Below are 68,738 nucleotides of genomic sequence, written 5' to 3' on the forward strand. Positions count from 1 at the left end.
TTTGGTTATTTTTAAATAAATACATTCTAGAATTTGTCTCTGATACCTTCGGAACTGGAGGCGGGCTTCTTCGAGCTCCTACGGTTTTGGTGGCCGAGTCTAACAGAAAAGAGCGGCTTCTCCCTCACCATCTCCTCCTCCTTTTCCTCCCTCGTCTCCACCTTCTCCCTCTCCCTCTCCCTCTCCCTCTCCCTCTCCACTACCACCTCCTCCTCCACCTCCGCCACCTCGCCCACCGCGGCTACAGCGATCTCCGCCGCCGCAGAATCGGGATCGGGATCGGGATCGGATCCCGAGGGGGCGGCGCGGAAGCGGGAGGAGGCGGCGATGGAGAGGATGATGGCGTTGACGACGAGGTAGAGGTAGGGCGGCGCCAGCCACGCCACCACCGCTGCGCGAACGCGCGGCGCCGCGGCCGCGGCGAATCCGACGATCGTCGGGCCCGCGAAGCAGAGCATCACGGCCGTCCACACCGCCCCCGCCCCCGCCGCCGCCGCCGTCTTGATCGACCAGCGGTGCCCCATCGCCCCCGTCCACTTGCGATCGGTTAGTAAATCTCCACCGTCCACCACTAGTACTACTCTCTCTCTCTCTCTCTCTCTCTTCGTTTGCTCTTCGCTTGTGCTATATTGTCGTAATAATAGTACTAAACATAAAAAGTAATGCAGTAGTGATAAGAGCTCTCACAATACCACAAGAGACATATATAGAGAGAGAGAGAGAGAGATAAGCAAATAGGGGTGGGGATTGATGGGGGAGTGTTTAGGTGATGAGATGTGGGCCGTAGGATCTCACCGCTCTGTCTCCTCTGACACGTCACCACTCTCGGTAGGAGAGATAAAAGTAATATATGAAAATGGTTTGGTACAACTTATATAAGTCGATGAATAATAACATGAAAAAGTTCTTGTCTTTATTTGTCCTATCTTGAAAGTACTAGATCCGTAAAATCTGCGGATTCCTTTCGGACGCGCAGATCGGACGGTCAGGGCGGGTGCATCCGAAGCCGGAACACATGATCATGAAGAGCTGCAGAATAATTAATTAACGAAAGATTAGTAAACTTATATTTAGACATAGGGTTAGGATATTTTTACTAAAAGTAAATGAGGACATTTACTTCCACGTTAATTGTGGTGACGGTGAATGCAAATTAATAATCCACACGGTTAAATATATTATTATAAAATATTTGAGCTATCCATCTACCGAATTATATAATTATTCATTATTATTTACCTAGCTATAGTATAAGGTGGTTGCTGAGTTGAGAATTTTTAATGGGTAATACAATGTAAATTTGACAGTAGCTACTTGATAACAAGATAAGTTTAAATAGTCTAGTTTAAATTTGAATGTTTATTTTTTAAAAAATATTCTACCTTTCACTGTANCACCTTCTCCCTCTCCCTCTCCCTCTCCCTCTCCCTCTCCACTACCACCTCCTCCTCCACCTCCGCCACCTCGCCCACCGCGGCTACAGCGATCTCCGCCGCCGCAGAATCGGGATCGGGATCGGGATCGGATCCCGAGGGGGCGGCGCGGAAGCGGGAGGAGGCGGCGATGGAGAGGATGATGGCGTTGACGACGAGGTAGAGGTAGGGCGGCGCCAGCCACGCCACCACCGCTGCGCGAACGCGCGGCGCCGCGGCCGCGGCGAATCCGACGATCGTCGGGCCCGCGAAGCAGAGCATCACGGCCGTCCACACCGCCCCCGCCCCCGCCGCCGCCGCCGTCTTGATCGACCAGCGGTGCCCCATCGCCCCCGTCCACTTGCGATCGGTTAGTAAATCTCCACCGTCCACCACTAGTACTACTCTCTCTCTCTCTCTCTCTCTCTTCGTTTGCTCTTCGCTTGTGCTATATTGTCGTAATAATAGTACTAAACATAAAAAGTAATGCAGTAGTGATAAGAGCTCTCACAATACCACAAGAGACATATATAGAGAGAGAGAGAGAGAGATAAGCAAATAGGGGTGGGGATTGATGGGGGAGTGTTTAGGTGATGAGATGTGGGCCGTAGGAGAGATAAAAGTAATATATATATATATATATATATATATTATATATATAAAAGAAAATAAGAAAATGGTTTGGTACAACTTATATAAGTCGATGAATAATAACATGAAAAAGTTCTTGTCTTTATTTGTCCTATCTTGAAAGTACTAGATCCGTAAAATCTGCGGATTCCTTTCGGACGCGCAGATCGGACGGTCAGGGCGGGTGCATCCGAAGCCGGAACACATGATAATTAATTAACGAAAGATTAGTAAACTTATATTTAGACATAGGGTTAGGATATTTTTACTAAAAGTAAATGAGGACATTTACTTCCACGTTAATTGTGGTGACGGTGAATGCAAATTAATAATCCACACGGTTAAATATATTATTATAAAATATTTGAGCTATCCATCTACCGAATTATATAATTATTCATTATTATTTACCTAGCTATAGTATAAGGTGGTTGCTGAGTTGAGAATTTTTAATGGGTAATACAATGTAAATTTGACAGTAGCTACTTGATAACAAGATAAGTTTAAATAGTCTAGTTTAAATTTGAATGTTTATTTTTTAAAAAATATTCTACCTTTCACTGTACTTTATCACTAAATTGCTCATTGTCTACTGATTAGATACTCAATTTAAACGCCATATCTTAAGGTGAAGAATTTGAGAGGTACTTAACTATATGCTCTAGCAGAATGAGATCAAACTTAATTGGCATCAAAATAAAAGTTTGGGAGAAGCCTAGACTCAAACATGGCAAGCATGGTGTGAATATCTTTTAGCATTTCATTAAATTAAGATAATAATAATAGCATCTATGATAAACAAGTTTTTTTTTTCTAATATAATAATATTATGTCTTTTAGCCCTTAGACTCCCCAAATCACCCTTTGTTTGTATTACGGCGGGGCAGGTGGGGCAGCTGGATCTTCCTGAAAAGGAACCAACCTTTTCGCGACAAACAGAAACCTTGACATAATTAACATATATATATTGCTGCTCAGAAAAATGGAGTACCAGGGAAATGTTGCGCCCGCAAAGCTATAAGTCCACGGTGATGGAGTAAACCGTTTTGCTTCTGTGCTCTTTTGTAGCCCACAAAAATTAACGCACACAAATTAAGAAAAAAAATACTAAGTCTACAATCAAAATAAATATATTGTACACTTTCTATAATTTTTCACCCACAAATTATAGGGATCAATAACTCATTTATTAACAAAAAGATTTCGAATGAGAGGAACGTACTATAAGATTATAACTCTAATAATATATTAATAAGTGGATTGTTAATCCAAGCAGTTTCGTAAATCGCAAACGGATAGTACACGCAGCTACTACTCGCAACAAATCAATCCCCTCCCCTCGCGTGCTCGCAAGCCACCTCAGGCATCCGACACGTGGCACTCATTTGTTTGAACTCAAAAACAAAAAATCACGTCAAACGCCGCAACGCCGACCAAGAACTTTGCAAATCGTAGTTGGCACGTGTAGGGTGCGAGTTCCTCGGGACGCCACGTGTCGTCTGGGGTGCCACGTTTCTACGTCAGGGGGGCTTAGCTTGTGTGGACTAACTGTGTTTACTTTGGATGCGCAGTGATCGCCATCAGGTTTAATTTGATCTCGTCCGCGCACGTATGCATGTAGCTCGGGTAACATGTAACAACATTATTAGTTACTTAGGCGAGTCAAAGTTTGATCTCGGAAGGAGAACAATAAAAATTTAATTACGTCAATTCACATGATAACATATTTTGTAGAGTGATTGGATCCACGTCAGCTAAGCATTATCTTAAGAGATTTCCCGAGGATAGTAGATAATATATTAAGGCCGCAAATTTGAAAACTTTTCTTTAATTAGTTTGATTTGACCGTACGTACGTACGGAATGACCTTTAGGCGAGAGATTCGGCTTCATAGATCAAAGTAATTAAGTTAAATGATCGATGCACATCAATAGACTATAGTAAACGACTTAATTGGAGTTCCGTACTAATAATTATTAAGGTTCGTATATATTGATCATGTGCTTAATTAGTTAGTTCATTGCAGCACCAGTAAAGAATTTTTTTTTTCTTTTCTTTTTTTTTGAGAGATAGATAGTATTATACGTTACTCGTTTCATTTATTTTTTAAAAAATAATTTAGCAAGATATGTAAATTGATTGGATTTCGTTCATAGGACATTGAATACCAACCATCAAAATCTTTACTGTTTGAGCTAGAAATAATCGGCAATATAAGTAAAAAAAATCTTAAGGAAAAGTTCTAAAGTAGCTAACCAGATGTGAGAGAGGCAGACGTATATGGTACAATATATATGGTATTGCCTCGGATATTTTAGAATGCGGCTTTTATTGATTGCCGATGTATTGAGTTGTTAATGTGTTCGTCCGCATATATATTATTGATCAGCACATCAGCGGACATAAAAAGTATCTATAAGAGTCTCCCAAGGGCATTATTCATTATTTTTATTCATAGTCAGACTAGTAATAGCAACTAGCAACTAGCGCAACAGAGATATAGAGAGATATCTAGGGTTCTTAATTAATTGCCAAGCAATATATTTTCCCCTATTAATTAATTGGAACCACGACGGCCGATATATCTTCGTGCGAGCTTCTCTTTCGTTTTTTTATTTTAATTTTTAAACATATATATACTGCCAATGTGTTGTCAGTAAAAGAACTTGGCTCTTCACGTGGCCTCTATATACGTACGTACCTAGACAAGTCCATATATGCATGTAATAAGTCGGCAACGACTCCAGAATATAGCGCATCGCATCACCGACTCTGGAATCCGCTAGCCAATGAATTGAATTGATTCCACTCTGGCCTCCTCCCTCAAGCGAGAGTCAAACATGCTGAGGTGAAACGAAGAAGGGGCCGGTATTTAATTAATTTGTTGGGACTCGCCTCGCGGGTTTAGCCGTTTACGCGGTGCGGAGTTTGAATGGATGGCTCTCAGAACCCGATTGGCTTAGTCTACGTACCCCGAAACCACCGACCACCCAATACTTGCCCGCCACGTGTACACGGGAACTCCCGGTCCCACGGGGTGAAGTTGTAACGGACCGGAACGGTTATTGGTGGGGCCCGCGCTCGGCATCTATCTTATACGTTGGTGTAGCCGTGTAGGTCGCTCAAACGGTGTTTGCTTCATGTTTGACACTTCCATAAATTATTTCTACTTGTATACATTTGTAATGCGCGGATCTCGTTTGAAGTAGCCCGAGCACGTAAGCCCCCCTCTATTCAGAAGATATTATTTTCCAAACCTTGTGTGCAGTTAAAATACATCCCATATCCGTGAGCAATGGATAAAATTTCTATATGCTTTTCTCTTTTCGTTACTCATTGAACAGCTTTTGCAGCAAATTAAAAAGCAGTTTGAACATGAGAGTCTCTCCTGGATGAGTGACTCTTAGGCTTTACATACATCCTTTAGAGGTGTTCAAAGAATTGCTTTAAAAGCTTCATTAACATAACTCCCTCCACAGCTACCAGCATAACAAACATTCTGAAATGGAATTTCTGCTTTCAGTGCCCAAAGGCATACTTTAGCTTCTTGCTGCAGTGAGAACTCATAAACTTTTTGTTAAATAGATATTTACAAAACAAAGAAAGAAAAAGAACAAACTGTTCCAAATCAACCAGAAAAGATAAACAAGGACAGTAAACCAACAACACGAGTTACAGCTGTGAGATTCCGGGGGAAATAGGACCAATTATGCTTAATACAGTAGAATCATGTGGAAGCATTTGTCGGTTAATACACATTTGCCATGCTAGATATAAAGCACAAACCATGCAATGAATCACTCTCCTCTAAACCAGAAATCGTAATGTGGGAAAAGTAAACAAGACTGTAAGAACAAGGGACAAGGACAGTAATATAAAGTGATTGCCCAAACAAGTGAGAGTCCCATCCATCTGTGTAAAAGAAGAAATACCACCAGCAAATTAGGCCAGTATTTATTCATCCCATAAGGCTACACAATAAATTAAGCCCACCAAATCCTCCAAACTAGCCTCTACAACAATTGCACCCAATCGACACATACGACATGTTTTCTTTGCTTTTGTAACTGTATTTCCTGATTATCAAAGAGTCGGAGCTATAACAGTACGCTGATAACTCATGATTTAAGGTTTTGTTCACTGCTTCGAGAACATTCCGTGCGTTAAGGAGGAGAAATCGTAGTCCTTGGCCGACTGAGCGGGGGCGACAGAAGAGGCAGGGGATGCGAGTGTCTTATTGGTTCCGACAGTGGTTACTCCTTTAGCTGGTACAGAAGAACCCATATTGTTGGACATTCTGACATAGGAAAACACATTATCATACCGATGAAAAGTCAATCAATAACTTGAAGATAAAGGCTTAGTAATTGTGTGATTACAGAGTAATCTTAATTAGAATTTTCTTTTCTTTTGCATGACCTAACGAGTTTGGATAGTATGAACATACCAACAGTGTGACTCAAGGAAATGGTAAATAAAAAGCTAAAGCATAGAATAAGATCTTAACTTGTGGGCCAAGTATTAATGAGGAAATAGGAACTCCTGAAACTCGTATCCAACGACAATAACATACTTTTGGAAACTTTTGGAAAAGTATCGGAAAAATGAGAAACAAAGCGAAAGTAACAATAGCTATTGCAATGCTATCTCTACGCAGAAGAGAGAAGGTTATTCTGAAAGGAAGCCAGAGATAACATCTGTTAAACTAAACTCTATAAGAACATTTGTTAAACCAAACTTTATAATGTAAATTTTTTTAAAAAAAATGATATTGAATCAAATTAAAAATGGTTTAAAAATACTGTAGCTTAACGAGTCGATTGGAGAATCCTACTTTAGCACTGACTGACAGGTATATATTACCTTCATGCTAGATAAAAAGCTACTTTTTTAATTCTTATTTGAACACAAAATATGACTACTTTAGCAACAAACAAAATCGAGAGGTTGTGGTAATAATACAATATTATAGCGCAAAACTATCTAAAGAGTGAACAGGTTACCCAGGTGCAGCAAAAGAGTTGTAGTTCCCAGAAGGTTGTGCCTGACTAATATTTTCTAACTGTCAACAAAAACAGAGGGACCAAAAATGAAAAAGGTAATCACAGAATTCTGATATAATCATGTAAACTACAACTTATTGAGCTTTGAGAAGGCTACCTGGCCAAAGGCACTGAAACCATTTTGTCGAGCTACCCCTGTCATTCCTGGAAATTGATAACCAGGATTACTCCAATTCTGAGTTGGGAAATTTCCATTAGGCACATGGGACCCATTAGCTATCGGTTGATTAGTTTGTGCAAATGCTTGGGATGCATTAACACCTGATTTTGCTGCAGCTGCTAAGAGAGCTTGCTGCTGGGAAAGGAATGCGAGCTGCTGTTGGTGAAGGGAGTACGGCGAAACCATGTTGGACTGCAAATGCACAACCAAGAAAACTAACATTAGATATATTGCACTTCTTTTATAAAAAGATTATGGACTTACTATATTATAATCACTACTGCACTACTAATTTGATCATAAGGCTGGAATGATCATCACAAAGTTTTCTTCAGCCAAAAAACAGAGACGATCTTTTACAATAACATAGTGGTTGCTGTTCTGGTTAAAACTTTCACCCTCTACCTCACCTACACTAAGTACTCACACTGATGGTCCAAAAGTACACCTTGTTTTTGACATTCCCGTCCGACAACAAAATTGAAGAATGAACAAAAATAGGAATTTCAAAGAGCACTGAATATACAGACACTAAACTAAATTTCCCTCATGCTCTCACCAAACAGGGCGATGTCCTTTATAAAAGTAGGGAATGATCAATAGCAGCCTTTTTTTTTAAACCAAGAATATAAATGAGTTAAGAAATGACCTTTTCAAAGAGACTCATGATTTCGTTCTTCACATTTGTTTGGGTTTTCATCGGAACTGAAGATAAAGTCATTGCTGGTGAATCTTTGAATAAGTCTTCAATCCCTGAGTGAGACTGAGTTTTGCTTTCAGCAACTGGTTTTGCGGTGCCTGTCTTCTCTGCAGCAGGAAGCACTTCTGATGTAGCTGCAAAAGACAAGATTTGACCAAAAAAAAGAAAATATAAAAAGGACTTTTTATATGTTCTTGAGAGGTTAGATTATGCAACGGATCTTACACTGAAACTCTGCCCATCCATTATCATCATTGGAAGAAGATTCTGATCCCTTCTCATTTGTGACATCCATCGAGAGCATGTTAAATAGATCAGTTGCATAATCAACTTTTGGAGCTGGTGCAGGGGTAGTATTGACTTTTGGGGGTGTTGAATTAACTGGAGATGTTTCTGGAGCTTGCGGAGAATCAGCCTTTGGTATAGCTGGCTCTGCTTTTGAACCGGATGAAGCCTGCTGTCATGGATCAGCCATGAAAAGTTATAATACCATTATAGATTATGTACAGTTAAATGATTTATCAAAGGGTATTTTACATACGTATGCCCACGGCGAATATGTAAAAGCATGCAAATAGCCCACCAAGTTGGTATTTGTTTCTGTATCTCTGAATTCCATATGTATTTGCAATTACCTATATGCAAATAGCTTTTTGCATAGATACAGGGGCACACGAGGAATTAGGCAAGGTTTTCAAGTATACATGCCCAAATACCAACTTTGGGGGAGTGCTTACACAATTAAGCATATTCCAAGGGGCATATAAGTAAACAAACATTATTTAAAAGATAGAAGGGTATATTACATATATATACAATTAAACATTAAGGATATTTACATATATATATACAAGGCAAATAAATTAAATTGACAACGGTATGTAGGGTCCATATATAAGTATGATGTTGCAGGAATATGTATGTAAAGGCTCAACGATGGAGACATATGGAAAGGAGAATGGTTAAATGGAAAGAAACTGATATTTAAAATCATCTAGCAGAGTTGAAACTTAATTGTTTTTCAGTTTCAATAGAATAGTTCCATAAATGATAAATGCCATATCTGGGGAAATTGAACGTAAACCTGTCGAAGTGAAAAAAAAGAAGAAAAAAAAAAAATCAAGTCAGTGTCACCTGGCTGGAAACATTAGAAGCCACTGGAGTATTTTTCTTCATGGTGGGTGGTGAAACATTGCGCTGCCGCTCAGCAGATCTTATATTGTTGGTGAAATTATTCCTTCCTTTATCATCATGATTCAGTTGAGGTTCAGAATTCTTATGATCTTCCGCAATTGAAGATGGTTTGGACGTTCCATTCCTAGGTATCCATCTTTTATCTTCATATCTGGTGGATACAAACTTCTCACTTTTAGCCAATAGATCAAAAAAAGGTTTTCCTGCATATATATCTCCAAGCAATCGGTATTGCAAAAATGCACCTAACGGGGTGGTTGTTTGCATGGATTTTATAAGAAACATTGCTTATTTGTACACACCTGCGGGGTATCTATGCAACCATACATAGCCTAGAGGGGTCTGACTGCAAACTAGCAGAGATTGCACAAATGCAAATACAACTTTGCATGGAAATGTGTAAAATTTCACACATTTTCAGGGGTATGTATTGCAAAAACCAATAAATAAACTTACTCATATATGATGTTACATATACAAGAGAGGGCAGAATAAGTGAAACTAAGGCGATACATATCAAAAGGGGGAAGATCATACTTTGCACGGATGAAGTTTTCAATTCCAACTCTATCATAGTTTGGAGGTAGCTCTGCCTCCCAGTAGCTGTTCGACCTTTCATTTCCCATTGCTGCATCCAGCAAACAATTAAGAGAAGTCATTTCAGAGGTGATAAAGAAAGGGAGAATATGATGACGCTAAGATCTTTTGAGTAATTGATGATTTCTGAAGCAAATTATGTCAAGTTCAAAGGTGAAATACATACATTGAATGAATGCGACTTGTTCTGGTAGCCATGTGTCCAAAGTAGCAGATCTTACCTACATTGACATAAACATCAAAAAGGCAGTCAAGAGGGGTGAAAATAAAAACAATTCTCGATAATTGAATTGGAAGCCCCTTCAATTTCTAAAGCAGAATAAATTATCAAATCCAAATTAAAATGCGGATAAAGATGACAAAAATAATTAAGTAATATTCAAAGTAGATAAGAAAGGCAAATTCCAGAAACAACCCATGAAGATGAACATCATGACCATTAAAAGTTCTTGACTTATGAACCTCCTAAAAAAAGCCTGTCATGTTAATTTCTATGGTCTGAGCAAAGTAACCTCCTAAAAATTCTCCATCATAGCTGTTGTCAACACCTGATACATCTCTCAAGATTTTGGTCCCCACGTTTATACCTTTGTACAGAAAGCAACAAAAAGCTTCAAAATTAAAAGGTCAATCTGCCATGCATATTCATATTATACAGTTGCTTAAGTTATATATCTTGCTGGTTGGAGCCTACAAGCGACTAGCCTATGACTATCCATGAGCACCACAAAACTAATAATTAATTAATTAAGACTGTACCACCAAGAACATTTAAGATCAAGAAAATAGTGTTATAAGCAGCATTGCTACCATTTGTTAGTAAATAACCAGAAGATCTCACAGATAACGCAAGAATCATCAAAGAATAATGCCATTGTCATATGATTTTGCCAGAGAGGAACAGCTTGCAGACCAAAGGTCACAAATAGAGTCAGAATATTACTGGTACATATCATTAAGAGAATGTAAAGTTTGTTAATGACCTTGGATATGTGCACTCCCAAACTTCTATGGATTCCAGAACATTGCATGCATATAAAAATTCCCAAATTCACACTCGCCCATCTCGGACCTCTGCAAGACATCAAATCCACATTAGGATAGATAAAATCATCCAGCCCAAAAAAAAAAACAAGTACAATTAAACCTATCACAATCATCAGTCATAAATGCGCCATTTCGCCATCCATCATAAGAAGCCTCATGCAGAATGATTGCTGATATAAGAATGAATACATAATCTAAATGGAAATCTTTAGGTCCAACCATCATTAATAGAATAATATGTGAATAATAAGCACTTTTGCCATCTTTCTCCAGAGATTACTACAATCATTTATAATCCACAACTAGGTTCTCAGTTCTAACTACCGAACAAGCTACCAAAAACAATACTTGCTAGTGGACAGAAAAATAAGAACAGATATTCTATGACTTCAATGTGAATAACTATAAGCCTATAACAAGGATCAACAACTTCCTAGTAATTACAACAACTTTAAATGATCAAGCAGAAAGCTCTAAAATAGCAAAGTCTAAAAATATAAACCCCATTACTTGGCTTTGCAGTCGGCACATTCCCTGTTCTCTGGCAGTTTAAGAAGTCCTTCAAGGATCTGAGTAAATAGAGAAAAACAAATGGGAATTAGAAAAAAAAAGGTGCAGTTAGCCCAATTGAATACAAATAGAAATAGAAAACAATTGATGATTGGAGAGTAGCATCCTAACAAGCATTTTAATACCAAACACCCATATTCCATTCTTTCAAAACCCTTTTTTTTAACCACCCTATCTTCTTTTTTTTTCCCCTACGTTAGGATCATCATGTTCATCTGCCAATTCCGTGTGTGAGAAGTATATGAAGCAAACAAATAATGATAGGGATCAACCAAACAATTATATAGAATTGGTTCGCACATTCCCTTTTCTCATAATGGACAAAAGAAAATCTTAGAATTGCTTGAAGAGATAAAATGAAGCCGTTAACCTATTTCTAAGTTTACTTTCATTAACTTGAAAACTATTAGACGACTAAAAAGCAAACCCTAGGTAGAAGCCCTCAAAGCCCTTAATCTTGCCAACATGGGATCAAAGATCGCACCTTCTCTGCAAATAATTAACACCCAAATCATCTAGCTCTTCCAACAACTAATAGCATTATAGATCTCGTTGAAAGTCTACAGATCTCTAGAAAAGCGGCAAAAGATGGTAAAGAAATCAACACGACCCTCATCAAAGATCTCAAATTCCCCCCCTTTTCCAAACACCAGAACACCAAATTGAGATCATGAGCACGCAAGAAGATCGCACCTTCCCAAGGTACAAAACATCATCTGAAAAAACATCAAAAAACACGGATTCGGCGAAAAGGATCGCACCTTCTTGTGTTTGGCATTGAGCTCCTTGGAAACAGAGGCCTTCTCGTTCATGGTGTCGCCCACGAGGGTCGATTTCGCGAATTGCAAACGACGAATCGGGCGACGAAGAGGCGAATTTGACACCACGATCTACGTTTACTTGAATAGTAATTATTAGGAAAAAGACAAAAAAAATTAAGGATGGTCTCCTCTCCTCCTCCTCCTCTCTCTTCGCCCCTTTCCCCCCGCTGAAGGAGAAAGGAAGGATCCGATAGAACAAAGAGAGAGAAAGAAGAGAGAGAGAAAGCGAAAAGAGAAAACGGAAGGATCTCTTAACCTTCGACCCTTCCTATTCATTTATTTATTTATTTATTTATTTATTTATTTATTTATTTTATAAAAGTTATTATTGGGAAGTTATTCAGTCAGCGAAGCATTTCCCTTTTCTTTTTTTTCTTTTTTTTTTTTTTGGTTATGGTCGTTGGCTTTGTTTGAACTTGAAGTGGTATATAATTTGGACTTTGAGTCTCTCTCTCACAGCTCAGCTCATATGAATAAATAAAATTAATAAATGGCCGTTTCTGTGTGTCCAATCGTTTATCATATTATATAAATTTGGATGTATATTTTTTTTATTAGAGTAAATTGAATTGTTTCTGAAACTGGGCTAATCCGTATGTATTCTTAAGTATGAATATTGAATAATAGATCTGTAATTGTTTCATCTCACTATAAATAACTAATAATAATACCTATTATTCCATTGTAGGTCCTTATAAAAATATCAGAGTTTAAATATAACAGTGTTTTCGTGAGTATGATCATCACTAATTAATTCGAGGGCATAAAATGTTAGAACAACTTGATTGGTTGATATGGCACGAAGCGATTTTGATACAGTATTATTTGCATATTAGCATATAAGTTAGTAAGTATCCCACATAACAATCGGTGTACATTTGATAGTGAAAATTATAATAATTGTTAAGAGTGGTGGATGAAAATAGACACTTTAAACAAATTGCAGATTATTTCTTCTCCTTGCTATTTAAGAGATGTGTGAAAAACTTCCTAAAAGCAAGCTCCAAATAAATTTTGTCTATGTCCTTTACATTTCGACCCTCATATAATAATTGGCAAAAGTTTTTGGATCTTTTGATTGATTTTATTGATCTTTTAAAATTACAATGTATTCTATATCCGTTGAAGTTGGAAGGTGAGGGCAACATCAAGCAAGTGGACTTTGCTTGGTTTGCTAAAGTCATCAGGATAACTTTTTTGAATTGGTTACTGACATGATGTTTACACAACAAAAGATAATGGAGAGAGAGAGAGAGAGAGAGAGAGAGAGAGAGAGAGAGAGAGAGAGAGATCAATTTTGCTCGCACAAACATCAAACACTAGTAAGGCCAATAATGGGAGAAGATATTTCGGAGATGCTATTTCAATTTGTGTTGGAGTATTTGAAATTTCATAGGCTAATTATATTAGCTCTTTGTAAACATGTACTTTGTGTTAGTCCCCCAATTCTTCGTCAGCATCCAAAATGTAACTGTCAAAATAGAATCCTTTGAAATTTCTAAGAAATAAACAAGCGTTTTTTTCATTATTAATTTGCTCATCACAATAGGCTCCTCCTAGGTAATATATTACTAACTCTATTATCATTTTCGCTTGAGAAATGGACACGAAATGGTTTTGCTGAGTTAGTAAGTGGCCCAATTCAATATCGCTTAACTACCGCGCGCGTCGCAGCCAATTCATGAAACACACAAGTCAATTAGGTTGGGCTGGGCCCGGGCCATGTGGCATTGTAATATTGCTTAGAGATTAGGTGGTCCCTAATCGCTCTCTGGGTTTGGTTTGGTGACCAGATGTGGAAGAAAAGAAAGAGAATTAAAGCTTCCTTTTTGCATGCAGTGAAAAAATATGCTAAAAAAATATTATATTTTTTTGTAGACGGGATATTATGTTTTATATATCGCAATTGATTAATTATATTTTTATTCCAATTTTATTTGTTTTAATTTACTAGCGCCGCTAGATGAACCTTAATACTAGCCAATCATGCTCAATTGTACATTAGGTTGCTATGCAGCTTAGGTAGCTCTTGGAGTACCAAACTATTTTGACTAATCACCGCAGATCATAGTTGAATTGCTATTTTAAGTATTGTAGCATCATAAGAAAAAAGATTGAGAATATTTTTAAGTTTTTATTTTTTAAAAAATTGAAATTTAGATACTGTAAAACTAAACTATGCTTTTAACCTCTCAGAGTAATCTACAGAGCGTGAATTGGTCTGTTGCTTTTTTCCTAATGGATAGTTCAATTAGGTTCTATGTAGATGCATATTAAAAATCTACCAAATGTATTTAAAAACTACTTCTTTAAAAAAAGAGAATAAAAGTATTTGTGTTTTTTATTTTTGAGTAAAAATCATATTTTAACCGAACAGTCACAAAATTCAGGTTACTGGAATTCACAGCGTGGTGTACAGTTAGGGGTGCGCATTAAAAACAGAGTTCGCGGTGCTCAACCCGGAGTAGTCGACCGGTCGTCGTCCGTCGCTAGCGCAGAGCACGAACCCTAATTCCCCACTTATTACCTGCTCCGAGCATTTGGATCCCTCCGATGGCGATGGACGAAACCCAAGCTCCGGATTCAATCAGGAAGCGTCTCAGCCTACAAAACGAGGTTCTTCTCCTTCTTCTTCTTCTTCCCCTTCTCCTTCTCCAATTCGCGCCCATTTGTAGATTTCGTGATCTTATATTTCTAACCCCAACTCTCCGAAGAAAATACGCCATCACTATGCTTTTTTTTTTTTTTTTTTGCTCTATTGTTGTTTTTTCCCCTCAAAATTAGGATTTTTAGCATTATTTTTACCTTCCCTGTAAGCATTCCCAGGCATTATTTGGGCCTCATCGGCTGTGTTGTAGGGTGTACTGCTGACCAATGAAGAATATTGTTATTGGGAGTGGTTGCTTGAACAGTTTCTTTTTCATCAGAATCAGAAGCACCAAAATTGAGCTTCTTCTTTTGAGGCTCAAAATCTCATTTATGCTTCCTGCTGCAGCGGAAATTCTGCACTTTCTAGTTCAACCAAATGCTCAATCGAGATTGCTGCTACTGGAAGCAGAAGCATAAGCAAAGCCGAATAGGCCTGAAATCTTTTAGACTACTGTTGTCATTTGATGTTGCGTAATCTGGCACACATTATACATTTCGGCGTCTCTCAAAACTTCACAGACTCTATATCTTCTTCCTAGAGACATTCTACCAAGTAATTTCCTGATTATATATTTGATATTTAATTTCTCAGGAAATCATTTTGACCGCGTGAGATGAAGATGTGTATTAACAGAACACTGATAGATTTTTTCTGCATGATCAATTTGATGTATGTTATTTTTATATTTTTCATTCAGGTCTTGAAGTGGCTAGTGGAGTTTTCAGAAAAGCTGGAAAAGAGAGCAAAAAGTACTGCAGCAGAACTAAATGGATTGCTGGACCAGGCTAGGGTTGTCGAACTAGAAATGAAGAACGCTATACATTCTTTTAACAGCCTTTGTCATCAACGCTTTATTGACCATGCAAGTACAACTTCCAATTGGTTCTTTTCCTTGTTTTGAGCAAATGTTTGCTCCTTGTTTTGAGGTTAATCTTACCATGCCTATAATCAATCCATGAATATCTAGTTACTTAGCTGTCAAACCACTGAGTCCGTAACAAGTTCTCTTTTCTTATTTATTACATGCATGCTCTGTATACGTTTAGATTACTTATATTTCAGTGGCGCAGCAGTTAGATTACAGCCTAAGCATTTATTTTAGCTAATCCTGTGTCATTACTTATGCAAATCAAACGCTGTAGCGGGTTTACAATGGCTGTCTTGTTCACCTTGTTAACAATCCTGTCTATTACTTGAAATCAATAGTTCAGAGAGAATGGGACATTACGAGCTTTCCTGTTAGATTTGGCTGTACAAATTTGTGCTCTTTGGCTTATGCTCAGAACTAAATGCTGTCCTTTATATAAAAATTTTCTTCCTTTCTGTTTACGTCAATATCTTAGCTGAACTTTGTGACTTTGCCCTTTTATATGACCTCAGGATATCCCAGTTTTTTATTTGTGGCAACTAGTTACCGATATCACACAGCAGGAAAAGACATTTACCTTTCTTAGTCATTTTTGAGAAACATGATGTATGAATTATCTGTTATCTTTTGGAGTCTGAAGGTTATATCTTTCTTTTCTGTAGAAAATTTCAGATGAAGATGGCATGCCTGCAGATATGAAGGAGAGTACAAGAACTTCAGTTCAAGTACAAGTCCCTGCTCAGGACTATGAGCTTGACATCTTACCGAGATATAAAGAAGCTTTATCATTGGGTTTGACTTCTTGTAAGAATCACTTGAAAGGCAAAGACTGCTCAACTAGCTCTATTTTCAGGGTAAGTTTGTATTCACTCTTGAGAAAATGTTTCCCTTCATTTTATTTATTTATTTTTTTTGCTAAAAAGCATCATTCCTTCCTTGTTTTTTAAATGTTAGATACAAAAGAATTCTAGCTCATCATCTGTACTGTTCTTATATATTTCCGGGACTTCTTAACTTTTGAAGGCCATGCCAATATACAGTCCGCTGCCACATATTATTGGTTCAGAAGAATATCTCCACGATAATAGCTGCGGCTTAGTAGGTAGGGGAAACTTAATTAATGAAATTTTAAAAAAATTATTTCAATGTTTTATCGAGCAATTTTTCTGGAGTTTTGAGTTGCTGTTTCTCTTTTATAAGATGACTTTACATCACGGTCCTTGCCTGCTGATTTTAGCTGGGTGGGGGATTCGAAAGGAGTATCGTCAGATTCAGAAGTACCTGATATATTTGGTTCTCACGTGCTTGGGGCCCAACAGGATTCGAACAAGGTAGCTTGTGCATTCTTTAATTGTTGTTGGATTTGGATGCATCAATTGCCTTATGTTTAGCTGTTCTCTTATTTGTTTCCATATATAACTATTTACTTGTTGTTGCGACACATCTAACCTGCCATTCTTTAGGTAATAGATATGTACTTTTGTTTGTTTTCATATATAGCTTGCTTTTATAGTGCTTGAATCTTATCTTTCCCTTCTCAGGATGAGACTGATCCCTTAGTATCTGCTGCTCAAGATTTTAAAGCTATGCTTGAAGCCGCACTTCTCAATCCTTACAAATTCTGTATGTTGGTTATATTTGTCCATGGAATGCTCATATTATATTCTTTGAAATACTGTGCAGCTTTGGCCTTTGATATTGAACTCATTATGTGTTTCATTTATGTTTAGTCTGTCATTTTCATGTGTTGCACTTACTTTGCTGCCTCAAAGAAAACAAATTTTCATTATTAAATAAGTAAGCGGATTCTCTTTACTGATGACATGTTCTGTCACAATTATCTTGTTATTTTCTTTAATTACAGCTCGCTATACTTGGAGCCAACTTGAATACACTAGCGGATGCTAAGTGGCTAAAAAAAATGGAACGTAAACTGCATGGTGGTTTAGTTTAGTTTGGGAAAAAAAAAGAAAAAAAAAGACTGCTTTCTTGATAACAAGCTGCTTTTAATCTGATCTTTGGCTTTTTCTGCAAGTATAGGCATGTAAGGGACTCTTTATTTGGAATTGAATTACTTGGTTGCTTGGATATTACCTATATCTATATTCCATAGGTTTAGATTACTAACTGCTACTTTTTTTAATCACTCTTTAAATATTATTCTGTTGCTCAGTCTTCCCTTCATTGTGACCAAAGTATTATTTAATATTTTTCTGTTTGTTTCTGTCAGCAACTTATTTGCTTCCAATATTTCCATTAATGAAAGTTGCATGTATTAGCATCTAATTATTCCTTGGTCCTTTTAGAGTAATAATTCTTGCAATGTACAGTGGTGCTTCAGTATTATTTGTTCAAATTAATCTCCTGTATAAGTAGAATCATTTTATCTCTCTTGTAGGTAGCTTACATTAAACTGCTGAGGAGTGAATCCATTATCCACAAATATCTTACATGTTGTCCAAAAGGAGTAGATGCTGCACATTATTGCTAAGCTTTTTAATCTACTTAAGAAGACTTCTCAAGATGTGCTATTGTCTTCTCATTTATGCAGCTGATGAGGAAAGTGTATTGGCGCATGATCCTGTTAATGATAGGAGTGCTGAACATACATATGAAAATGTGGTTGGTAGACCTTGTCTTATTTGTTTCTGTTGTAGATGAAGAAGTGATTTTCTTCTTCTTTTTTTTTCCCCTCTTATTTCTGCAAGGATGAGTTCACTTGGTTCTTTTCTGTTTGATTCTCTTTTGGAAGCATTTTCCAACTAAATTGAAATTTCTATTTTAAGATTCTGAAAACCAAACTGGAACAGGACAAATTATCTTATTTGTTTTGGGGCTCTATTAATCTGATCAGCTGATTGCTCAACCGGACTATGACTAGTCAACTAGTTGACAGTCTCGTGTCTTAGGGGTTTTGTGCGTAATCATAAGATTCATAATAGGTATCATTCGAATATAAATGACTCGAGTGGTGGTGCTTGAAGTGAGATTTTTTTTTTTAAAAAAAATAGCCATAATAAGATGCTGTGCAGACTGAGCTTTTATATTTTATTCTTTAATATGCACTTATTTCTCTCCAGGACCTAGGTACATCAAAAGAACCTGAAGATGCTTCATCCGATAGTTTGGAACAGCCAAATGTTATAAAGGAGCATTTGACTTACCTTGAAGATCCAGAAGTCCGCCCTGATCATGAGCTCTATTCTGCCTTAGTAACCGGGAGCCTATTTGACGGGGAGGATGAGTCTCCGTCTCTTGATCATCAGGAGCCCTCTGACGTTCCTCCATCCATCTCAGGATCCTTACCAGCATCTGAAGGGACAGCTGATTCTGGTGTTTCTGACGGCAAAATCTTCTCTGAAAGTGCAAGTTCTTCTAGCAATCAGAACAAAGTAATATATAACAGCAGTGATGCATCAATGTCCAATGAGGAGGAAGAGAATGGGAAAAAGATTCTGGAGAAAACAGTCGATTCTTAGAAGTGTAGAAGAGAAAGCATCTGCTGGGGATGAGCAGGACCAAATATGTTGATCCTAAAATTCTCAGGTCTAACCAACTTGGAGAGTAATGATGAACACAACAGCGAACTGCAGGATATATCATCAAGTATAAAATGCGAAGCAAAGGACACTTCACTAATGATAAACTGAATGCGGGAATTTGTCCCTAGTACCTGTTATTGTATGCAGGGAGTTGATTAAATTCCTCCTTTTATTTTTTTTGAAACTTTAATTTGAGACTTATATTGGATTTTGGTTCATGTGGAGAGGTTCAGATCCTTGATGATGATATCTTGATCTTTGAGTTTGAACGTCAACACTTAAGGAGTTTCAGTTTGTGTTGACAGGATGGTGGGGTTATGGCTGCATTTTCAATTGATAACTGGTAGCTATTGATTGAGTTTAATGTACAACAGTACAAGGACTCTTTAAGAAAGAACGATCCGGTGCACCAGGTGCGGGCAACTGCTCGCCTAACTGTACTAGGAATCTATCTATAGATAGGGTTGTCAAACGGGCCTGGCGCCCCGCGGGCCGCCCGGCCCTGCACGAGAGTGGGCCGGGCCAGGCACAGAACGAGTACTGTAGCACTCGTGCTAGGCCGGCCCGGCTAGTTAAACGGGGTCATGCTGGGCCTTGCTACGGCGTCCCGGTGGCCCGGCCAATCCCGGCACGACACGGGCCTGGTCCGTGCCTGGCTTGAGGGGATGCCCCGGCCCGGCCCGGCCCGTGTGGCTAGTGCCTCCCGAGCGGGCCCGGGCTGGGAGTTGGGTTGAAGGCTGGCTCCCTGCACTATTGACAACCCCAACTCCGAATGCTTTGGGAGTTGGGGTTAGGCTTTGGGGCTTCCCAAAGTCTGTCATAACTTGGGCCCTACCTTTTTTTCTTTTTTTTTTTTTTTCATTCTCTCTCTCAGACACACACTTTCTCTCTCACTCTTTTATTTTTTTTAATAGTCAAGAATAAATAATTTTGTCCTTACTTTTTTAGTTCTTTTTATAATTTATTTTTATATTTTTATTACAGAAATAATTACTTATTATTCAGGTATCTTGTTTTTTATAATTTCTTTACTTTTTTCTTATTTTATTTATTTATTTATTTTATAAAATTATCTGACGCGCGGATTCTTGAAGAAAGGTGTACAACAATACAAGGAGTCATTAAAGAGAACAACTCGGGAGGATTGTTGGGAGTGGAGAGAGAGAGAAAGAAAGAGAGAGAGAGAGAGGGGCGATGGGAATCTGGGAATCTCTGCAGTGGACGGCGGAGGCAGGGCGGAGGGGGTTGGCAGATCCGGCGGCAGCGGCCATCGGCTGCGCTGGGCGGGCGGCGGGTGCGGCCGCAGGGGCGGCGACGGCCATTGTCGGCACTGGTCGGGCGGTAGGCGCGGCGGCTGGGGGGGCCATCGGCGGCGCTGGGCGGGCATTAGGCGCAGCCTCCGGGGCGGCTATGGGGGGTGCTGGGTGGGCGGCGGGTGCGGCGGCAGGGGCGGCAACGGCCATCATCGGCACTGGTCGGGTGGTAGGCGCGGCGGCTGGGGGGGCCATCGGTGGTGCTGGGCGGGCGGTNAAATCTGCCGGATCGCCTGGCGGATCACCGATCACGCCCTCGCCGAGTTCACCAGGCCCTACACCTGTAACTACGCGGCTACGCCCGTTCCTCTTCTTGTTTGTTATTATTATCATTGCATATTATTATTGTTACGAAATATCGATCCTCTTAACATCGAGCCCATAGCCTAATGGAATGATGAGGTGTCTGAAATTTTATTTCAGTACTCTATATTTTTAATTCAGGATGCTCAGATAGATAGGGTAGAATTTGAACGACTCCTCGCCCAAAAAGCTGCATGATATAAACAGTAGAGAAATATAGTGATAATTATTAAACTACTAATAGTTTCGAATAATATTTTTGACGATAATCACAAATTATTATTACTAGCGTTATTCTTTATTTATTTATTTATTTAGGTGGGATTCCGGTTTATCGGTACCTAAAGGAAGAGCTTGCGAAGGGCGGAGCTGATAGTAAGGAGAAGAAGGATAGGAAGCAAGAAGCGGCTGGTAAGGAGGAAGAAGCTGATAACAAGGAGAAGGAGGATCAGAAGCAAGAAGCAGCTGGTACGATGAAGACCAAGGAGGAAGACCAAGGAGGAAGCAGAAAAGCCCGAGGACGTCTATAAGGACTTTATGACCGGTGGCTTCCGTGGTGGAGGATTTATTAACCGAACGAAATAAATCCCCTTCTACCTAACTAATCTCCCTAGTAAGTTGGTTTCAGCTTTGTTTCTTCACTTGTCTGTGTGGCTTATGTCTCTTGTGAAACTCGATATTCCGCATATATATTTGGTGCATGTAAGTTTCACGTTGTGTTTCTCTGTGTGGCGTGGGAAACTTTGCTCTTGTAAGGTTTTTCCTTTTTACAAAAAAAGACTTATAATATCTTTAATTAAAATCGTCTCAGCTAGCTTCAGATTGCTTTTCAAGTAACAATTGGCACTTATTTTGATTTCTCTTTTACCTAAAGCCTCATAATTTTTTGCTTCTCATGCGCCTATTTTAGCTACTTTTTTTTTTTTTTTTTTTGAGAAAAATTCTTATTCATTTATTTTCTACTTTATTGCTGCTACCTAGATCCGGATCTTGAGAGTCTGGGCTGTCGGAGTTGCTTTAAACAGCTTTTATTGCAGTTAGTTCATAATTCAAGTAGCTTAATTCATAAGGTTTGAGGGAAAGAGATCATGTTTATAACTGATATGTATTAATGCTGAGTCATAATTTAGTTTCTTCTAAAATACTCTTTAACTGATGAGCTCTAGCATTTTGATCTTAGGCTGATACTGCGATGTTTCGAAGTACTGTTTTTTTTTTTTTTTTTTAAATATATTTTTTAATCTTATGTTTGAAGGATAGAAAGTGAGTGGAAGCTGCCCTGCTTTTGGAAAGTAGAAAAAAATTGGGAAAGTGACAGGCACTACCGTGAGAGTTGGTTGAGTCCTCTCTCTTTTTCTAATTTTACTTTCTTCTTGTGCGCCATTAACTTGACTTCGTTATCAAGAAAATGGTTTACGGTTCAATCCTCCTCCTAAATATTCTTCTGCTTAATTTCTTTTCCATATTCTTCTTCTTCTGCAAACTTGACTTCGAAAGCAACAGGGCCAGCGGTGGGTGCTCCCCTCGTCACTTTTGTCGCGGGGGTTTACTGCTGAAAACAACCCAGCCCTAAACATGGGCCAGCTTAACCTGTATTTTTGGGCTGGATTTGGAAGCCCAAATGCAAATTGGGCCTTGCTGGACCATGAACGAAATTTAAACCCGACAAATCTTACCTGGCCCGATGCTCGAATCTCTCTCGTTTTTATATTCGTGTTTGATTTTGATTTGAAGTTTTCTTTTTTTTTCCCTACACTGTGCCTGTTCGTTTATTCTGTCATTTTCCAAATAGGTAGCAGCATTTTAATTTATCTGATTTACATCATCTAATGACTCTTCCGATATAAAAATTAAGTTAAGTACTTATTTTTTAAAAAAAATTATAGTCATATGAATTTATAATTTATGCTAATTAAAATTTTAAAAATAAAAAACCTACTCAAATTTTGAAATTAAATTAATTATTTATTAGTTGATATAGCTTTACAACATGTATAAATCAATCAAAACTCTTCATTTCAAATACGGAATCATATTAAACTTGACCCATAGCAGCACTCTTCCGGAAGAATATACTTAAATTTTCCTGCTCGTGCTAATTCGTTTTCAGTTTGAGACATGCACAGCTCTCCTTGCCCTTTATTACTTACTAAATTTGCGTAAGATCTTAAATTCATTGGCATAAACAAGATCACAAGTTCGGTACTTAATTTTCAGAATTTTTCAACCGTACAGTTCTAGAAGATCGTCTTGCTATTCTCTGTAAGAAAAAAAAAAAAAAGAAAAAAAATGTAAGGATATTACTTTTCTAGCTTTTGTTTAACCGTTGTATCGGTTGACTTGTACTGACAAAGGATTATCTTTTTTTTCTTTTTCTTTTTTTTTTGAGAGATAAGTAGCACGCTACCCGTTTCGTTTATTTCATTTAGAAATAAACTTAGCTGGAAATGTGAATCAACTAGGATTCGAACTTGGGTCTCGGGTACCAACCACCAAATCCTTTGCCACTTGCTCTAGGGACGGTCGGTCTGACAAAGGATTATCAGCCCATATTTTTTCGCTGGAAGCGCAGTTTCCGTATTTCATCTTAAACCAACAATTTTAGCCGGTGATGGACCTGATGGTAGAATAATTAATGTCGCTAACTTACTTAATTCGGTTTATCGAAGCTGTCTCATTTGTCTTGTCAAAGTTATTTGCTACAGCCTACAGGCCATGTTGTTAATTGTTTTTGCTCAGAATATTCTTCCAAGTATTCTTCTTGCCTGTTTGCTCACCCCCGGCCCCCACGGGCCCCCGGCCCGGACGGTCCGGACCGTGCCGGGCTTCTGGCCATCCTTTTTTATTTATTTACTTTATTTAAAAATATATATAATTTTAAAAGAAATTAAAAAAAACTAAAATACTATTTTTAAAAAATAATATATGAGAAAAAAAAGTTTCAAATTTTAAAACATATTTATAAAAATAATAAAATTTTAAAATTATTCAAAAATTTTAAATATTTTTTGGACCAAAATGCTCTCCCAACAGACTGTTAAGAAAGTATTTTGATCCAAAGGGGACCAAAAGCCCAGCCAGCTCCCTTGGGAGAGGCCCAAGGCGTACAGCCTAGCTCCCAACTCCCAAGCATTTGGAGTTGGGAGCCCTTGGGACCGGGCCATACCAGGTTGGTAGGCACCGCCCATGGGCCAATGGGCTACAGGGAGGTGGCCGAGCACGACCCGATTTATTAGGTCGGTTTAGCACGGTACGAGTGCTACAGTATGCTATGCTGTGTCTTGGCCCGGCCCAATATCGTGCTGCAGGCCGCCTGGCCCGTTTTACACCCCTAGATAGCCTTGTGGTTTCCTGTTCTATGGTTTTTGGAATAAAAATTTGTAGTTTAATGTTTTGCTCTTTGCTTCTTAAATAGAAATCTGTTTAAGAGTTAGAACGAGCGGGCCTTGAGACCTGAAGTAAAAAATGTGTTTCTCCAACTCAGTATCGTTTACACTTAAAAAGAGTTTGGACGAGTGCTATAGAGCTCTGCTCCTCCGGTGCTAAAGAAAACAACGCAAAGATGAGTTTCGATGTCCAATTGCCATTCTTTTTATTAGTATCAGAGAAAGCGCAATTTAAAAATACTATGCAGATATTTTGAAGATCCAACTTTAAAACTTCAAATACTCACGGAAAAGAGAAATTTCAAACTAGGCGACAACGCGGTGCATTAATTAAAACACTGTTTTAGCCTGTACCGAGCTTAGCTATTTATGGTGGGACTGAGCGCTGACAGGCTGATTGTTTGGTGAAGTGGCATGGCTCATCAATTCCATGCCTGCAGATGGATCGATGGACCATCTCAGCGACCCCACGATTCCATTAATGAACCATTCCATTACTCGGAAATTATACGTGGGGATCAACTGTTAATTAAGGAAAAACTTTAAAAACCGTCCGTAGTTTCGTACCTTTTTATTTTAGTACTATTTGACTTAAAGTGTATTAAGTTAGTACCCTATAATTTCGCATTTTTTCACTTTAGTACTCTATGATTTAAAGTGTATCAAATTAGTATTTTATGATTTTATTTTTGTATCAAGTTAATATCCTGTGATTTTATTTTTGTATCAAGTTAGTACCATATGATTTAAAAATCATACGATACTAAAGTGAGAAAGTGCGAAAGCATAGGATACTGAAGTGAGAAAGTGCAAAATCACAAGATAGTAACTTGATACACTTTAAACTACAGGGTACTAAAGTAAAAAAGTGCAAAACCACATAGTACTAACTTGATACACTTTAAATCATAGAATACTAAAGTGTAAAAAAGTAAAATTATATGGAAATATTTGAAGTTTTCTCTTAATTTAAGTTGCTCAACTGCACTCGTACGTTTGTCCGGAAGGCGCAGAAAAATATTTTATAAACCATAAAAAATTGGAAGAAGCAGCAGCAGCAGCAACAGCAACAGCAGCCAAAGTCCTTCTCAATAATTAATCAGCACGCGGAACTCCATATCCCGTAATTTGTACAAACTTTCTTAATCTTCGCTCTATTATATATTAATTGATTTTAGCGTCATGCCGTTTTTCATATATACTAGCATGACGTGGACGTTACAGAGAATTCTTAGTTGCGAAGCAATTCCCCTCGACCGTCAAACGGGGACTGATAGCTAATTTCGGTCCAGCTCCAAATCTTGACATGTCTCCATGTCTAGCAAGTTGGGTGCTTTAAATGTGGGAATATTTTCTTCCACCAACGAAACCGCATGTTCGCGCGTGGCAACATTTCTTGATGTATGCATGGCTTGTTCACGGTGGGAACAGGAGAAAATTTTGATGAATCGGCGGAGATCGATCACCGTCTAATTACTAATTACAAAGGATAGCGATGTTTCGGTAGAACACATGCGTGATTCCAAATTTCCAATCCTGTTACTCACTGTAAGTTGGGGATCGATTATCGTATTCCTGTATATTAGGCGGTCGAACCGATCAAATGGACCGACCAAGTCTCTTCCTTTTCGCATATGGCATCGCCACTCCCTTCGGCAACATCCACTAATTCTGGCGCGCACACGTAGAGGCTTGGTTCGGATGATGGGGTTCTCCTGCATCCTTATGGCTCAGATCTCATTAATTGATCCGCTTGCAGATGTCATTACTCCCACGACAAATCCAAAATTTAATAAGGGATCGATTAATTGTATATCTGCCTAAGCGTTTGTCGCGGCATATATGTGAGTGATTCGCAGATTTTACAGTGCTGTCATTGGTTGTAGAAATAATCTGATGCAAAAATGTCTCCCAAAACAATTACGAGTAACATTTCGTTCACCAAAGTCTATCAAGTTTTTTTTTTTTTTTTTCCCTCATAAGAAATAAGAATCGGNTTTTTTTCCTCATAAGAAATAAGAATCGGTCGACTTTCAATCACTCCCTCTATTATTTGATAAAATTGAATGGAAAAGGCACCTAATTAATCCACAAAAACATTTTTTTAGTTTCTGAACATGTAGGGGAAAGTGAGTGAAATCTGGTTCCTTTTATATTATCTTTCCGTTTGTCTAAACTCAAAATACTGAAAATTGAAAACAAAGTGGTTCTCATTTTCACTTCATTTTTAAACAATTTATATTCACATTTTACTTTTTGTAATTTTCAAAATAAAAAAATCTACTGCCAATATTTCTTAACAAATTAAGAGTTTAAATACAAATTTGGGAAATACGTAGACTCAAGGAGAAATATATATAATTCGTCCGGAACGAGTAAAAACATAAAGAAAATATATATATAGATGAGGAAACATGTCTTTGTACAAACATATATCACTGGTGTGTGTGTGTATATATATACCCAGCATTACATGTGATCGAGAAAGCAAGAAATTAAGAGAGGGAGCAAATATTAGAGTGTAGAAATTTCTAATTAATCAAGAGAAGTTATCTATCCATCTATTGGACTGCATGCCGACTTAAGAAGGTAAAATGCAAATCAATTTACATCCATATATCTCAGAACAATAAACTGAAACAAAAATATATCCAAGTACAAATTAAGTAAACATATATACGTTCTCAAGCCTCATAAATTTATTGGCACTTTATTTACAGCTCTAGCTCTCTCTCTCTCTCCCTATATCTCTTTAATATTCTTCGTCCCGCTCGGCTGATTAATTATCATTGATTAATTTCCAACATGTGCTGTTACTTAGGACATGCATATATATATAGAGAGAGAGAGATAGAGAGAGAGAGAGAGAGAGAGAGAGAGAAAGGATCGGAAATGTGCGTGATATATATACAGATGATGTTACTTAGTTAGTTAATTATCGGTAGGACTTGAGGAGGGCGCCGCAGAAGGTGCAGATGATGGCGCGCCAGGTCTTGCGGTAGAGGGGGACGTAGCAGAAGCGCGTGGCCGTCTCCATGTCGGCGACGCTGGCGCAGCCCCCGCACCGCGAGCATATCCCCGCCGCCGGCTTGCTGCTCCTCACCATCCGCCGCTGGTCCACCAAGAAGCAGAACACCACCATCGAAGATCCAAGATCCCAGATCCCAGATCCAAGATCAATGCCTCTTCTTTACCTTTCGATCGCTTTAATAACCAAGGAGAGGAGAGGAGAGCAGAGGAGAGGAGAGTTAACTCTGCTGCTGCTGCTGCTGCTGCTGCGGCCTATAAATAGACCGAGGCGTAGGAGGAGGAGGCATGCAGAAGAGCTGGGTTGGGCCGTTCCATAGAGGGGGCTACGGATGGGCGCCGCGTGGCTGAGGATGGGGTTTGGTTAGCGGGGATGTAAATTGTATTGGGCCATGAAAAGCGCATGATGGGGTGTATGGGCGTGTGTGTCTGTGTGGCGCAGAGGCAGGTGGGAGTTAGAGTTAGGCGGGAAGGGGGAGGCTTCGCAGTAGTACGCTGGTGCAGGTAGGGGTTGGGTCGATGCTTTTAATGCGCCACACACGCGCAAAGCAAGAGTGGGCAAATCATAAAATAAAATAAATTAATAACAAGTATTTTAAAGTAAAGCATTAAAAAGGAATGTAATGATGGTATACCATATCATCATCACATATATATATATATATATATATATATATATATATATATGGGGCAGTTGCTGCGGATGAAACCAACAGTTTGACTTTGTTAAAGAGTTATTTTATAATTTGCACCTCAAAGCTAGCTGTTTTATGTTGTGTGTTGTTCGATTCCCGTCTTATTATGTATTAATTAATGGCCGTGGAAATTAATATTAATATAATATATATATATATATATATATATTGAAGCTGGTTCTTAGCTGTGTAGTGCAGGCACAGCAATCTCCTTCAGTGCAGTAAAGTCGAGCTGCTTTCTCTACTAGTGCCCGATTTATTGTGGAGTCAAAAGTCGCATGCAGCTCTCTAGCTAGACCGATGGGATGGAGTCCGAGTTCCAAGTGTAATCCGCCGCCGTTCACGCTGCTTCGAGATTTGTGTCGATTCAGTGTTACACCGCGCCGGATTGTACGGTTTTGCGTTGGCTTACTGTTCTCGTTAAATTACTGTCTAGCTACAATTAATCGTACGACTCGATCGATCCCTGCTCGCTCTATTTTGAAGTTTGAACAAAGACGAAGAAAAGAGGCTATAACTGTGTACTAAAAATGAATAGTAATAGAATTAATTAATTAGCTGAATTTACCTACTCAGGCCTCTTAATACCTACCAACCGATTCTTAAACGGGCCTATCACCGCATGAATGCCGGCGCATGCGAACCCGGATCCGGACTTAACAATGGAGCTGTTTGATCACCGCCGTCCGTTATTAATTGGACGGCATGGGACGATTGCTCAGTTCCACCAACTTTTTATTACTTGCCCACTTAATACAAGCAGCTGTGCGCAGGGGAGAAACAGTCCACAATTTAATGGCACCAACAAGAAGTAGCACTTTTTTCTTAATTAGTTTTTTCTCCTTTTTTTCTCCCTTCCAAACAAGAGAAAATCGAAGATTTTTGAGCTTTCAGCACATACGTCGATTAGCTAACATAAGATTCTGAGCGTCAAAAGCAAAATCTTTATTTTTTTTAGCCTTTTGTTTTCTTTTACTACATGAGAACTGAATAGCACTGCTTAAAAACTGTTTTACGGAACAATATTAAACCTTACAGGACAGGAGAGCTGTGCGTGGGCCGTGCCAGGACTGATTTTGTCGATGTCGTCCATATAATGGAAGGCCTGGCCCATTACTTTTCCTGCAAGAGCCGGCCCAAGGCCTCCTCTTGTACGTTTCGTTAGACCCGGGAGAATATCGGCCTGTTTAGGCCCAGCATTTGCTGCACGGCGCAGCCCACTACTACCTACGCGTTCCATCTGCAGCTGCAAATTTCTATGCTCCACAGTAGCTCTCGAATTGGAGCTTCCGACAGACACAACGCAGTGTGATTAAGCTAGCGCCTGTCACATGGTCGAGCCAAATCAGCCCCGAGGCTCTATTTGGACGCATTGGTGGCGCACACTAAGAGGAGATGCATACAAAACAAATGCAACATTCGTGAGAGTATGAATGCTTACCCTACTAAAAGCACAAAAGTAGAATTCGCTACGAAACTGCTGAGCAACCGTCTGGTTTAATAGTTGGTACCCGAGGTTTCAAGTTTAAATTCTAATTGATTTATATTTTCAGCTAAGTTTATTTTTTTAAAAAATAAACGAAACAGATAGCATGCGGTACTCTCTCAAAAAAACCGTCTGATGCATCAGAAATGAACAAAAATTTAGCCAACTTATAAACAACGCTGATTTAACGTGCCACACTATCTACTTGTAACCCAACCAAACTGATAAGATTTTGCCTGAGTAGCTTGTGTTAGGATTTTCATAAATGTGACCCAACTAATCATGTAATCAAATTTGAATTTATTATAAATAGAAGGCAATCTTAATAGATATAGAATTACTTGATATGGTTATCTTATTTTTTTCCAATCTATTTAAATTAAATAGAATTTTAATCAGATTTTAATGAAAAGTCGATCTGTACTCTATATAAACAGGTAATTATTCCGTCACATTCTAACGTGCATCCTAGTGATGAATTATTATCTTTTTCATATCATATGAGAGATTGTCTGAAATAGAAAGAAAAATTATATTACTGAACTATCGCAGTCAAACTTTTCACTTCCATAGATTGATTATTTTCTTCTATATATGTTGGAAGCATAATTTTCTCTGATATTAATTATTGAAATCGATATTATACTGATACCAATCATAAAAGATTTAAACTTATTTCTAATTATATATATATTTAAATTCAAGTTTGAATTATTATTCTAATATAATGCTATGCAATTTATATTTTATTCTATTTATGATCCTAGGCATTAGAATATTATTTAATTTTATTATTTTTTATGTCAATATAGGTCTATCAACTTAGCACTTATCATAGCACGTAGCACAAACGAAGTATGCTTCGCCATCCCCACCGTTAAATTATAAGGTGTGATTGTTTAGCTTGTTTTTTACACTTGAAATTGAAATCAGAATGGATGAATTCGTTAGTCTATGTTTGATATGTGGGATTTTTATTTTGATTCCAATTTCTGAGTGAATGGGAATCCCTCTAATTACCCCATTTTTCAATCCGATTTAGAAAACCGGATTGAAAATTGAATCCGAATGGCATGAATTTATTCGGATTAAACTTAATTTTTTAACCTTATTTTTTTAATTAAAACATAAGTTTAAGTTTTAAAATTATATTTATAAATTTTAATTTGAACTTAAATTAAAAATTAAAATTCACTTTAGCATTTCGAATCTCTTTATAAATTTAAATAAAATCTAAAGTTTTATTGAAATATAATTTAAAATTTAAATTAAATTTATGAATTCAAATTGAAATTGAAATTATAATTTTAAATTTGAATTTGAATAAATCAAAATTAGTTTTATATTTTGAATTATCTGTTCAATTTCAAATTTTAATTTTTTAAAAAATATATTAAACTTTTGACCTATATTTTTTATATTTAATTTTTAGTTTGAATTTAAACTAGTAAAAATAAAATTGACATATTAATTTGATTATATTTCTGATATCTATCTTAACCAAATACAGACAATAAAAATTATTTATTTTGATTTCGATTCAGATGGTGAATCATACGGAATAAAATGATGAATTATTTCGATTCCGTTTTCACCCTATTCTTATTTTGACTTTGATATCGACTCCGACTCTGAGTCAAACACATTTTTAGAACAAACTGTGCGGCCCCACCACGTGTCATAACATGCCTCTTTCGTTTATGGTTTGAAACACGACGACGAGGTGTAATATGTTGAAGTTGCAACAACCCCTTCCTGCACAAAAGCTGTCGCTTTCGGATCTTGCCATGTAGAGTCCGCGTCAACATAGGCGTCCCGAAGAATCCGTAAACAGAAAAACAAAAAAAAAAAAAAAATAGAAAAAGGAAATTAAATAAACAGCATGTCATGTGATGTATTGGTCGTCGGAGAAAACGTGGGCAAATTTCTTGGGGCTTAAGTCAGTGTTTCTCCCTAGACTTTGGGCGTTCTTTTTTTTTTTTGCTCTTCTCTTACTACACCTTTTTTTCGTATGCCTTTGTAATAACTATTGCTGTTCCAAACCAACTGTGATAAATAACTCTCTCAAGCCTCACATTGTTGCTCAGATTTGTTTCTTTTTTCTCCCACAATTTGGTAAGTAAAGTGTTAAAATTTTGGTCTTTCTTAATTAAATTGCAATATTTATTGTTTTTTCCCCCTTACTTTTTTGTTTTTTCTAAGCTTCGTCGAGAGGTAGAGGTTGTTCGGCGTTTCTGTTTTTTTTTTTTTTTTTTTTTTTTTAAAAAAAAGGGAGTTGTTTTGACTACGTCGTTTGATGCTCTCGTTTTGGTAGTTGTTAATTAATTCTTTCTCGGTCGTAAAAATCCCTCCTTGAGTGAAAAAGGAGGATTTTTTATTTTTTATTTTTTTTTACTTCAATTAGGGACATTTTCTTCGATTTTCCTTCTGGAATTCCGAAGAGATCGGCCCAGCTACGCAATAGACGGTATCTTTTGGTCAAAAGAGAACCTTTTCCGATTGTGACTCCCCAGGAACTGGCACCGTTCTCTCAAAGTGGGTCCCAGTTGTGCGTTTTGTTTCTGAGTTGCCTATAAATTTTCCACCTTGAAGGCAACGGCGATCTCCGTCGCTTTTCTGTGTGGAGTTGGCTCCAACATTCCCGGGCCTCTTTCTCCTTTTAGACTTATTCTCACATATTGCTACGGTCTGCATAGCTATTTAACTAGCCCACCTTTAATGCTAACACATTGCTCATCTGTGTCCATATTTTCTGTTGTTGTTGTTGTTCTTCTTCTTCTTATTGTTGTTGTTGTTGCAGGGGACCCTCTGTTAGATTATTCTGTTAGATTATTCTGCGTGAGATCTAGTAAGATATATTACTCCAGCATGGGGTGGTATAGAATTATCAGGGCCTCTCTCAGACAATCCATGGCTATGGATTCGGTGGTGGTCGGAACTGGAACGGCCTCTAAGAATAGCAGCAGCCTTGTTCAGTCTAGGATGATCCACAGAGGTTTTGCTGCTGATGGAACCACCCTTCACTTATTCTCCTCGCCTAGGAATGTCGATGGTCTTAGAGTTGCGCAGATGAGGGGAATTAGTACAACCAGGAACTACCAATACCCTTCGGCCGAGAGGGCCGTGGATTACTCCGATTCGGAGACCCAGCTGCCGCGTTTGGGCCCGACGGGCCCTGGCGAGAAGCCGAGGGTGGTGGTGCTGGGGACCGGGTGGGCCGGCTGCCGGTTTCTGAAGGGGCTCGATATGAAGATGTACGATGCGGTGTGCATATCGCCGAGGAATCACATGGTTTTCACTCCTTTGCTCGCTTCGACATGCGTGGGCACACTTGAGTTCCGGTCGGTGGCTGAGCCGGTGAGCCGGATTCAGTCCGCTTTGGCCGGAGCACCCAATTCTTACTTCTATCTGGCTTCCTGTTTGGGAATCAATACCGACAAGCATGAGGTGAGCAATCTCTGTTTTTTTTTTTTTTTTTTTTTTTTTTTGTTCAGATTAGATTAATACTGTATAGAGCTTATGCATGTCTGCGTGCAAATCATGCATGTGCAAACTGGATACGTGATTATCTACCGACAACAACGATGCATAAAAGCTGCATCTGTAGCTCGAATTCTAAGCCTCGTAGAGGTTGCAGTGTTCTCTCTATTGACTGCCGATCTCTTTTTATTTATTTATCTGAAAGGTGTATTGTGAAACCGTCTCAAGTGATGGACTGCCTTCCGATCCCTACCGGTTTAAAGTTGCATATGATAAGCTGGTCATTGCGGCTGGTGCCGAGCCGCTGACTTTCAATATTAAGGGAGTAACAGAGCATGCCATTTTCCTGCGCGAAGTATATCATGCTCAAGAAATTAGAAGGAAGCTTCTGCTGAACCTCATGCTCTCTGAAAACCCTGGTATGTGCTCTTGCTTAATTGCACTACTCCTTTTTTATTCATGGAATTCAGGCGAAAGAAATTTTGTGGGCTTGATTAATCATGTAAATAGATCAGTGGTTTCCCATCTAAATAATATCTTAATCGAAATGCTTCATGAGGAAACACCAGATATTTTTGGATGCTAGATAAGGGATTTGAGAAACAGTTTTCAAGTTACTGATTCCTTTTCGCCTAGCAACTGAGTTTTATAGTTAAATATTATCTGTGGCGGCAGGCTTGTCAGAAGAAGAGAAAAAGCGCCTTTTACACTGCGTTGTCATTGGAGGAGGCCCTACCGGAGTGGAGTTCAGCGGCGAGTTAAGTGATTTTATCATGCGAGATGTGCGCCAAAGATATTCTCACGTTAAGGATTACATCAAAGTCACTCTTATTGAGGTATTCTTTTCATTCTCTGGTTATTCCTCTGTATTTTAAAATTTATGCTGCTATGTTGCTTCTGAACATAATCTCTAACCCTGAATAGGCAAATGAAATCTTGTCATCATTTGACGTGGGATTACGGCAATATGCAACAAATCACTTGACCAAGGTAATGGAGGATATCACAAAAACTGATGTTTTGTTTTTGAGCTTTGGTTCTCGAGTGGTCCAGTAGTTGATTGTTGAAATTTGATTCGTATACCAGTCCGGAGTTCGCCTGGTGCGTGGAGTTGTAAAAGAGGTACTACCCGAGAAGATACTCCTTAGTGATGGATCTCATGTTCCGTATGGCCTGCTGGTCTGGTCCACAGGAGTTGGTCCATCTCAATTTGTCAAATCACTCGATCTTCCCAAATCCCCTGGTGGAAGGTACGTTCATATGTGAATCCCGTGGTAATTATCTTTTTCTCTCATGATTCCTTTTATATTAAGCTTTACATTTTGATATCGAGAATTGTTCACATTGATCGTTTAGGATCGGTGTGGATGAGTGGCTACGTGTTCCTTCGGCCGAGGATGTATTTGCACTTGGGGATTGTGCAGGTTTTCTTGAACAAACTGGGAGGCAAGTGCTCCCCGCTCTTGCTCAGGTTAGTTTCACTGCTTTCTATTGCATTCCATATCAGCTTTTTTATGTAGGCCTACGTCCAGGGAATTCGTATAGATAAGAGCCTATTTGTGTACTCTTTACACTCATTTTTTTCACTCTAATCCCGTCCTGACAGGTTGCGGAAAGGGAGGGGAAATATCTAGCAGAACTGTTTAGGAGGATCGAGAAGCAGAATGGAGGGAAAGCTCATTGCGCCAAGGACATTCCTCTCGGCGATCCTTTTGTTTACAGGCACTTGGGAAGCATGGCATCCGTGGGGCGCTACAAGGCCTTGGTTGATCTAAGGCAGAGCAAGGTAAATTTAACTCAATCTTCGTCGCACTGTACAAATTAAGCTGCTTATGGAGTATAGTATAATAATCGAATAATTAAGTATATAATATACTTGACCTTCGATTCGTGTTGCAGGATGCAAAGGGCCTATCTCTGGCCGGATTTGTTAGCTGGCTAATATGGCGCTCGGCTTACCTGACTCGCGTGGTGAGCTGGAGGAATAGGTTCTATGTGGCAGTAAACTGGGCCACCACCCTCGTTTTCGGGAGGGATAACTCCAGAATTGGTTGATACACAAGTTCTTAATTAGCTTTATAGCACAGCTGCAGGGGCTCACCATGTATCGGTAGCAACAGCTTCTGCCAATGTTTAATCTCTTTGTCACCCACACGCACGATACCTCTATTGTTTTATTTTGATTTATTGCCTGATTATGTTTGGTCGATAAAGAATGTATACCTCTATTGTAAGGAATAATTCATCCCAATTTTGATGCTTTTGCTGTTTATGTCCATTAGCAACACGGTCTTATGACTTCGGAAGCATTCGTTTCCTGAAAAATTGTAATTTAGTGCTCCTCTCTCACGAGTTCATTTGATTGCGTTGTTTCTGCGTTGATCTTTCCTCTTGCTCTACATTGTTGGTTCCTCCTTTTTCCTTTTTCTTGTTTTAATTTGTTTTGCACAGTTAATCATCATCAATATGCTGGCTCTTGATATCTAGCATCTACTCTTTGACTAGGCTTGTAACATAAAGTTGCACTCATTTAATTAAACAGGCATAAAAAACATGCTCATTGTGTTTCATCTGTATATTTTCTTTACAAATAAACTTGAAGATAATGTGCAAGAATCAGATGGGTTGTTCGGAGTAAGGTCCGAGTGCAATTGCATCAATCGAAATGCCATGTAGCTCTGTCCATTTCTGCGATTGTTTGCCTACAATTTATAAAAAAGTACTATCCCTTTCTTGTCCGAGCAAAACCAAATAATTGCATAATTCAGATTCCAAAAATGATTTCTATAGCAAACACCCAGTACTCAGAACAAAGCTCTAATACTGGAGAAAGCATTGCCCTGTTAACGACCAGACATAACAAAACCTATAGAATAAGGTTAAGAACGATAGTACTGGAGAACATTTTTAAGTATAGTTTCCTGTAAGGACACGCATGGAGAAATGAAACAAGGTAAAATCAGGTAATAAAGCTTTAGCGAAGCTGTACACCCTCTCAGTGAATAAGGAAAAGAACAATGGAGACGCTCATTCAGTACATCAAATGGCAAAAGAAAGTCGAGAAGCATGCATGAGTCTCCAACTGTGGGCATATCTCATTGTTCCATGTACTGTTGGGATCTGTCATGTGCATCAAGTGCTATGAAGCTTCAAAATGCCGCCCTCATGGCACCACGTGCCGCCTCACGCTTCACCTCTGCAGCTTTTCCGCTCCCTCGGAAATACATGTACACTTGCTGCATAGACAAATTATAATAGGAAAACAAGTTAAGAACTCAATAAACAAATTTGATCTCATAAAAGAGTTGTTTCCTAATTTACTTCGACAGAACCTAAAGGTAGATCGAGGTTATAAACAGAGACTGAAAATGAGATATATATAACTAATCAAAGAACCAAAAAAAAAAAAAACCTGAATGACCCAGATACTGAGCAGTGACTCGAGGCAAAAGAACCCAAATCCAATGAAGTAGAAGACCTGTAAACAGAACAGTGTAAGAAATGGATAAAGGCTGTGATAGGATCGAGGGAGCAAAACTAAACAGTAAAACAAGACAAATTCAAGGCTACTATTCCTCATATAACCAAACATACAGAGCACCCAAGTTTCCTGGCCATGCAAGTGGCAGGAGAAACAAATGTAACTCATTGCACACGGAGAACCTCAGCCACTTTCATAAATAACAATCTAAGAATCATAGTTTTGTGTGCTATTTCAGTTATCAAGACAAATCTTCCTTCTCTAGAGCAGGTATATTAAGTGCTTTAAGTATGCACTTAAATTCAATTATCTTAACTTACCCCAACTATTACATGGTTGCCCAAGACATCTATTGCTGGCAAAATTCCTCTGCAAAACAGTAACACAGGGAACAAATGAATTAGCAAGCAATGAAAACCAGAAAGATGCAGCGATTGAATTTTTTGCTCTAAAAACATGGAGGTGAGCTAAAATATAGTCAAAGAGCAAACAGATGCTTAACCTTGCTAGTCAAAATCGAACAATTATTTTGAAGATCCGCATAGTTGGATACAATTATTCAAAATATGAAGCATACTGGTTGAAACAAATATGTATGCCTACTTTACAAGGTATAACATATATGACAACTTACGTCAAGGATTTTCCCTCAAAGAAAATGGGAGGAGCCACAGCTGAATAGATGCAGAAACCAATATGAAACTGTAATAAGCAAACAAAAAGATGCTTAGGAATCTCATATTTCTCTTGAAGGTGGACAAACACTCAAGATCCCACAATCTTTAGTAGTAAAGGAAAGAAAGACTCACCAAATAAGACAAAAAAAACCATCCGAATTTTAAGGCACTTTCAGTCCTACAACATGAGTTATGAAAAAGCATATAAGAATTCACATTTTAACTAAGCTAGAGTGTCTAAAGAATTTGGATTAGTTGCACTGACAGTAATAAAAACTGGACCATTGATCTTGCAAAAACATAGTACCTCATTGCATTATAAAGAGGGCGGTACCACAACACATATGCACCTGGGACACCAGAGATGAAGTAGATGATGGCAAGAAGCCAGATCTTTACGCCTGAAAAACAAAGAAGCTTGCTTCGGTCAATATCAGCAGTAGAAGTCTAATTATTATAGGCAATATGCTGAACTCTTCAATTGCACCTTCCCCCTTGATCCAAGCTGCTGTAACTGCTATAACATTCCAAGTGAGGCATCCAACTAATCCTGCATAACATTCAAATGACAAAAAAGCACTTGTTAGTAGCATGAGATCACATTAACGAGAATCTAATTTACACAATACTGTGAAATATAAAATCAATCACACATCACTATAAAGTTATTCTAGAACTGTCTCATTTTTCAACCACAACACTAAACTGACTCTCCCAAAAGCCTAAAAAAAAAACGTAGCTGATTGGCACGAGGAAAAGAATGGTTAGTCAAAAGGAACTAGCCAATGATGAACAACAAAAGAAACACATGGAAAGCCCAATGGATTAGAGTAAGAGGAAAAGGTTGGTCAGCCGAAATACATCACTGTTGGTACTTGTGGCTTTTCACCAAGTTTCTTGAAAAATATAACAACTTTTTTGATTTAGCTGGTAAAGTTTCAGAATAATTAAAAAAGAAACGAAGAAGGATTTAAGTACAACCACTGATAGAAAGTAAAGCATACCTAGCAACGATGCAAATGCAATGTATTGCAATCTCTGCAGGTGAACTGGAATTTCACCTCCAATATCATGATGAATAATAGGGAAAAAAGGAGGCCAGTTTTTCTCCTCAATAACAATGCCAGCTGCAAAGGCAACAATAATACCATTATTTGTAGGTTATATGCAACACAGTTCGCTCAAATTAGCTACACAGGATAAACTTAGGTAGTTTACAATATAGGTCCAAAAATAGAAGGAAGTGATACTGATTTTTTTTATTTGGTTGATTATTATCAAAACCCAAACCAGACTAATCAATACACATCATTAGTGCAACAATTAATTTTTGAAATTCGAATATCCTCTTCTGAGAGATATATGCATTTTTTAAATATATTTATCATCTGTCTGCCAACTCTCCTAATCATGAAGCACAGCCAGTGTTGTGCTTTTCCCATAAATTTTTCTCTAAAACTTGCCAAAGTAGAAACTACACAGGACGGACCTGACTCATCAGAATAAGAATCTGGTTACCAAGCAAAGAACTATAAGAGACAGAAAAAAAGTAGCTGGATCAAATATTGCAAAATCAGTCTGCCAAAATGAACCATGAGAACATACCGCGTGCTGCAGCCTCCTCCCTTCGTTTAAGTTCCTGAGCAGCACATGCAAATAATGCAATAAGGAACCAATGAATGAGGAACCAATGACTTGAAAAGGTGATAAAAGGAGTACGAAACTTGCAATGAGAAAAAAAATTCAAAGGGTGTCCTCTGATTCCAAAACAAATTAATACAAAAATCCCACCTAGATCTAGAAGCTTCATGTGAGGTCTATCATATATATCCTATTTGCTTACTAAAGAATCCCTATATATATATATATATATATATATATAGGGAATGATGTGTCATCCAATCTACCGACTTGATTATAATCCATAATGATACACTATAATCTGCAAAAGAAGTAATGCTGGAACTGTTGAAGTTTCAAAATCACACAGGACTAGCCTCTGGCAGAACTTCAATGGCAAAATACCTTTTCCCTCTTGCTTAGTTCTGCCTCCTTTGCTTGGAGTTCCTTCTCCTTTTTCTTTAAATCCTGGGGTGGAGTAAACAAACAGAAGAAAAACACATAATCAATACAACAAATAACAAAAATCACAAAACCGTATACAAGACTAACATATAAAGTTTTATTTAATATAAATAAAAGAATGCTCCAACCAGCACATCTGTGCAACACACAAAGAAATGGTGGATCAAGTGCCTGGCTACCAAGAATAGATTTTTTAAGTACAATCGAATTCAAATCACTATCAAAGATCCACATGCATAAACCAGTTGTTTTCTTGCCACCATAACTAACATGCATTTACAGTTAAACCAGCATGCTTTTTGTAATTTCTGGTGTTAATCTCCACTTACTTTTGCTGAATCAAGAGGAATATCAACTGTTGCACCACGACCATTGTAGAAATCGGCAGGCTCTGGAGGAAGAGGTGAAAGATGAGAATTTGAAGCAGGGGGGACACTTCCAGGATTCTGGTAAATACAAAAACATAGAGTACATCATTTATGCATATGAAAAAACACGATTTGGATTTTCCGCTTTGACCATATAGGTGCATAGAAGTAGTTTATGGTGAAACAATTTAAAAATGGACTTACTGTTGTATAGAAAGGCCCTCCGCCATAATTCGACTGTCCTGCTGCTCTTCCACGGGCAGTTGAGTCCTGATATCAATATGAAGAATTATAAAAAGTCCTAATTATACATTTCTAATTCTCAATAAATAAAACATCATGCTACCGAGACAGAAGTAATCTGTTAAAACTATTCTGTGCTGTGAACCCATATTTGGTAAACACTATTAAAATCTGTGAACAAGAAAATAAAACTGAAAAAATTAAAAACTTCATATTTGTCTTGGTTCATGCATCATGAACCCAAACAGCAGTAACAAAAGGGAAGGTAAAACAACAATGCTGATGAAATAAGCAGGCACAATATGTTTAAATACATCATGAGATCACTTCAATGCCAACAGTGATGTAATAGGGAGCCAGGCAGGTATAATATGTTTACTATTGCAATTAGGATCATTTTGATGCCGATTAGAGTATTGTACTGATATGAACATTATTCACAAACAGCGGCAAATTAGCAGCTCTTTTCTTTTTGTTTAAACAACGGAAAGAAAGAAAAACCCATCAGTTGCTTATTCAGAAGCTAAAATATAGAAGATCTAAAAAATTCCAGAAGCTACCACACACAAACTAATATATTAATTCACCAAACATCTCAAATCTATCAATTCTCCTGTTAATTAATCCAGGTGAAGGCCCTCAATTACGGCAGTGAGGATCAAACACGGATCTCCATGGTATCAGATCTAACACGAAACGCGAGAATTCGCAACCCTAGAGGATTCACGCACGTACACAAGCCATTTTACGCTCTCACAAGATCTCGTTTTATGTAAAAGATGAAACGAAATCTAATACGGCGTTCCTCTAGATCTACGATTTGGAAAGGAGTGAGGAGGACGCACGAGATGAATGAAGAGGAAGTGAAGGGAATTTGGGCGACTCACCGCGAAGGGATTGACCTCCTCCTCGTCGAAGGGGTTGCTCTCGTAACGGCTCGCCATGGGATTGCTCTCCCCTCCTTTCTTCTCAACGAGGACGAGAGAGAGAGAGAGAGAGAGAGAGAGAGAGAGAGAGAGGGGCGGGGGTTTAGGTACGGTGGGAATGTGGGGGTTGGAGAGAGGGAGAGGGTGGAGGAAGGGTGGGGAGAGCCGGCCTTGCTATTTCCGATGCAGAGCCAACCTCTTCGCGGGGGAGGTTGCACGTGAATTAGAACGGCTTTCCTTTATACTATTTCTAGAACAGAGAGCTGAGAGCTTTTTTTTTTTCTTTTTTTTTTTCTTTTCTTTTCAATTACCATTATTATTTTCTATCTTAGAAAAGATGCATGTAAACTCTCTTTTATTTTTCTTTTCTTTTCTTTTTTTTCCTTCAATTTGTAAGCACGGATCCACGCCTATCGTAAGCCGGAGATTAAATCCCCTAATTTTGAGCACACGCCGGACTAGCGGGCGCGAGACGTGTCTCTATATGCCAATTTAAAATAAACTTTTTTTTATTAATTAACACATTAATTTTTTATTTATTTTAATTAAAACTATGCTGATCAAGGTGCAAGTTCTGTTAATAATTTACTATCACTAACTGAGAGTCATGGATTAGCATGACATTAATCAGATCTATAATCTCTAATTCCAAATAATTAGGATGGCTTGTTTTATTAATTATTAGCAATCCGGATGTAAACAGAAAACGACTTCACAGATAACGAAGTTTTTTTTTTTTTTTTTCCCGGCGGAACGCCTAACGAAACTGTCCTGCAATATTCAGTTATACACGTTTTACCAACTCATTAGCGGGTCAAGGCCACCGAATTCTATTAGATTAACCACATTCCATTAAATCATACATGACCAAGATTGCACCGTTATATATAATCTGACTCGGTTCATAGGCGAACTGGTTCGATTAACTCACCTTGCCAAATTACACAGTTTAAATTCGATTTGATAATCGCACCGTGATTTTGATTCGATTTTATTTGGTTCCACGAAATTGAAAAGAGCTCAATGCAGAGACAACTATGATCTGTTGCCTAATCAAATCATAAAAACCCAAATCATATTAAACACTTGCCACAACCAACAGAAGCTTCAAAGAAGAATTAACCTTGCTCAACAAGGAAAAGCTGCCACAAAAGAAAAAGTGAAACACAACAACGAATGAACCAAATGAGCTCCAACTTAATTATAACATTCCTGCAAAAACAAAAGCATCAGATGCGATCTATCAGAGGTAAAATGTCCGAAATTCTCCTTACATGCATTAATACAGAGATATTGGAAACCACTATTTGACTAATATTCTCCTCTAAGAATGAAGACTCAGGTATAATTTGTGTACAGAAATCTCTTAAATAACAACATAAGCTAAGCATCTCCCGCTCTCGAACGCATCAGGATGTAGTCCTGTGACTCGCAGTCTTATCAATTTTGTGAACTTGCTAGCATCTTCCTAATCTATCATAACTCAAATAAAAAATTAAATGACAAAAACATCAAGAAACAACATGAACTGGTGCCAACCATCAGGGGCTAAAACACATTTCAAGCCAAATGCACTTCAAAACGCTGAGAAGAATTATGTTTGGAGCCTTGACAAGTTTTTTTCACCCTCATTATTTCAGAACTGATGCGCTGCTTTCTCTCACCGGTGCCTGAAACATCGGTGCTAAAGAACGATGCTGATGCGGTAGACTTTCTGGAAAAGTTGAAATCAAAAATTTTCTGAGAATCATGGCAAAAGAGCAGTGAGCTGTGTACTGAAAAGATCTCCAAGGGCACCACGTACATCCATCTGTAAAAAAGGAGAAACGGTAAATTAGTTCTGCATCCCCCTCATCTACCAATCTTAGGTTTACATCTTATCTGACATTATTGATAATTAATTAGCTGTTAATGTCAAAACAGGTACATAATTTTATCCAAGAAGAGTTGAGATGACATCTAATTGTAAGGCAGGAAGCTTTCCTCCTGTTCTCCAACAGAAAAATGAAAATAAAAACAAAAATAAAAATAAGGGCAACTACTTTTATACAAAATTATCTTGACGCTAGTAAACTGAAACATTTAGTTATATGCAGTTTTAATGCAATTCAAATCAGGTAGAAAATTTTCCATGTAGCGAAATAAAGCACGATAAATGCTTTAGAGCACTAAAGGTCGATGTATACTTTTCCATGATCATAATTTTTTCGTATCATTTTGCTGAGTAGGATGGATTCATCCCACCTCAAAGCAAAGCACATAAGCTGATTATTGAAAACGCAAAGTTACCTGATCACAGCAAACAAGTTTTGTAATTAACGGATAAAACGCTCTTAGATTCTTCTTGAATATCTGAGCATCCATGCGGCACATTCCCTTAAGCACCTGAATTTAAGCAAACCAACAATACTTAAATCTGAGCTTGCACATAACATAGTGAATAACAATACAATATGATTTTAATGTATCCACTTAGACATTATAAGAATGCTACATTGCAAATATTCTATCAAGTATAATTGCAATACTGTTAAATGAAGGATGTTCATGTGGGTTCTAAAAAATAATTTTACCTTCACAATAACAGGAGCTCTTAGATCAAGTACACGATGAATGTCTGCACTGGAAGCTTCCCCAGTAACAGGCTGGAGGTCAGAAGCCTCTCTCAAAATCTGTCCACAGAAAGAAACCAACTTCTCTTCTGCTAAGCTCTTGAGATTTTCTTCATTTCCGGATCCACTGACTGTAGTTGACTTGTGTAAGATTTCTAGATAAATGGAAGTTCCTGATATCTCTTGGCGGAGGAGATTTGGAGGTGGCCTGTGCACCATTAAGTATCAAGTGTAAGACCATCGTTGTTAAAAAGAACTGAAAATTTTCCGGAGTCTTAATTATTTTTCACCTTTGAGGAGGTATATGGTGCATTCGTGTTCTCAGGTTTGAGGAGGAATTATACGAAGCTGCAAATTCCAAGAGTGACAACAAGATATCCATTATTGCAATCTTCTGAGGAGCCTTCAATTTGCTCCAGTATCTCATCTGCCAAAATTAGAAGCTGTCATAATGGTTGCTAAATTCCGAATGATAACAGTTGATGCAATTAAAAAATAAAACTGAAGCAGCATCACTGAATTAATTTATGAAGTCATTACCTGTATGCTGTCAATGGCACCTAGCAGCCGTAACTGGGTGATGCATTTACCCCTAACTGTTTCCATCATAGAGCTCTCTTCATCTTCATTCTTATCGGGGTCAGTGGTCTCTGGTATCTAGATATATCAGTCGAAAACACGTACATAAATAAGCAATTAAAGTTGCCTGATAAGAAAAAATAATTGAAGTGCATGAGAAAATTTCTCCTTATAGTATTACCTCGAATTGACAATTAATTCATTTCAAAAGAACCAAATATTTTACAAAACTAAAATCAGATGGAAGGAACTTCTAGCAGTGACGGCAACAATCCCTAATTAGCTCTCGTTAGGTACTAACATTTAACTATTTAGGGTACAAGGAAAACACATTCACTATATTGAGAGGAATAGGTCAAACAGATGGAGTCCAAGTCGTGATAATTTTGCGAAATAATGCAAGTTTCCATCCATTTATCATATATGACTACATGAAATAGTATCCAAAGAGAAAATTTCTTTTAAGTGTCACAGTTTGGTTAGAACATTTTGTTTTCCTAAACAAGACAAAATACAAAATTGGTATTGATATAGGTGATCATTATATAGTTATAACCTTAATCATCCATAAAAATCAGATTGCTTGAAATCCAAGAGTACACTAATTCATGTTAACTTTGTCTACTTATAAAGCAAAAGAAAGAACCTTCAAAGGCGAAGATGGAACAAGATCATCCAAGTGACTCTTCGATTTGGAAGTAAGATTTCTAAGCAACAAATTGTCCAACATATTTCCCATAAACCTTTGACCAAATGTTTGATTCCGCTGAAAACCTGGAGCTTCAGCAGATTTCTGCTCTCTACCTGATGGCGATGGCAGGCCTATAAGGAAAGCAGATAATACAATTTGCAGTTAAACCCTCAGAATATAAAAATTTGGTGGTGCCCTCGCGCATTTGGAGAATAGCACACCGACAAACAAAACAAGCCAAAAAATCACAGTAAAGGGAAGTGACTTTCTAACTGCAGAACCATCTAGTATCAGACCTTCAGAATCCTCGAGATTAGTTTGGAGATTTGTTTCTTGGTAGTCATCGCCAAAAGCTCTTCCTCTTCCTTTGTTGTCTTGATGAGTGTCTTTGTATGAAAAGCTCTCATGTGTACTGGCATCTGCATCTTTCGACAGCACCTGTTGGTTCTTTGAGTTCTCAAACCCTAAGGAATTGAGCAGTTCTAGGGGTTGAGTCGTGTATGATGCATCTCTGTTAGATCAAACATTTTATTGTGTAAATAGATATGAAATGATGAATGGAGAAAAGCGTGTGCAAACAACAAAAACTTGTGTACCTAATGCTCTTCAGCAAAGTATCCCAGTCATTATCACTAAATTGATGTCCTCCAACCTCTATCAGATGTACTAAAGCTCCAAGAGCGATCGAAACAACTGTTTGATCTGTCTTCTTAGCACAATCCAGAAGTAAACCCAGCAGCGGTGGAAGCATGAAAGAGACCTCCTGCAAAAGACATATGTATGGTATAGCAGAATTTGAGTACGATATGTCACAAATGACTGATGTGAATCTATTTGAATGCCAAAATGTGGAACAAATCCAAAAAATAGGCTGGTTATGGTTTGCCGATTAGTGGTAATGGTTATAACAAGAGAATCTCATTCTGAGTTTTCAGGAAAAGGGTTACAGAAACAATAAGTTATGGTACCTTGTAAAAAGTATTGAATAGGTTGCAAAGCAATTGAAGTGAATGGATGCTAGTCTCACGAAGCCAATCTTCTCCTGAAGAAACAAAACCATCCCTCCCAGCATGGCGGACATGATCAAATATAGGAAAGAGCACACGATGAAAAATGCTTTCCCAAAAAGCTGAAGAGAATTTGTGACCCCTCTCATTCAGCAAATCAAATAGCACCTCAAGCGCACAATTTCGAACTTCTGATCTTGAGTCCAAAGTTAAGTCAGATAAACCCGCTAGCATGGGAAACCAATAATGTTCGGTGACATCAGTGTTACTCTCCAAACCACTGTCAATCGGTTTAATGGCTCCACCAGGCACAAAGCCCTAAAAACCAAAAATCATGAATAATAGGAGGAGGGATAAGCATTAAAGATATTTTAAGTATCAAATGTTGCTAAAATATCAAAAGAGAAACTTAAAAAGAATCGAATGCACATGGAAACATCTTCTCGCCATTATATGCACCAGACACCGTAATTATAAACAGCTGACATCACATTCTAGATGCCAATCCAAGAAATGAGGTGAGTAATACACTCTCCAAAAGCAAGTGATTAAGTTAGCAATCAAAGTAAAAATTTACCAAGTTTCAGAGTTTTTGCTGAGGAAAGTATATCAATATCTTGTAGAGATAAGTATACAGGGGGGAGAGAGAGAGATAGAGAGAGAGAGATTGCCAACCTCTGCTAGGCGATCTTCACATATACGAAGAAGAGCAATAGCCTTCAAACTAATCCGTGGGGAGCTCTTATTATTGGCAAATCCAATGAGACAGTTGACACAATCCATAAAGCAATCACCAACAACCTGATCAAAATGCTCCAGGATAACTGCATACAAATTGCATTATTTTGACAAAACTGTAACAAGCTATTAAAACGTCTTAACCTAGCCAAACAAGAAATAATATTAGCACGGAGAACACATTTTCATGAGGAAACCAGGAGCCTACCTTGCTCTACATTTTCAAATGCATTTTCAACAATTGATTCCAAGTCGTCGTCAGCAGCTGCAGTGAAGATCATGAACACACTTCGCCAACCTGATTTAATGCTACCTACCTTTGATTTAATCATCTGCACATTTAGTGACAACAGTTAACAGCTAGAGGGTACTGTAAAAAAGAATTGAAAAGTGACCAACTTTGAATAGCCATTAGAATGATGCCAAAAGAGAGGGAAAGAAAAAGAACCTGAACAATGCAATCAACAATGAGGCTGCGAATTTCGGCACTCTGACTATTGCGCATGAGAATAACAAATGGTTTCAAAATGTCATTCTGGAATGTGAAGTTGTTGAGTTCTGCACGCTCCAAATATTTCATACCAAGCTGCCTCAAAGAATCAATGGCATACATAGCAACTTTTTCCTCATGGTGACTCCCAGCAGTGATAAAATGCTGAGCCAAGACAGACCATATTCTGGCCCACACCTATAAAAACAAATGTAATGGCACATACTTAATCGTTGCATGTGTGAATACTCGGGTTCAAAATGCAGATGCATATATAATTTCTCATATATATTAAATGCTTAATTTTCATATCAATAAAAAAATATATATTAAAGTTAAGAAGGAGAAGTTAGATTAAGAAGAAAGATCCATGAGCAAGTGCATGTTTTTGGACAGCTTGTGTGATTGAGTTAGCTAAACCACACCTCTGTCAAAAAGTATCAATGCACTGGCACTGTTTATATAAAGTACAAATAACCATCAAAGAGAACAAACAAATTTAAAAGAAATAAAGAATACCAAACGGATTCGAGCCATATTGTAGTAGCTTATCTCAACAAGCTTTTGTAAGCTGAAGACACGAGCAGGTGTCTGCTTCAGTTCTTCAGCCGATACACCACATAGAGCCGTGAAAAACTCAACAATAGCATCACTCGGTAATTTTACACTGTTTACAAACACCTGCTCAGCCGGCTTCCCAGCGAGCTCTCTCAGAGACTGAAGAACTGAATCCCTGGATATTTGATTTGAACCCTGCATTACAGTTGCAGCAATTGCAGAATTTGATGTAATATACTCTAGCCTTGAAACACATTCTAAGACAGCATTCCAAGTATCTTGTAAGGCATCTGTCTCCATGTCGGCTAGAACAAGAAGGGCACGTAATGCTTCCACATTTTTACTTCTCATCTCCTTTGGAGCATGCAAAAATGTAAATCTGCAGAAATGTATCACAAGAGAAAGAGAAGGCATGTAAAGCCAAACAAACCGATCAACTTCATAGGTGGGGAAAAAAAACATAAAATGAGAGTTTTATACCGCACTAAAGATGTCAGAAAAGCATAACGCATCGTGTCCATTCCAAGAACTCGTGTGATATGTATACCCGCTCTGAATCCTTCCATGCAAAGAACAACCCTGGGCTTATTATCACCTTCTTCCATAGTAACAGAAAATGTTGCAAGCAAAGGCCAACCTACAGCCTCAAGCATGGGCCTGACAAGTTCAACTTGCTCAGCTGTATAGAAGACACCCCTTTTCTCCCCTTGGTTCTTAAAAAGAGCTTGCGTTTGCTTGATAATTCTTTCACTTTCTGCTTTAGTGTCACTTGCTGACTTCCTTCTGGGAAGGGCTAGATTTAGAATATTGACAAGACGGCCTCTTTCTTCTGTCTCCGACCTCTGTCTGCTGCTTTTTGCTGCATCAGTCACATTTTCCTTCATCTTTATTTCTTCCTTGACAATGGAATCATATATCTCCTCCAATAGCTCCTTTGGGGCACATTCTTCTTCATCACTCACTGAGTTAATACGTACAAAATCAGCTTTAGACATTTTAGGCCAGACCATTGGATTATGAGCATCAGTATTCAACATTATAACAGCATAGGCAAGAACATATGCAGTATCTGCATTCTTGAAAAGTCCTGGATTATCAGCACAGTATCTGCAAAAAAAACATCAAGCCTCGACTCAATCACCATTTATGAAAATCCCAAAAATAAACAAATCCAGCTTTTAAACAAATATACCGCTCAGCAAACTTTTCCATTATACGGTCAATCTTCTGTGCTTCTCCAGGAAGGCGAAATCCTTTGAGAAACTCACGAATTGCAGTATCAAACTTCAAGCCCAAGAACTTCATCGAATCAACATAAGTATGCATAACAGCAAGGGGAAACTCCTCGTGCTGTCCCAAATATTCACCAATCATGACCTGCAAAATCTCAAAGATCAGCCAGTTCTTCATGCAAAAGCATAGCAGGATAGTTCATAAGACTACCTTATCCAAACTAGGAGTACTCTTGAGAAACTGGGCAACAGATGATGGGGTGTTATCAACCAATTTGTTTGATAATAAATACTCTACCCCCTTTACTGGCTTCCGATTGAACTGGAGAATTAAAAAACAGATGAGCAAAATAGAATCATATTTTTGCAATGAGATATCACAAAAATAAGTTTAGCGCCAGTAGAGAAAACTCAGTTCAGCTGAGAAATTTATTCCTAACCCCAAAAAATGAAAAAAAGAAAAAGAGAGACCTCCTGACCTCTGAGATTGCAGCTTCCATAGTAGATTTATGAGCTTTAGCCTTCTCAAACTGATTAATTCCATCTTCTCGGTTCTTTGATTCATCTGTTCTCAGGTTCTCCTTGGTTGAAATCTCCTCTTCAAGTGACTGCACAATACTCCCATGCTTTGCAGATTCTCTTCGAACTTTCTCCCAATCAACCACTGACTTGAGGACACTTACCATACACTGGAATAAGAGTCTCGATTAGTTGGAGTAACAAAATTATAAGGAAATGTAGGGGTTTAATGTAAATAGAATCAGTTCACTAGTAAACCTGAAGAGAGGAGCCCTTAATTGAAGAAGCTTGAGCTTGAGTAACTGAGTTAGGATCTGTACTCAAAGTTCCCTGAGCGATTCTTGACAGAGCATTAACCTGGTTATGCCAATAAGGAAAGGTAGATTAGTTACCATATTAAGACATCAAGTAAATTTAACGCATATCTATCCAGAATGTCTGTCCCTGGAAATTACCATGCGTTCGAAAAGATTCGGCGCCTCAAGGTCACAGTCATAATTAACAAATATATCTGCAAGCATTTGTGGATCTCTACAAACTTTCTCGAGCATCCTGTTATATAATCCAATTATATAATGCAGGTAGTAAAATGTCCAAGGCTAACAAAAAATATGAGAAAAGATCTAATAACTAAAGAATTTGCGACTCCCACTTATTGCTATCTTATTAAGAGAAAAGAATATTACCGAAGAACGCTTGTTCTTTGGCTGAGGGTACTATCCGAGCTATCTAAAGACCTCAAAATTATCAAGGGAAAGAATATACCAATTTCTCCCTGCAAATTGATGTAAAAGTAATTATAATAAATGGAAAGAGATCAAAGAAGACAAACTTCATTTTCCTCAAAGAAATCTAATGCTATGAAAACCTAACAATCAAGCATACCTTCAGACTTTCCCTAAATCGCAGCAAGAGAACTGAGAAGATTCCCGTTGCATACTGCACCAGTAACAAAGTTTTGAGTCTAAATATGAAGCACATATAGTAAGGACTTCTTCACTAGAACAAGCAGACAAATTGCAAATTATTGATAATACAATGCAAAGTATCCTCCATACAGGAAAAAGATAAGCATCAGCATAACGAACTTCAGAAGGAACCAATGAATGGAAACCTGGAATACAACAGGGGAAGAAGAAACAGATGCACGGAGAAGAGCATAACAAAGATATGCTTTAACCGAATCGATGAAGTGGAAATTTTTGGTGAAGGAATGGCTCACTCCTTCCAGTAAACTCTGCAATAGAACAGACATGTAATATGATTTAAGACTTAACAAGAAGCATGACTTGATATTTAATCAAAAAAGAAGAACTTCACGCATCAGAGCACTAAGAAAAACCCAAACTTCGTAAGATTGTGAAAAAACCTGCAAGAGCTCAAGAGACAAAAGTCTCGTCTTTGTAGTAACCTCATCGGTCTCTTCTTTCATGCTCATCTGCAAAAAGAGATATGACCTAAGACTTTTAGTTGAGTAGCACTAGCAGACTAGCATGATGGAATATTTATTCTGAAAGACAACCTTGCAAAGAGTGCGGAACAGCAGCAATGCATCATGTTGCGCTATACTCATGCTCTCAAGGTCAATCCCACTGGGAAAACAAAGGGAAACAGATATAAGGCAAAGGGGCACCCAAGTTTATGATCTGTAGACAAAAAGAGGCTTTCAATACCGCAATATTTTCTTGCCATCCTCAAGTTGGACAGCCTTGTCCAGAACAGCTTCCAGACCCTGTAAACAAACTACTGTATTAGAGATGCTTCATGAAATAATTTGTTTAGGCTATGTTGTGATAGGATCAAATAGAGTACCTTGATATCGGCACCACCAGCCAGATTTTGGAGTTCCTCAACAGATGCTGGAGATGCTTCACTTACACGGGTCATGGATAAAGCATCACCCAGAGTAATTTTTTGATCATCCTGGTCAGATATTTCTCCATTTTCTGAATTTGTATTGCTAGTCGAAGTTACATCAGCATTATTTTTAAAATTTCCAGATGATTCTGGCACCTGAGTACACAGAAAATAATCATCTAATGCTTGAATGCATGAGTGCTGCGGCAAAATCCTTTGCTTTCTCGCACAATAAGACAGCATAAGTTTATAATCAAACCTGATCCGATTCCATTCGCCTAAATACTATGCTGATCATCTGGGTAAGCATTGCCTTTGAGGTAGCCTGATTCACAGGGCTCTTGCTGTAGCCACACAAATAAACATAAGCACCACTGTTCAATTATTCTTAAATGACAATCTAAGAGGCGGTACATGTTGATACCTATTAAGAGCTATGTTATAGCATACTCTAATCACCCCCAGCAATGGTTCACCATGCACTGCATCCAGCAAAAACACATAAGAAAATGAACGAGATGAACCAAGAAACCACAATTACTTACCATAATAAAGCATAATATATAGATATATACTGTTTACTTCATTAAGAATCTAGGAAATCGATTGCCTACAACAAAATCATTTGAACTTTTTACTAGCCTCAGTATAAGGGTTTTAAGTGTCCGTCGGCACGGGCCGTATCCATCGTGCTGTACCGTACCAACAAGATACCGGCACAATACAGACCCCGTACTGATGGCACAGCTCAAAACCCTCTATTCTTTAAATTAGTAAGTAATTTCCTCAATAAAGTTCAAAAGATGTGATAAAAAGACATAATAAATAGTTAGAATATTTTGTTGCTAAAGAAAATAAATATTTCATGCTATTATGTGTCGACACACAGGAATTTTTTTGACCGACATGCATCGGCACGGCTTGGCACGCACCGTGCCGGTAAGTTTTCGGCACGACCCTGTGCCACGGCACTTAAATCACTGAGGAACTAAATTTAGCATTTGCACTTAGCATAGGTTGTTGAAAGCGAAGAGATACAAAAAAATAGAGTTTCAAAGAATTACAATACACAAGAGAATACATATTGGAACATAGCGGTAATTGTAGACTGCAGCATTTGACATAAATTTGTGGGCGTATATATTAAAGGCGATAAAATATTATTCATGAAAATAGCACGAAGGAAAAAGAAAGACTAATACCACCAATGAATGTGCACCCTTAATGGGAATTCGACGATACTAGCAAGAAGTAGTTTCAAAAGGCTAGAAATGTTCAGGAGCATTCATGGAGAATGAAGTTTGAAAAAAAAAAAAAACAAGGGTAGAGTCTAGTTGAACACTCACATTCCGAGCATGCATTTACGTGGATAAGAAAAGAAAATGTGACAATAGAAGATAAAATAAATAGTGTAAATTAAATGTGAAAAGCCTTATACTGAAAAGTATCTTAAATATAGCCAAACATGCCACAGGAGCATGAAATGCAACTTCAACAGTTCAACCTCACAATAGATCTGGAAAAATGCAAGTTATGAAAGAACGAAAGATACCTCTGAACTTTGTGGATGCCACAGCGTTAAGAAGCACTTTCAAGACTTGGAGGATAGTGCTGCAAAGTCAATGATTGACAAACGTTACAACCAATTACAAGAAAGATATATCCAGATGCAGTAGAAAGAAAGGATGCAAACCTGTCAGATGAAGAGTTATCAACACAACCACAGACCATATTCAGAATGTCAGTAAATAAAGAAGAATTTTTACCACCTTCCAAACCAGGATCACCTTCTAAATGATCATAAGCAATAAGTTTCTGTAATAGAACAAATAAAGTTAGAAAAAGAATAGAAGAAATCATCAATTAACGCACTAAAAAAAAATTCAAGAACCAACCGACCCTGAAAAAAGGATGATAATAAGCTATAACAAAAGAAAGAATGAGAAAAGGGACAATGTTTCAATTAATGCATGCTGAGGCAAGGCAAGCTGTGAAATTGTCCTGGAAATATCCAGGTAACATTTGAAGATCGAAAATGGAGGTGCTGTTAGAAAAACATGGAACTAGTAAATCGATATTCAAGTCAGGCTCATCCGTACCAATCTGAGCTTGAGTAAGCTCATTGTAGTCTTAGCAAAATTGACTCAACTGGGCATCCTCTGAAAATTGCAAAAAGGGTTTCCTCTATCTCTTCGTATAGATAAACCTCAATCCAATGCCTCCAAATATCAAGAAAACTAAATTATCATAATTAAACCTCTTTTTTTTCTCAAGAACACTGACACATGGAACTGGGGATTGGAACCAAGACCTTCGCAGAGAAGTGAGTGCCACCAACCAATGGCTAAGCATAAGTTGGTAACTATTATAAGTTACCTACTTACCTTAATCTTTAATAAATATTTATTAGGCAAGTACATGTGTGTATGTCCTCACGTACTGAGGGCATGCCTTCACAGAAAGTTGAGGTTACTCCAGTATAACTTCGACATCATGAGTGTGAACCATGAAAGCATCCTCTACTCATGTAAGGAGAGGACTGCATACCTATGAGGCTATGACCCCAACCAGATGACACAATTGCAGAAGGCTTTGTGGTAGGTTAAGATTTACATAGCAAATATGTAGATATCACGTAATTATTATTGTCTATTTGTTCGTTATTTGTATTTCATACCAAATTAAGCTGAACAAGAAAGTAATGCCAAATATAAATATGAAATTTAAATGCCATGAAAAATCTAACATATATCTGTAGGTTATTTTCAAATCTAATAATGTTGAACAAAAGCAAGCAGCACCATTATCAATCATTCATTAATGAAGCAACCCTATCTCAAGTCATCTTACAGCTGAGCATCAGTTGTAGCCCACCCATTTAACAACCCTACAATGGAAAAGAATAGGCTACCCATGTTTAAGTTCCCAAGAAAATAAGGCAAAGTATTAGTAACAGCACAATTACTTTTCCAAAGTTCAGCAGCTATGGAATTCTGCGAGAAAAGAGAAAGCACATCAATTAACTACAGATAATTAGCTTGGCGCAGCTTTAAGCAGTCACAATTGAAATGTTAATAAGAGGGTTTAGCAGTTAGAAGAATAACAGAATGCCAAACAATCTTATGTGCACGACAGACATCAGAAAAACAGTAAGAATGTCATCAAGAATAAAAATAAAAAAAAAATTGCCGTGTAGACTAAGGAGAGATGAACCACAAGTCCATTAATTATAGTAACTAGCATAGCAAGAAAAGAACCTTCAGCATCTTACTTAGGACTCTTGCGCTGAGAGTTTTGCATCTAACTAAGAAAAATACTAGCATGCTTGCAAATATAATGGGCAGCGAAGAAAGTAGGAATTTACACAAGTCAAATATGAAGATACTGAAGCACTTTGAATTGCAGAATAAGTTATTATCGAAGAAAATCTAAAGAAAACAATAAGTTTTTCATTGGCAGATCAGTAGCCCAAAAACCCTTTACGCATATCACATACATAAGGAGAAGATGCGGCCAGCACACGCTAAAGCTGATGTGATCGGTTCGCAGTTCTCCACAGGTTTTGGGATGGCAGTTCCTTCCTCAGTTGCTGATCCGGGCTGCAGACCCCCCTCAGTATATTCCCCCTTGACAGCTTCATCACTGTCGACTCTGATATGTGTAACAAGACTTGTTTGTCATAGGTACCCAAATAATTCTCGCTAACATGAGCCAAAAAAAAATATGAAAATTTATTATGTTTCTAAAGTACTTGCACACTAAGGAATTAAGGACGGATACTAGTCATGATGGAAACAATGAAGTTGTAGCTGAGAGAAGGATTCTGAGTAGAATCAAGAAGAATGATCAGTGTGTGTGTGCGCGCGAGAGAAAGAGAGAGAGAGAGCGAAAGCGATGATACACAAGATAAAATGCATATAATATTCCACAAAATGGAACCAAAAGCACATTATAAAGCACCACCTCTGATCTGCTGCCGAAGCACCAGTCTGATCCTTTTCATCAGCCTGTGGCACTTGATTTGTCTCCTTCATATTATCTGCAAGCAGAATAAAATGTATGTAAGGCCTCGAGCTTGTCAAACTCCAAAAACTGACTTAATCCATGTGCCTGCAAACATAAAAGCAGAGGCAACAGGCAAAATAGCTGATATTATCACACCGCATATGCCCCTTCTTAATAGACGCTTCTTATCTCCTCGTGTGTATCAGATTCCAAGCAGATTGGCAGCCCAAAACTGCAGGTGCTACCACCACTACTAGCAGATTCCTCTCTTTTCACATTTCAAGCAGATTCCGCTCAAATGGCGCGTACGTCTAAGCTTCAACTTCTCCAACACTTTTTAAGGAACAACTCTTCTCCTCACAACTTGCTTGAATTAGCATTCCGCCAAATTACAGTAGGACACTCCAAACAGGCCAATTGGTCAAACTACTGTTTAAACTAACATTAGATTAGAAATGTTCAAAAGTGGCCAACGACTTGTAATAGAACTACCACAAAACCAGCGCTAGTGAGGATAACTCGAGGAGCACCATCGGATATTTGTGCTTTGTGCTCTCGTTCATGAGCAGAAATCAAGTCAAGCAATGCTTCAGCTCATTCATAGCACGCAGATCGAGCGACGTCGTAGAGAGATGTGAGAGTGGAGGAATCGGAGCGGGGATACGAACCGAGACATGTTTGGATGGCCTTCTGAAGCGGAGCGTACTTCTTGTTGGCGGCGCACTCCTTGAGCATGGACTCGAAGGAGCGCGTGACGAAGCCTCCGGCGGCGCCCGCCATGGCCGCGGCGAGATCCCCTGGATCGACGAGGAGACGACGCGCGGGGTGAGCGTCAGGATCTACGGATCGGATCCACAATTCTCATGGGGATCGAAGAGATCGGGAGGAATGAGGGCGCGGAAACGGAGATCTAAAACGATTTGGCGGAGGAGAGAGAGGAGGAAGAGAGCGATCTGGACCTGAGACAGGGAGGACGTCTCTCCGATCTGAGAAGCGGGGACGGATCTGAGACAGGGAGGAGGACTTTTTTCGAAAATAACCCTGTGAAATTTCATATTTTGCAAACTAACCCTGTGAAACTTTTATTTGTGAAAATAACCCTCCTTTCGCCTCGTGGGCGCCACCTCAGATTTTTCTCATAAAGACGATGAATCATTTACCGTTTTTATAATTTATTATGAAAGCAGTAAATGATTCACCGTCTTTATAAGACGGTGAACCATTTACCGCCTTTAGTGCAAAATTTCACACTTAAGGCAAAATCCCTCTTTCTATCATTTCAAGTCCGTTCTTCTGTGCCCTCAAGAAGACGGTGAACGATTTACCGTCTTATCAAGGACACCATATTCTGTACTTAGAAAGATTTGCGCATCAGATGAGGGATTTGTACTAAAGACGGTGAATAATTTACCGCATTATGAAGGCAGTGAACCATTTATCGTCTTCACAACATATATTACAAAGACGGTGAATCATTCACCGTCTTTTTGAGAAATACCTGACGTGGCGCCCACGTGGCGAGAGGAGGGTTAGTTTCACAAATAAAAGTTTCACAGGGTTATTTTGCAAAATATGAAATTTCACAGGGTTATTTTCGAAAAAAGTCCCAGGGAGGACCTCTCTCCGCCTTCTAGAACGCGATTGTGGTACGGATTGGAAAAGTCGCATTTTCGCAACAAGTCGCTCCCCTCCGGCTATGTCGCTAATCCAGTTCAAACAGTGGGCCCGGCCGAGAAGAAGTTTTGGCCCAATTAAATGTCCTTCCCAGGCTCGACCTAATTGATACTTTACATTTTGGACCCTCAAGCCCGGTCCAAATAACTGAACAGGTCCGGGGCGGTTTTATAAAGGAACTCTCGTAATAGGCCGTGTTAACTGAAACAAACTAAAAATTTGCCGGGCCTATGAAGTTGGGCCGGGTTGTTAGGAAATTACGGCGCGACTTTAGCACTATCGGACCCAATTGCCTATGGCTGCGTTTGGTTCAGGTATAAATAAGAACTGCTTGTTCCAGGGATAGGTACAAGTTCAGGTATAAGCAGGAACTAGACCAATTTTGCGTTTGGATGAAAATTAAGTTGTTCCTAGGAGTAAGGTAAATAGCGTTTGGATGGTTAAATTGGAACAAGAGGAATAAAAGTTATAATTTGAAATTAAAATTATATTATCTAATTAATTAACATCAAAATATTACTTAAAAATAAATAATAAATAAATTATTAATAAATAATTATAAATAATAATAATTATTAATTATTAATTATTAATCATTATTATTAATTAATTATTATTAATTATTTATAATTATTTATAAGTAATAAATTAATTAATTATTAATAAATTATTAATAATTATTAATTAATTAATTATTAATAATTATTTATAAGTAATAAATTAATTAATAATAATTATCTAATTATTAATTATTAATTATAAATCATTATTAATAAATAATAATAATTATTTAATTATTAATTATTAATAATAAATTACTAATAATATCGATTATCTAATTAATAAGAATAATTATTTTATTATTAATTATTATTTAAATAATAATATTAATAATTAATTATAAGTAATAAATTAATTAATAATAATTATCTAATTATTAATAATTAATTATAAATAATAAATTAATAATAATATCGATTATCTATTTCTTAAGAATAATAATTATTAATAATTATTATTTAATTAATAATTATTAATAAATAATAATTATTAAATTAATAATTATTATTATCTAATTATAAATAATTAATTATAATTAATTATTTGTTTATTTATTTTATTATTTAAGCAATAGATAATAATTCAAATATATTAATTAGATTAATTAATAATTTACTATCATTAAAATTTAAATTTAGATTTAATTAACCTTGTTCTCATTCGGGAGCAAGCTTGTTTCAGGAAAAAGATGGAACAGCAGTTCAAGCCAGTTCCAGTCTTATATCAGTGTAACCCCCGAGATCTCGGAAGAAATTATCGAACTTTAGCCGAATCGACTAAAGTATGCGAAGAAGATGGATGGACAAGTCCCAATTAACATTCCAACACTGTTGGAATGGTTAAAAGTAAGCTCTAAAAGAGTTGGAGGGGTTTTGGCATCGAACGGCGCGAAGTAGAGCGAAATCGAAGCCAAAAATGATATTCTGGATGTCTTATACCGGTACTAGCCCAATGGTTGTACCGGTACAACCAGCGAAGCTCTCGGGTTGGAGCTGCCAGGCCTTGTACCGGTACAAGGGACCTTGTACCGGTACAAGCCCTGCGTAACCGAGAGAACCAGCTCTCGGGTTGGGCTGTCTGCCAGGCCTTGTACCGGTACGAGACCCCGTGTACCGGTACAAGAAGCCCGACCAGCGGGAGATGTTTCAGATATGAAAAAATTAGAGGGGCTTATTTGCAAATATGCCTATATGAGGGCTGGGGATCCACTCCCCTCTTATTTTTCTCTCATTTCTCTCCCTCTCTCACACCTCTCTTGCTCTCTCTCTCTCTCTAAACCGAAAAGAGAAAGAAAGAAGAAGAAGAAGAAGAAGAAGAAAGGAAGGAGAGGAAGAACAAGAAAAGAGGAGGAAAGGAAGGAGAAAATCCAGGAGAAGGAGAAGAAGCTCATCTCCCTTCTCTCTTTCAAGCTAAAGCTAGCTTTGGAGCAAGCTTTTAGAGGTAAGCTCTAACCCTAAAATGGCATTTCTAGGGTTTAGGATTTTGGTTGCTTTTGAGTGGTTCAAATGGAACCCATTTGAGTTAGAGAAGATGGTTCTAGCTCACATTGAAGTTTTGAACCATGGATTGCACCATTGATGCAAACCTAGAGTTAGGGTTTGGGTTTTGAACCCTAGATCTTGGTTTTGATCTCCCTACAAGTTTTAGAACCTTACATTAGGCAAAAGAACACATGAAATCCAAGTGTTCCTCAAAGTGCTCTAATGGTGGAATCCTCGGGTTTGTTCTAAATACCCTAGGAATGATTCTAATGAGATGGAAGCAAGTTTAGAGAACTTCTCGGGTGGTTCTAAGCTTAATTATGCTTAGCTATGAGATCAATCCCAAGAAATTTGATTATGGCATTGCTAGGGCACCAAATTTGGGGCTTTTGCCTCCGGATGTTTTCGAGGTAAATTGACCTCTTGAAAACCTAATTGGGGATCAAACAAACGCGTTGGTGCACTCGGTTCGGTGAAACAAAGAGTGTACGCGAAGTTATTGATAAAAGGTTGGTTTTGATACAGATAGCCGCAGCACGCGGGATAAGCGTCTAAAAATCGTGAGATCAGAACTGGAGCACCTTGGAGTCAAGGAATAAGCACCGGAAAAGACGGATCGCGATTTGGAGGTCGTTTGGAGGTCGCGCAAGAGTTCGGGCCAAACCGGACAACGGTTGCCGCGGGAGGCCGATTGCAAGTGACTACGAGCAATCGGAGTGCGAGTTAAGGTGGGTTGTGTTTACCGAAGCGACTAGGTCGCCCTTATGTCTAAAAAATGTTAAAAATCTATGTTGACGCATATAAATGTAAATGGGACATGTATAGGATGCATATAGCTAATGCTAATTAAAGCATGTCCGTAGTATGTGTAAAGTGCTATGTAAATGCATGACGAGCATTGTGAGACTATGTATATACATGTAAACTAGAAGAGTGCGGGTAAGAACAATGCATAGAACGAATTGCANATTATTATCTAATTATAAATAATTAATTATAATTAATTATTTGTTTATTTATTTTATTATTTAAGCAATAGATAATAATTCAAATATATTAATTAGATTAATTAATAATTTACTATCATTAAAATTTAAATTTAGATTTAATTAACCTTGTTCTCATTCGGGAACAAGCTTGTTTCAGGAAAAAGATGGAACAGCAGTTCCAGCCAGTTCCAGTCTTATATCAGTGTAACCCCCGAGGTCTCGAAAGAAATTATCGAACTTTAGCCGAATCAACTAAAGTATGCGAAGAAGATGGATGGACAAGTCCCAATTAACATTCCAACACTGTTGGAAGGGTTAAAAGTAAGCTCTAAAAGAGTTGGAGGGGTTTTGCCATCGAACGGCGCGAAGTAGAGCGAAATCGAAGCCAAAAATGACATTCTGGATGTCTTGTACCGGTACAAGCCTAATGGTTGTACCGGTACAACCAGTGAAGCTCTCGGGTTGGAGCTGCCAGGCCTTGTACCGGTACAAGGGACCTTGTACCGATACAAACCCTGCGTAACCGAGAGAACCAGCTCTCGGGTTGGGCTGTCTGCCAGGCCTTGTACCGGTATAAGACCCCATGTACCGGTACAAGGAGCCCGACCAGCGAGAGATGTTTCAGATATGGATAAAATAAAGGGGCTTATTTGCAAATATGCCTATATGAGGGCTGGGGATCCACTCCCTTCTCATTTCCCTCTCATTTCTTTCTCTCTCTCACACCTCTCTTGCTCTCTCTCTCTTTCCAAACCAAAAAGAGAAAGAAAGAAGAAGAAGAAGAAGAAGAAAGGAAGGAGAGGAAGAACAAGAAAAGAGGAGGAAAGGAAGGAGAAGATCAAGGAGAAGGAGAAGAAGCTTATCTCCCTTCTCTCTTTCAAGCTAAAGCTAGCTTTGGAGCAAGATTTTAGAGGTAAGCTCTAACCCTAAAATGGCATTTCTAGGGTTTAGGATTTTGGTTGCTTTTGAGTGGTTCAAATGGAACCCATTTGAGTTAGAGAAGATGGTTCTAACTCACATTGAAGCTTTGAACCATGGATTGCACCATTGATGCAAACCTAGGGTTAGGGTTTGGGTTTTGAACCCTATATCTTGATTTTGATCTCCCTACAAGTTTTAGAACCTTGCATTAGGCAAAAGAACACATGAAATCTAAGTGTTCCTCAAAGTGCTCTAATGGTGGAATCCTCGGGTTTGTTCTAAATACCCTAGGAATGATTCTAATGAGATGGAAGCAAGTTTAGAGAACTTCTAGGGTGGTTCTAAGCTTAATTATGATTAGCTATGAGATCAATCCCAAGAAATTTGATTATGGTATTGCTAGGGCACTAAATTTGGGGCTTTTGCCTCCGGATGTTTTCGAGGTAAATTGACCTTTTGGAAACCTAATTGGGGATCAAACAAACGTGTTGGTGCGCTCGGTTCGATGAAACAAAAAGTGTACGCGAAGTTATTGATAAAAAGGTTGGTTTTGGTACAGATAGCCGCAGCACGCGGGATAAGCGTCTAAAAATCGTGAGATCAGAACCGGAGCACCTTGGAGTCAAGGAATAAGCACCGGAAAAGACGAATCGCGATTTGGAGGTCGCGCAAGAGTTCGGGCCAAACCGGGCAACGGTTGCCGCGGGAAGCCGATTGCAAGTGACTACGAGCAATCGGAGCGCGAGTTAAGGTGGGTTGTGTTTACCGAAGCGACTAGGTCGCCCTTATGTCTAAGAAATGTTAAAAATCTATGTTGACGCATATAAATGTAAATGGGACATGTATAGGATGCATATAGCTAATGCTAATTAAAACATGTCCGTAGTATGTGTAAAGTGCTATGTAAATGCATGACGAGCATTGTGAGACTATGTATATGCATGTAAACTAGAAGAGTGCAGGTAAGAACAATGCATAGAACGAATTGCATGATGATGACATATTCATGTAGAAATGAATGTTAGATAAAGTGCATACTAATATAAGATGTATGTTAAGTAAACACATGAACTTTGTGCATGAACTAGATGATATATAAGTGCATGATTGAGATGCTAATGATAAATGCATAAGACATATGCCTAGATATGAATGTGAAATAAGATTAATGAACTCTAAGTAGAGTAAAGAATTTGACATTATAAAGTAAGAATATCGAGTGGTATGTCAATTGAGAATCTTAAGTATAAATAACTAGGATGATGAGTGGCAATGAAACCTAGTGTTATTACACATAGGTTAATGAGAAAGACATTGAACCTCATGTTAGAGAACATAGGTTGAGAGTTAAAGTTAATGAACCTAGCGTTAAAGTAAACCTAGGATATGTGATAAAAGTGTTAAACCTAGAGTCAAGTAAACCTAGGTTGGAAAGAACAATCGACCTAAGTAGGTCGACACTATAGGGTTACAAGACCAACCCTTGAGTTATGTAAAGTGGATTCCGGAATCCTGGCTGCGAGTGCAGCGGCTGCCATTGCAGCATACGAGTTCGGAAGTTCTTAGCCGCGGGTGTATGTGGCAAGGTTCCTCTCCCACCGGAAGAACTTCGAGGTATGTGATCGAGCAAGAACAGTGAGCGCTAGGGTGTATGCGGCATGTTCCTCTCCCTATCGGGGATCTCGGCTGCGGGTGTATGTGGCATGTTCCTCTCCCACCGGGGGATCTCTGACCACGGGGTACGCTGGGCGACCCGTTGGGCGATGTAGTTCTTGGTCTGTAGGCTGAGGTGCATGCGAGAGTTCCTTCACCTCGAGCCGGACAGAGCGCGGCTTATCCGCTGTTGATTGACTCAAGATCGAGTCGGGGGGCATAGTGTGACCGGGGTATATGTAACCTTAGGAAAGAATGGCCAGTAAAGAGTAAAGCTAGCTAAGAATAAAGAATGGCTAAAGAATGAGAATAACAAAAGAAAAGAATAAAGAACGGCTAATGTAAAAGAATAGCTAATAAAGTAAAGAAATGTTACAAGTAAAGAATGACCGAGAATATAAAGTAGGACAAGGTAACCTACTTGCATAAGTACGGGATTTGCATATTGCATTTTGGGAGGCAGGACATCTTAGTTCAATATCTGCTATATATCTGTTATATGTTATTGGACTAACTTGTTATAGGGCCTCATTAGACATATCGACCAAGCTTTTCCCTTGGGTGGCCGTACCCACTAGGAACCATGGAGTTGGTTCTCACCCCATGTTGTTTTGAGGTGTTTACAGGTACACACGTGAGCAACGCGGCGGCGCGAGGCAAGGACGTAGCTCCGTAGATAGCGCCCTACCCCAGAGACCGAGGTAGCAATACCTGATTTGGTGGTCTAGCTTGGGAGGTTTAAAGACAAGAATAAACTTTTATCAAGTTGTAAGATTTGAGATTGTATTCGGAAGTTTAATGTAAAAGAAAGTTATGTCGTAAAAATGTAATTAAGTGGAATGTTGTAATAGCTTAGTAGTTTTATATTTTGATACTTTCTTATGCAATCTATGATTGAATACTGTTCCTGTTTGGAACGTCTTGTATTGTATTGATTGCGACGCCTTGGACGTACAGGGGAGACTCTGTCCGCGGCACAGGGAAACCCTGTCCGTTCGACGGTCTGTTAACGTGCCCGAACCCGACCAAATAGGCGGGGCGCGGGGCGTGACAACCAGCTAGTTCCAGAAACCCGGGAACTACTGTTCTCGGATACCAAACGCTCCGTTTGGGAGTAAAGGGGGGAACAAGGGCTTATTCTCTCCCTTGTTCCTGAACCAAACGTTACCTATGGGATCTGGTTTTTTGGAGGATCCAAACCCGAGATGCACATGCAAAGAAAGTTCGTGCTCAAGGGCGGCTGTTAAGTCGCGGATCTACTCTTATGCGAAAGGCCGATCTCATACCACTATTGGATACGCCTTTTAGGCCTACAATTGCCGTCGAGGGTGTGACGATGAGCACCGCACTCTGGACGGATCACCAAATCAACCATTCCTGACTTTGAATGTGCGAAAGTGTGCAAAGCCATTGACTTTGAATGGCTAGATTTATTACATACCCTTTTAATTTATCAATAATACCATTGGTCAATGAAATGCAACTACCTGAGTGCGTAGACATGGAATATCTTAGTTAGTTACTACTACAGGAGTATGCAGCATGTAATTTGAGGAGAATTTGAGAAAAATGTCTTGGGAACAGTTTTTGTGCAGCATTTTTTTTTTTGAGAGATATATAGCACGCTACCCATTTCGTTTTTGTGCAGCATGTTAGTTACTACTACTTCAGGAGTATGCACACGCTGGAAGTCTCTTGCAGTTTTAGCTCTATTTACTATTCCAAACTCAACATTCTTTTAGTACATAAGAAGAAGAAAGTTTCACCAAAATAACAATTACCACTTTCACTCTGAAGATAATCTATATCTGGCCAAAACATGCCTCATCACAGGCCTCTGCCCGGCATAAATATCAGGAAACACTACATGGCAAGATCGAATAAGATTAGTAAGCTCTTGCGCTTTGCATATGAAATGCAGTTTTAGACACAAGAGGATGAGATAACTCTTCCACTACACCCAGGAGAAAGCATTCTAATCAGATTAATTCACGTCATTACGAGCTCTGCATTGGCCATAAAACAGCGGACTGAAAACATGCTTCATAAAACCACAATTCAGCACTTCCTACAATCAACGTGAGCAGAAGCAGCCATAAACTTTAAACAAAAGAAACATTTGCTTGGACCTTTAAGATTAGTATGTTAAGATAAACCTTCGGTAGTTCTATTTGTAAAGACATCAATGGAAGAGCGTATTCCTTCTTTCACTTTTGAGGTTAGTCTTCCTACCTAACAGCACCAGCAGCAAAAGGGATCAAAGGTTAAAAAATAAAGAAGACTAATAAGACTACAAAGCCCTTATAAACTATGCAATTACAGAAAACTACATGGGGAGAGGAACCTAAGAGAGAATACATAATCCGCAGTAGCATCAGCTTCTAGATCTCTTTCTCCCCTTCTTAGGACTCCCCTGCCGTGATCCCCTTCCACCTCTCTGCCCACCCTTTGCTGGCAGCCCAACACCTCTCTTCTTGGTTAAAGATCCTCTACTATTAGTCAATGAACTTTCAGGAACCTTGACAGGAGAGTTTTTCTTCCCATTCTTTGCTGCTTCAATTCCAACTTCTTCGCCATCAGCCACCTCTTTCCTCTCAGTGCTATAACCGCCTCGCCAAACATTCCGAGCTTTGACAGCAGGAGAACTTGACGCGCTGCAATTCTTGGAACTCTCAGCAGGATATTCAGAACATTGCCGTAATGATTTAATTGCAAATTCTCGGAGGGTGAGGGCTGACTTGTGTTCCACTGAACCCTTGTGGTAGAAAACAAGGGTATTGTTTACAAGCAGAAGCAGGTCCCTTAACAACTCCTTCGGGGATGAAATTAAACCGCGGCTTATCTTCAAGATTATCATTTGAAAATCAATATGTTGGCGAATCATCTTCTTATACTTAGCTCTTTTCTGCTAAGAAAGAAATGGAGAATGTAAGTAAAAGCCTCTCAATTAATTACACAAGTGAAATTTCTCGGAGATATAGTAAACTTCTCGATAGTCTTGCCATAAATTCAAAACAGTGTTCCTTGAATTAAAGCACGGTTTGCCTAGATAAAAAATATTATACATGATGATCCATCTAATATAGCATAACTTCAAACAGCCAAGTGTAATTACAATACCCAGTATCCCCAAAAGGTTTATCTGCTAGAAATCAACGTCCCTAGGCTGGTCAGCTTTTCTAGTTTAACTACTTCTGACTATGTTTTAACTGAGCCATCTTAATTACCTGGCTATCGAGTCGGCGCTGGAACATTGAGAAGTCCCTATGCTGAGACAAAGATTTCAAAATCCCTGCCAAATCCAACTTATTGCTCTCGCCTTTCATGGAAGAAGCAGATTCCTTGGGAGAGAGGCTGATTCCCTGCTTATGACCCTCGAATGATCCTTCTCTCTCTAAACATGCAGTAGAATTCACCGCCTCACTATCCCCCACACTCCCTTCCTTGACTACTGTATAAAACCTCCTCTGCCTCTTTCCCCTTTTCTTTCTAAAGATACAATTCCCATTTGCCAACTCTTTACTCTCATTTGTATAACTTTTGCCAACTTCCTCGGTGAAACTACCTGCCGATGACCTATCTCTGGAAAGTTCTTTGCTGCTGGAATCAACATCAGCAGCATTTCCATTTGGCGAAGGCGACTCAGTATGGCTTGTATCGTACTCATACTCACCCTCGCTTTGTCTCCCGGTGCTGAGGCTTTCGAGCTTTGATTGCAAAGATCTGAGAGAAGGATAATATATTCAATGGCATGTTAGTAATAGACTTCTCTGAGAAAATTTTACAAAAGCAAGCAAAAGCTTTACACCGACCCGATGGAATTTTCTGACTTCTCCAACTCTCTTCTTAGTTCAGCAACTCTTTGCTTCCGAAGCTCTTCATACCAAGCACTGCAACGATTAGCAAACACTGAATAAGAAGCTTGGTAGGAAAGATGAAAATAATCAACCAATGTGTTCCCTAAAATTATGCAATCAATTATGCCACCAAATTCTTGGATTATCAATATCCTCCATTGTTATCAGATATATCCATTTCTGGCATCATCTTATAAGTGCACACAGTATTCATCGCTGACATTAAGTTAGAAAAGAAAAGATACCAATGATTGCAAAACAAATGATATTACGCCTATAGATCAAAAAAGTATACTTAAAAATTATTCGCTTAAAGAGATAATTTGCTAAGCTAGTAAGATTTTGGTGACTTGATTGACAAAAAAAAGAAAAAAAAAGCTCCACTACCAACTAGCTGAAGTAGAGGGACTGTCCTCTATACTCCACTTACTCGCATCCGCAGTAACGCTCTTGCACCTCTGCGAACTTGACTTCGCATTCCTGCAACAAGGACCGAGGCAATTTCCAACCGTATTAAAGCCATCCATCTATATCAGACAGTGAGAATCCACCACAATATGAACTTTCATACAGTGAGCGCATATAAAATGTAATTGCGAAATTTATATCAGAATCTAAGCTTTTGAGACGATTTCAAATGTATCACCCGCTAAAACAATTTCTTTTTTTTTCCATTACGTGTATTCTAACAACCGTCAGGTAGCGTGATAGCAATCCAGTCATGATTGAAAAACTAATCATTAATGTGATAGTTTATTTTTTTCAAACTTGAGACCGTAATTTACAAATTTAGGTGTATTTGAGACGTTTTTCCCCTCCATTTTCAAAATCTACAGAACAAGCTAGTCCACAAACAATGCAAGGGTATAAGCATTACATCTTGGAGGTCAACGCTGGAAAAATTGACGGATCATCTAAGTCCATAAACCATTCCTTACGGAGAAGGCAGCACCTCACAGATTCCGTGGAATACTAGATCACCGCTTCCATCTCCACCCCGTACGCAATAATTTATTCATAAAAATCTACGAAGACGCGTAAACTGAAGGCCCGCTTTGTAATAGGCCCTCCAACTTTATTTTTTAATCAATATTTTTTAACTTTTAATTATTTTATTTAAATTAAATAACCCTTTATTTAATTGAAAAAATCCTGTAATTAAAAGACGATATTGATTAAAAAAAATATATTCTAGTAGCTATCAACCTTTAACACTGCAATTGAACCGGGATAAAAAAAAAAGTATTCAGAACAGTTAAATTTTATTAATCTATTTTTAAATTTAATAAAATTTTCAATTTGACTGGTAAAAATTTTCAAAAAAAAAACTTCAGAGGGGACGCAATATATTCTGATAAGAAAAGATAATCTTAAAATTTTAAACGGTTACAGAAATGTGTATTTGGTTTTATAGGTAAAAAAAAAAAAAAACACACCTGTTAATGAGGAAAAAAATAAAGGCGCTTCCGTAGATAAAATGCCTTTTTTTTTTTTTTCAGAATCAATACAATGATAAGCAAAAAAAATCAAATTTATTCAGATTGAGGGCAAACAAAATCTGTACAGGAACTGTAACTAAAAATTTCCCAAAAATTTCTACTTTCTATTTCGAAATGTAAACAGAAAAAATAGAAATGATTCTAAAACAAATATATAAATATTCCGAAAACAAATAAAAACTAATTGAGAAGAGAAGATGTTTACGGGATTTTTAGGGGGGAAAAAAAGAAAAAACGAAATCGTAAGGGGAAAAAGAGGAGAGAGAGAGAGAGAGAGGGAGAGAGAGAGAGAGAGAGAGAGATGGGAACCTGAGGAGAGAAGAGGGTGGGGAAGGGGGTGCGGGATCGGAGATCTGCGGCGACGGCGTCCCACGCGGCGGCGCCGTGGCGGAGAACGGCGCCGCCGAGGAGAAGCTCCTCCCACGTCCCCCATCTCGACGCCGCCTCCATCATCACCGTCCCTTCTCCAAACCCCACCGATAGATGGCCTCCACGTGTCCACCGAATAAATTATGTTTTTTTTTTTTTGCCTTTTTTTGGGATAAGCGGAAAAAATAAAGTTAATTAGGGCAACGAGCCTACCAGGCGAGAAAGGGGAGATGAGATGTGCGGTGGTTAGGGTTGGTGCAGCGTGTTTCTATGCGAGGCGGCCCGTAGAAGGAAAATTTTAAAAAAGCCGGTGCTTCAAATTCCAAAAGTGCGTGTTATTTGTGGCTTTAAAAATTAAAAAATAAAAATAAAATCTGTGTTCTAAGGTCCTCAATTTCTTTATTGTTTTTTTTCTTATTATTATTATTTTTTGATGTAATAAAGTACAAGGAGAGAGAGAGAGAGAGAGAGAGAGAGAGAGAGACAGGGGAGGTGAGCTGTGGCCTAATTGAGGTGACGGTGTGTTTTGGTCGTTTCTCTTTCTGGGGCCTCTGTCTTTCTTCTCCGTTTATAGATAAGACCGTGGGCGTGGTCTACGGAGAGAGAAGGTTAACGTGCCTGATTGGGTTGAGGCGTAATGCGGAGGTTCCGTCACCTCCTAGTATCGTTACTTCCCTGTGGAGTTCTATATTTATTTTTGTAAAGTTACTGCACTCGAATCT

General features: G+C 38.4%; 9 protein-coding genes across 15 annotated transcripts in view; 2 read left to right on the forward strand and 7 right to left on the reverse strand.

Moving 5' to 3' along the window:
* Positions 1 to 1,911, reverse strand: part of LOC109714843 — a 2,734-nt gene extending 823 nt beyond the window's left edge. The window contains exons 1-2 of the mRNA XM_020239551.1: positions 1,428 to 1,911; positions 47 to 680 (exon numbers count right to left, since the gene is read on the reverse strand). Of these exons, the coding sequence (XP_020095140.1) occupies positions 47 to 680; positions 1,428 to 1,760 (967 nt within the window). The 5' untranslated portion in view covers positions 1,761 to 1,911. The remainder of the gene's footprint in view (positions 1 to 46; positions 681 to 1,427) is intronic.
* Positions 5,729 to 12,452, reverse strand: LOC109715335 (probable ADP-ribosylation factor GTPase-activating protein AGD5). Of its 2 annotated transcripts, none has more exons than XM_020240300.1 (11): positions 12,135 to 12,451; positions 11,314 to 11,372; positions 10,740 to 10,830; positions 9,923 to 9,977; positions 9,697 to 9,787; positions 9,100 to 9,310; positions 8,191 to 8,419; positions 7,915 to 8,099; positions 7,203 to 7,457; positions 7,046 to 7,104; positions 5,729 to 6,339 (listed from the first exon to the last, which is right to left on the reverse strand). In XM_020240300.1, exons 1-11 carry the CDS (start codon positions 12,183 to 12,185, stop codon positions 6,180 to 6,182), a joined length of 1,446 nt encoding a protein of 481 aa, XP_020095889.1. In that variant the 5' UTR covers positions 12,186 to 12,451; the 3' UTR covers positions 5,729 to 6,179. The 2 variants fall into 2 exon arrangements, with proteins under 2 accessions (XP_020095889.1, XP_020095890.1); XM_020240301.1 differs by having other exon boundaries at positions 6,171 to 6,307; positions 12,135 to 12,452.
* LOC109715462 lies at positions 14,644 to 19,618 on the forward strand. Of its 4 annotated transcripts, none has more exons than XM_020240468.1 (8): positions 14,644 to 14,810; positions 15,542 to 15,706; positions 16,375 to 16,566; positions 16,736 to 16,814; positions 16,913 to 17,043; positions 17,254 to 17,335; positions 18,264 to 18,334; positions 18,793 to 19,618. In XM_020240468.1, exons 1-8 carry the CDS (start codon positions 14,748 to 14,750, stop codon positions 19,189 to 19,191), a joined length of 1,182 nt encoding a protein of 393 aa, XP_020096057.1. In that variant the 5' UTR covers positions 14,644 to 14,747; the 3' UTR covers positions 19,192 to 19,618. The 4 variants fall into 4 exon arrangements, with proteins under 4 accessions (XP_020096057.1, XP_020096058.1, XP_020096061.1 ...); XM_020240469.1 differs by lacking the exon at positions 14,644 to 14,810 and adding an exon at positions 14,841 to 15,396; XM_020240472.1 differs by lacking the exon at positions 14,644 to 14,810 and having other exon boundaries at positions 15,587 to 15,710.
* LOC109714999 lies at positions 26,636 to 27,684 on the reverse strand. Its single transcript, XM_020239774.1, has one exon. The coding sequence runs from the start codon at positions 27,396 to 27,398 to the stop codon at positions 27,192 to 27,194; it is 207 nt and encodes a 68-aa protein (XP_020095363.1). The 5' UTR covers positions 27,399 to 27,684; the 3' UTR covers positions 26,636 to 27,191.
* Positions 32,609 to 35,318, forward strand: LOC109714844 (internal alternative NAD(P)H-ubiquinone oxidoreductase A1, mitochondrial-like; the record flags this gene model as incomplete). The annotated part of the gene is made up of 8 exons (XM_020239552.1): positions 32,609 to 32,911; positions 33,150 to 33,363; positions 33,620 to 33,780; positions 33,869 to 33,934; positions 34,031 to 34,194; positions 34,301 to 34,415; positions 34,551 to 34,730; positions 34,844 to 35,318. Coding segments are annotated over 8 exons (1,359 nt in total), but the record flags the coding sequence as incomplete, so codon positions are not given.
* Positions 35,689 to 40,980, reverse strand: LOC109715430 (secretory carrier-associated membrane protein 2-like). Its single transcript, XM_020240409.1, has 13 exons — positions 40,686 to 40,980; positions 39,760 to 39,825; positions 39,517 to 39,633; positions 39,128 to 39,190; positions 38,708 to 38,741; positions 38,107 to 38,229; positions 37,590 to 37,652; positions 37,410 to 37,503; positions 37,235 to 37,280; positions 37,060 to 37,127; positions 36,746 to 36,794; positions 36,357 to 36,422; positions 35,689 to 36,180 (listed from the first exon to the last, which is right to left on the reverse strand). The coding sequence occupies exons 1-13, from the start codon at positions 40,740 to 40,742 to the stop codon at positions 36,094 to 36,096; spliced, it is 933 nt and encodes a 310-aa protein (XP_020095998.1). The 5' UTR covers positions 40,743 to 40,980; the 3' UTR covers positions 35,689 to 36,093.
* Positions 41,902 to 52,882, reverse strand: LOC109715429 (brefeldin A-inhibited guanine nucleotide-exchange protein 5). Its single transcript, XM_020240408.1, has 30 exons — positions 52,701 to 52,882; positions 52,560 to 52,618; positions 51,432 to 51,489; positions 51,267 to 51,351; positions 50,963 to 51,163; positions 50,824 to 50,882; positions 50,673 to 50,742; positions 50,520 to 50,588; positions 50,265 to 50,387; positions 50,036 to 50,089; positions 49,837 to 49,925; positions 49,606 to 49,702; positions 49,409 to 49,507; positions 49,111 to 49,320; positions 48,843 to 48,953; positions 48,592 to 48,776; positions 47,880 to 48,506; positions 47,361 to 47,778; positions 46,800 to 47,039; positions 46,560 to 46,683; positions 46,289 to 46,437; positions 45,575 to 45,931; positions 45,203 to 45,369; positions 44,903 to 45,117; positions 44,562 to 44,737; positions 43,877 to 43,993; positions 43,627 to 43,763; positions 43,298 to 43,544; positions 43,014 to 43,109; positions 41,902 to 42,534 (listed from the first exon to the last, which is right to left on the reverse strand). The coding sequence occupies exons 1-30, from the start codon at positions 52,865 to 52,867 to the stop codon at positions 42,472 to 42,474; spliced, it is 4,869 nt and encodes a 1,622-aa protein (XP_020095997.1). The 5' UTR covers positions 52,868 to 52,882; the 3' UTR covers positions 41,902 to 42,471.
* Positions 53,854 to 56,027, reverse strand: LOC109714845. The gene is made up of 5 exons (XM_020239553.1): positions 55,681 to 56,027; positions 54,971 to 55,046; positions 54,504 to 54,658; positions 54,372 to 54,391; positions 53,854 to 54,000 (listed from the first exon to the last, which is right to left on the reverse strand). Exons 1-5 carry the CDS (start codon positions 55,790 to 55,792, stop codon positions 53,854 to 53,856), a joined length of 510 nt encoding a protein of 169 aa, XP_020095142.1. The 5' UTR covers positions 55,793 to 56,027.
* Positions 64,320 to 68,522, reverse strand: LOC109715547. Of its 3 annotated transcripts, XM_020240624.1 has the most exons (6): positions 68,230 to 68,522; positions 67,957 to 68,135; positions 66,536 to 66,675; positions 66,104 to 66,181; positions 65,519 to 66,014; positions 64,320 to 65,196 (listed from the first exon to the last, which is right to left on the reverse strand). In XM_020240624.1, the coding sequence occupies exons 2-6, from the start codon at positions 68,098 to 68,100 to the stop codon at positions 64,666 to 64,668; spliced, it is 1,389 nt and encodes a 462-aa protein (XP_020096213.1). In that variant the 5' UTR covers positions 68,101 to 68,135; positions 68,230 to 68,522; the 3' UTR covers positions 64,320 to 64,665. The 3 variants fall into 3 exon arrangements, with proteins under 3 accessions (XP_020096213.1, XP_020096212.1, XP_020096214.1); XM_020240623.1 differs by having other exon boundaries at positions 67,957 to 68,521; XM_020240625.1 differs by having other exon boundaries at positions 66,579 to 66,628; positions 67,957 to 68,512.

The sequence above is a fragment of the Ananas comosus genome, linkage group 9, assembly GCF_001540865.1.
Source record: "Ananas comosus cultivar F153 linkage group 9, ASM154086v1, whole genome shotgun sequence".
Lineage (NCBI taxonomy): Eukaryota > Viridiplantae > Streptophyta > Magnoliopsida > Poales > Bromeliaceae > Ananas > Ananas comosus.

Excerpts from the sequence above, each read along its gene's own strand:
- LOC109715429 (XM_020240408.1), bottom strand. The coding sequence starts at position 52,867 with ATGATTTCTTCTATTCTTTTTCTAACTTTATTTGTTCTATTACAGAAA. Across the intron at positions 51,164-51,266 it reads GGCGAATGGAATCGGATCAG|GTGCCAGAATCATCTGGAAA; the intron begins GTTTGATTATAA and ends CTGTGTACTCAG. Across the intron at positions 45,118-45,202 it reads ACTTTGCTGAAGAGCATTAG|AGATGCATCATACACGACTC; the intron begins GTACACAAGTTT and ends TTGATCTAACAG.
- LOC109714845 (XM_020239553.1), bottom strand. The coding sequence starts at position 55,792 with ATGGCGGGCGCCGCCGGAGGCTTCGTCACGCGCTCCTTCGAGTCCATG. Across the intron at positions 54,659-54,970 it reads GCTTCGGCAGCAGATCAGAG|AGTCGACAGTGATGAAGCTG; the intron begins GTGGTGCTTTAT and ends TACACATATCAG. Across the intron at positions 54,392-54,503 it reads TGGCCGCATCTTCTCCTTAT|TATCTTCATATTTGACTTGT; the intron begins GTATGTGATATG and ends AAAGTGCTTCAG.
- LOC109715430 (XM_020240409.1), bottom strand. The coding sequence starts at position 40,742 with ATGGCGAGCCGTTACGAGAGCAACCCCTTCGACGAGGAGGAGGTCAAT. Across the intron at positions 37,653-38,106 it reads TGCATTTGCATCGTTGCTAG|GATTAGTTGGATGCCTCACT; the intron begins GTATGCTTTACT and ends AATGTTATGCAG. Across the intron at positions 36,181-36,356 it reads TCAGTATCTGGGTCATTCAG|CAAGTGTACATGTATTTCCG; the intron begins GTTTTTTTTTTT and ends TTGTCTATGCAG.
- LOC109715547 (XM_020240624.1), bottom strand. The coding sequence starts at position 68,100 with ATGATGGAGGCGGCGTCGAGATGGGGGACGTGGGAGGAGCTTCTCCTC. Across the intron at positions 66,676-67,956 it reads CCACCCTCTTCTCTCCTCAG|ATGGATGGCTTTAATACGGT; the intron begins GTTCCCATCTCT and ends TGTCTGATATAG. Across the intron at positions 66,015-66,103 it reads AAGTCAGAAAATTCCATCGG|ATCTTTGCAATCAAAGCTCG; the intron begins GTCGGTGTAAAG and ends TCCTTCTCTCAG.
- LOC109715462 (XM_020240468.1), top strand. The coding sequence starts at position 14,748 with ATGGCGATGGACGAAACCCAAGCTCCGGATTCAATCAGGAAGCGTCTC. Across the intron at positions 15,707-16,374 it reads ATCAACGCTTTATTGACCAT|AAAATTTCAGATGAAGATGG; the intron begins GCAAGTACAACT and ends TCTTTTCTGTAG. Across the intron at positions 17,336-18,263 it reads TCTCAATCCTTACAAATTCT|CTGATGAGGAAAGTGTATTG; the intron begins GTATGTTGGTTA and ends TCATTTATGCAG.
- LOC109714999 (XM_020239774.1), bottom strand. The coding sequence starts at position 27,398 with ATGGTGGTGTTCTGCTTCTTGGTGGACCAGCGGCGGATGGTGAGGAGC.
- LOC109715335 (XM_020240300.1), bottom strand. The coding sequence starts at position 12,185 with ATGAACGAGAAGGCCTCTGTTTCCAAGGAGCTCAATGCCAAACACAAG. Across the intron at positions 8,420-9,099 it reads CTTCTAATGTTTCCAGCCAG|GCTTCATCCGGTTCAAAAGC; the intron begins GTGACACTGACT and ends CCATGACAGCAG. Across the intron at positions 8,100-8,190 it reads TGGATGGGCAGAGTTTCAGT|CTACATCAGAAGTGCTTCCT; the intron begins GTAAGATCCGTT and ends TGTCTTTTGCAG.